This window comes from Camellia sinensis, chromosome 1 (assembly GCF_055761805.1).
Source record: "Camellia sinensis isolate YWXY chromosome 1, ASM5576180v1, whole genome shotgun sequence".
In the NCBI taxonomy this organism is placed as follows: Eukaryota; Viridiplantae; Streptophyta; class Magnoliopsida; order Ericales; family Theaceae; genus Camellia; species Camellia sinensis.
The window spans coordinates 160,109,914-160,182,002 of NC_138961.1; the positions used below are offsets into that span (position 1 = coordinate 160,109,914).

A 72,089-nucleotide genomic window follows, 5' to 3' on the forward strand; every position below is an offset into this window, starting at 1 on the left:
GGTGGGCCACATGGTCAAAGATTTCCCATCTGCTCCACAGGGCAATAGTAAAGCTGCACCAAGCGCCACAGCATTAACTGCCCCACCGAAACCCAACCCCAAAGCGACTGGAAAAGAGCCTATAAGGCAAGGCTGAGTGTTCGCAATCGTACTGGGAGACGTACAGAATATCGAGACCATTATGTCGGGTATACTCTTAATTTGTGCTCAAAATGCGTATGTTTTGATTGATTTGGGGTCTACACATTCATATGTATCGCATGCTTTTTCGCGAAAATTAAATAGACCACTGGAACCTATGAACTATCTGTTAGCTGTATCTTCACCTGTTGGAGGATCTATGACTTGTGCTTATATGTATCCTGCATGTGAAATTATTGTTGGGGATGGTCATTTGTATATTGATTTACTGCCTCTGAATATTGATCACTTTGATGTGATATTGGAAATGGACTGGTTAACAAAATATCATGCTACCATAGATTGTGTAACAAAACAAGTTGTTTTTCGTCTACCTGGACTGCCTGAATTTGTGTTTAACGAAGTTGGAGTAGTACCTCCCCCATATCTGATTTCATCCATGAAAGCTTTTAAATTAATTAGAAAGGGGTGTAAAGGGTATCTATGTTCTGTATTGACTGTACCACTAATGATAAAACTGATGTGAACAGTATTCCTATAGTCAGAGAATTCCCAGATGTTTTTCCAGATGATCTGCCAGGGGATTTGATTGATAGGGAGATTGAGTTCACCATTGATGTGATTCTGGGTGCACAGCCAATATCTAAAGCTCCTTACAAAATGGCACCGACTGAATTGAAATAGTTGAAAGTTTAGCTGCAAGAACTGTTAGATAAGAAGGTCATCAAGCCCAGTACTTCACCATGGGGCGCGCCGGTTTTATTTGTGAAAAAGAAAGACGACTCACTGAGACTCTGCATTGACTACCATGAACTGAAAATAAATATCCATTGCCTCGCATTGATGATTTATTTGACCAGTTACAGGGTGCCCAAGTGTTCTCCAAAATTGACCTTAGATCTGGATACCACCAGTTGAAAGTCAAGACAGGGGACATTGAAAAGACTGCATTTCGAACGAGGTATGGACATTATGAATTCTTAGTAATGCCTTTCGGAGTCACCAATGCACCTGCTGCATTTATGGACCTTATAAACTGAATTTTTAAACCATTCCTCGATGACTTTATTGTTGTATTCATAGATGACATTTTAATTTATTCCAAAAGCACGGAGGAACATGAACATCATTTGAGAATTGCCCTACAGACCCTAAGAGAACCGAAACTTTATGCAAAACTAACTAAATGTGAATTTTGGCTAGACAGTGTGATGTTTTTGGGGCATGTGATCAGTAAATATGGTATAACAGTTGACCTGTAGAAAATTGAAGCAGTAGTGAACTGGCCTAGACTGACAAATGTTACCGAAGTCCGGAGTTTTCTAGGCTTAGCCGGGTATTACAGAAGGTTGGTCAGAGATTTCTCCAAAATTGCCCTACCACTGACACAGCCGACTCAGAAGGGAATATCATTTGACTGGACCGATCAGAGGGAATCAGCTTTTCAAGAGTTAAAAACTCGACTAGTGACTACATCGATTCTCACCTTACCCTCAGGTACGGATGGTTATACTGTATTTAGTGATGCTCCTTATAAGGGTTTGGGATGTGTTTTAATGCAGAATGGTAAAGTGATTGCGTATGCTTCCTGACAACTGAGGCTGCATGAAAAAAACTACCCGACCCATGACCTGGAACTTCCTGCAGTAGTGTTTGCACTGAAAATTTGGCGTCACTACCTTTATGGGGCAACATGTGAGGTGTATACAGACCACAAGAGTTTGAAATACTTCCTCACACAGAAAGAACTGAACATGAGGCAGCAGAGATGGTTAGAACTGATAAAAGACTATGACCTGCAAATTTTGTACCATCCAGGAAAAGCTAACACCGTTGCTGATGCACTGAGTCGGAAATTGATTGGAAACTTAGCCTGTTTACTCACCAGGCAGAAAGAATTGCTATGTGACCTTGAAAGACTTGAAATTGAGATTGTTTTGCGTGAACAAGGTGGAACAATAGCCGCTATTTCTGCTCAACCGGCACTGATTAAAGAGATTAAAGAGAAACAGCGATGACTTCTTGAGGAAGATCATCAAAGAACGAGAATCCAAACCGAAACCGGATTTCAAATTTGAGAATAATGTGTTGAAATTTCAGGAAAGATTCTGTGTACGGAGTGATTCTGAACTGAAAAGAAGAATTCTGTAAGAAGGCCACAATTCAAAACTGTCTATCCATCCAGGAAACACAAAAATGTATCAAGACTTGAAACTGAATTTCTGGTAGCCAAGAATGAAGAAAGAAATTGCCAACTTTGTATCGAAATGTCTTCATTGCCAACAAGTCAAAGCCGAACATCAACGACCCGCAGGCTTATTGCAACCCTTACCGATATCGGAGTGGAAATGAGAACATATCACTATGGATTTTATTGTTGGTTTACCTCGCTCCAGCAAATGAATGGATTTGATTTGGGTTATTGTTGATAGACTGACTAAATCTGCTCATTTCTTACCTGTCAAAACAATTTATAATGTAGACAGATTGGCCATAATTTATATTGATGAGATTGTTAGATTGCATGGAGTGCCTGTATCTATTGTTTCTGATAGGGACTCAAAATTTACATCGAGATTTTGGCAAAGTCTACAAACTGCATTGGGTACTGAATTGAAACTGAGTAGTGCCTACCATCCTCAAACAGATGGTCAGTAAGAGAGAACCATCCAGACTCTTGAGGATTTACTGCGGATGTGTGTTCTTGATTTCCAAGGAAATTGTGAAAGTCATCTACCTTTAGCTGAATTTGCCTACAACAACAGCTTCCATTCAAGTATTGGTATGGCACCTTTCGAGGCTTTATGTGGCAGAAAATGTCGATCTCCTATCTGCTGGGCAGAAGTTGGAGATGGGCCTTTGCTTGGGCCCGAGATTGTACAAGAAACCACAGAAAAGGTGAAACTGATTCAACAGAGACTGAAAACCGCACAAAGCCGACAGAAAAGTTATGCGGATGTCCGAAGGCGAGACAGAGAATATGAAGTAGGTGATCATGTTTTTGTTAAAGTGACACCGATGAAAGGCCAGACACATTTTGGGGTTAAAGGCAAGCTAGCACCGAGATATGTCGGACCGTACGAGATTATTGAGAAAATCAATCCGGTGGCATATCAAGTAGCGGTTCCTCCTTAAATAGAGCATATGCATAACGTGTTCCATATTTCAATGTTGAGGGATTACCTCCGGAATCCTTTCCATGTGATTGAGCCTACCCGTGTAGTGCTAAGTGATGACTACACTTATGAAGAACGGCCTATACAGATTATGAACAGACAAATTAACAAGTTAAGGAATCAAGAGATTCCGTTAGTGAAAGTTGACTGGCAAAACCATGGTGGCGTGTATGCCACTTGGGAAAAGGAAGACGATATGATGAAGAGATATCCTGAATTGTTCCCACTGAATCCGATTTTCTTCCAAAATGAAAGTAATTCGAGTTTGGAGGACCAAACTCTTTATAAGGAGGGGAGACTGTGACAACCCTCACCACTGTTTACTGATAACACCACTGATTAGTGCTAATCTATGATTAAGCATGTTAAATGACTTATTGACTGAAATCCTGAACTGATTGATTGATTATATTAGTTTAAATGCATGTCTATCTGTTTGACTGTTAAATTATATGTTCATGTATTATGTTTAAATTACAAATTGAAGGCCTTATCGGCGGCCGAATCCGGAACCGATTAGTGTTTTATGCTAATTAGAATTTATGTGATTTTATGGTATATTTAGTTGAAATTTAATTTGGTATGATTAAATTAGATTAAATGAAGTTAAAATGCATCAACTTGAGTTATTTACCAAAATTACACTTAAGTGGACTTTGCTAGACAAAATGTTTAGTCTTGCTTTACATGTGCTGGCCTCACTTTTCATCGTCCTTCTTGAGAGACCAAACGTGAGAGAGAGCTAGAGAGTTGGAGAAGAGCTTGAGTTCTTCATATTTGCTTGGAGTCTTGAAGAATTGAAGAGAGAATTGACAAATTGAACTTCTAGACTTGGAATTGGAAACCTAAGGTAGGACATTTACCTTCTTGTTTGTGAATTCAAGTTAGTTCTTGCATGGTTCATGAGTCATAAGTGATCTAAGTCTAGAATTGGTTCTAACATGTTGAATTAAAGCTTAATCTATGCATGCATGTCCTTATATGGAAGTTTAGAGTTGTTTTCATGGAAATGCTTGCATGCATGTCCACATTTTTGTTATAGTCCATGAACTCACCATGTTTTGAAGTTAAATCTTGCATTTGATCTTGTTTTAGAACATTGGAGTTTCAAGGAACCTATGCATGTGTTGAATTTGCATTGTTCTTCATGTTCATGAAAACTTCTTTGAAATTGTGTTTAATTGAACTACCTTTGGGCTTTGATTTCTCAAATTGATCTTTGAAACATGTGATATTATGGGTTTTGAAGTGTTTTCCAGAAAATTAGCCTAAGAGGATCGAATTTGATGCTTTAAAGTTGAGTTTTGAGCTTGAGGTTCAAATCTGGAAATTCTAGATTTTGGACCCAGGCTCGAGCGAGGAACTCCACGCTCGAGCGTACACTCTGAATACATGCAGTCCGCTCGAGCGAAGAAAGTGACGCTTGAGCGTGAAATGCGTGTATCCAATACTTTGCATGTGTTTGCAGTCCACTCGAGCGAGGGAATGCACGCTCGAGCGAGGACTTGTGTCTCACGCTCGAGCGTAGGTCGAGCGCCCGTCGAGCGTGAATTTCATGCATCCAGCACTTTTGTCATGTTTTACAGTCCGCTCGAGCGACGGAAGTCACGCTCAAGCAGAGCTCCTTTGTCTGCATGTCCGCTCGAGCGAGATCCCTGTTTTCTAAAAATTTGGAAAGTGTTTCTAAGTGCATCTTAACATCCTCATTTCATCCTTGGCATTCCTAGGCCTAGTTTAAGGCATCTTAATGAGGATATTGATGTAGAACCACACCGAGGCAAATTAGGGATTAAGTTATTATTTCCCAACTGTGTAGCTTAGTGTGTGTTCATTCTGTAACTGTAGGGTTGGCATCCGAGGACGCTCTAGCCTATCTGTAGCCCAGTGCTCTGTGAGTAACAATGTTGTAAAGATATGTTCAATCATGAATATTTTCTGAATGAACAACTGTACTGCTTTTTGAAATGATATTTCTTACTGAATGAATGCTTGTCCTATTTGCGAACTGTATTCGTGGTATCCATAGCAATTTACTGTTACTGTACTATACTACTGCTGTCACCGAGATCTCTGTCGGTTCCCATGTTTGTAACCACTACTGTTTGCTGATATGATGGCCATCAACTAACTGTTCGGTCTATTAAGACCTACTGTACTGTTTGCTATTGGATGTACCACTTATGACTGCTATGATTGAATAATTGATATACTGTTCAAATGACTGTTTTAAATACTAAAAGGACATTCATTCCTAACATCTTTACGCATATGTTATCCACTGGGCTTTAGCTCACTGCTCATATATATATATAGGTGTACAGGCATCAAACCGTTACTAGGAGCGTCAGGCTAAGCTCTCGTTTTGTCAAGCCAACCACTGTGCCTTACTGCGAGGTTCCAAGTCCTTCAAGCTAGGGCTTTTTGGGGTGTTTTAGATTTCCCCTTTTTGTATCTGGTTTTGTAACACTGTATAGACTGAATAAAATGTGTACATGTACTGTCCTGTTATGTTAGGGATTTGGTCCCTAACCTGAATATCTGTATGTGATGTATGTACATATTGTTTTGTCTCGAATGTGAATATGCTATGGAAAGTCTTTTGGCTTACAAACTGTCATAACTCATTGGACATTTTTTAATTACTGTTTTGGCTTCCGCCAGCCCCTGCACTCTGTCTTACTGTTTTACTGTTAAGCAGGCCTTCGGTAATCTCGAATTACTGGCCGGTTACAGTGCTATACCCATAGGGGCGGGTTTGGGTCGTGACTGAGTGGTATTAGAGCGACGCTAAAGCACGAGTTATACTGCACACACGTGTCCAAATGAGCTATAGGATGTCCTAGAAAAGTGATTAGGACATTGCATGAGCATTGAAAAAGAGTGTGTGTGGCCATGTCATGATTATATGTGCTAATGTGCCAATGTGTTTAAAGTATGTAACTACCTATGTTTATTATTGCCATAATTGTTTATAGTGAAATGGATAACTCAAGAAATGCCAACGAAACTGAATCATCTGACGCCAGAATGGCGAGATTGGAAAGAACAGTTGAACTGCTGACTGAGGCCTTAAGGCTACAACAGAACCAATAGCCCCCACCTCCTCCGGTACAGCCGGAACAGAATGTGAATGATGACATCATTGCTCTAACACAGAAGTTCAGTAAGATGAAACCGCCATCATTTCAGAGAGGCCTTGAACCATTGAAGGCTGAAGCGTGGGTGCTAGAAACTGAAAAATTATTTGAAGTCTTTCCGTGTTCTGAAGCACACAAAGTGCTACTGGCTACCTTCACCTTACAAGAAGAGGCCAGAAGGTGGTGGATGCTGGTCCGCGACAACAATACTGTTATGAATTGGGCTCAGTTCAAGGGAGCCTTCTTTGAGAAATACTTCCCACAGTGTGTCAGGGACCGAAAAGTGACTGAGTTTGAGCAACTAAAACAAGGCACCATGTCGGTAGCAGAGTATGAAACTAAATTCACTGAACTCGCCAGATATGCACCACACATGGTTGATACCGATTACAAAAAGGCCAGGAAGTTTGAAGGCGGCCTTAATGTTGAAATACTTGACAGGATAAATGTTCTGAAATTACTGAAGTACGTGGATGTTCTTGACCGAGCAATAATGGTTGAGTCAAACATCGAAGCATTGAAACAGACTGAAACACCGGGAACCGAGTGGCGTGGTAAGAGACGAGGCTTCAAGTTTAAGAAAGGTAGAAATAATTCATCGAACAAAAAGCAAAATACAGGGTCAACAACCAGTTCCAGTCAGGGAAGTGGTTCCATACTGCCCTGTTCTGAATGTGGTAAGAAACATAAAGGGGTTTGTTATAAAATTTCAGGTGCTTGTTACAGGTGTGGCAAGGTGGGCCACATGGTCAAAGATTGCCCTTCTGCTCCACAGGGCAAAAGTAAAGCTGCACCAAGTGCCGCAGCATTAACTGCCCCACCGAAACCCAACCCCAAAGCGACTGGAAAAGAGCCTATAAGGCAAGGCCGAGTGTTCGCACTCGTACTGGGAGACGTACAGAATACTGAGACTGTTGTGTCGGGTATACTCTCAATTTGTGCTCAAAATGCGTATGTTTTGATTGATTCGGGGTCTACACATTCATATGTATCGCATGCTTTTTTGCGAAAATTAAATAGACCACTGGAACCTATGAACTATCTGTTAGCTGTATCTTCACCTGTTGGAGGATCTATGACTTGTGCTTATATGTATCCTGCATGTGAAATTATTGTTGGGGATGTTCATTTGTATATTGATTTAGTGCCTCTGAATATTGATCACTTTGATGTGATATTGGGAATGGACTAGTTAACGAAATATCATGCTACCATAGATTGTGTAACAAGTTGTTTTTTGTCTACCTGGACTACTTGAATTTGTGTTTAACGGAGTTGGAGTAGTACCTCCCCCATATCTAATTTCATCCATGAAAGCTTTTAAATTGATTAGAAAGGGGTGTAAAGGGCATCTATGTTCTGTATTGACTGTACCTACTGATGATAAAACTGATGTGAACAGTATTCCTATAGTTAGAGAATTCCTAGATGTTTTTCCAGATGATCTGTCAGGGGATTTGATTGATAGGGAGATTGAGTTCACCATTGTTGTGATTCCGAGTACACAGCCAATATCTAAAGCTCCTTACAAAATGGCACCGACTGAATTGAAAGAGTTGAAAGTTTAGCTGCAAGAATTGTTAGATAAGAAGTTCATCAAGCCCAGTACTTCACCGTTGGGCGCGCCAGTCTTATTTGTGAAAAAGAAAGACGACTCACTGAGACTCTGCATTGACTACCGTGAACTGAAAATAAATATCCATTGCCTCGCATTAATGATTTATTTGACCAGTTACAGGGTGCCCAAGTGTTCTCCAAAATTGACCTTAGATCTGGATACCACCAGTTGAAAGTCAAGACAGGGGACATTGAAAAGACTGCATTTCGAACGAGGTATGGACATTATGAATTCTTAGTTATGCCTTTCGGAGTCACCAATGCACCTGCTGCATTTATGGACCTTATAAACCGAATTTTTAAACCATTCCTTGATGACTTTATTGTTGTATTCATAGATGACATTTTAATTTATTCCAAAAGCACGGAGGAACATAAACATCATTTGAGAATTGCCCTACAGACCCTAAGAGAACCGAAACTTTATGCAAAACTAACTAAATATGAATTTTGGCTAGACAGTGTGATGTTTTTTAGGCATGTGATCAGTAAAGATGGTATTACAGTTGACCCGCAGAAAATTGAAGCAGTAGTGAACTGGCCTAGACTGACAAATGTTACCGAAGTTCGGAGTTTTCTAGGCTTAGTCGGGTATTACAGAAGGTTTGTCAGAGATTTCTCCAAAATTGCCCTACCACTGACACAGCTGACTGAGAAGGGGATATCATTTGACTGGACCGATTAGAGGGAATCAGCTTTTCAAGAGTTGAAAACTCGACTAGTGACTGCATCGATTCTCACCTTACCCTCAGGTACGGATGGTTATACTGTATTTAGTGATGCTTCTTATAAGGGTTTGGGATGTGTTTTAATGCAGAATGGTAAAGTGATTGCGTATACTTCCTGACAACTGAGACCGCATGAAAAAAACTACCCGACCCATGACCTGGAACTTGCTGCAGTAGTGTTTGCACTGAAAATTTGGCGTCACTACCTTTATGGGGCAACATGTGAGGTGTATACAGACCACAAGAGTTTGAAATACTCCTTCACACAGAAAGAATTGAACATGAGGCAGCGGAGATGGTTAGAACTGATAAAAGACTATGACCTGCAAATTTTGTACCATCCAGGAAAAGCTAACACCGTTGCTGATACACTGAGTCGAAAATCGATTGGAAACTTAGCCTGTTTGCTCATCGGGCAGAAAGAATTGCTATGTGACCTTGAAAGACTTGAAATTGAGATTATTTTGCGTGAATAAGGTGGAACAATAGCCGCTATTTCTGCTCAACCGGCACTGATTGAAGAGATTAAAGAGAAACAGCAACAAGATGACTTCTTGAGGAAGATTGTCGAAGAACGGGAATCCAAACCGAAACCGGATTTCAAATTTGAGAATAATGTGTTGAAATTTCAGGAAAGATTCTGTGTACCGAGTGATTCTGAAATGAAAAGAAGAATTCTGTAAGAAGGCCACAATTCAAAACTGTCTATCCATCCAGGAAACGCAAAAATGTATCAAGACTTGAAACTGAATTTCTGGTGGCCAGGAATGAAGAAAGAAATTACCGACTTTGTATCGAAATGTCTTCATTGCCAACAAGTCAAAGCCGAACATCAACGACCCGCAGGCTTATTGCAACCCTTACCGATACCGGAGTGGAAATGAGAACATATCACTATGGATTTTATTGTTGGTTTACCTCGCTCCAGCAAATGTATGGATTCGATTTGGGTTATTGCTGATAGACTGACTAAATCTGCTCATTTCTTACCCGTCAAAACAATTTATAATGCGGACAGATTAGCCATAATTTATATTGATGAGATTGTTAGATTGCATGGAGTGCCTGTATCTATTGTTTCTGATAGGGACTCAAAATTTACATCGAGATTTTGGCAAAGTCTGCAAACTGCATTGGGTACTGAATTGAAACTGAGTAGTGCCTACCATCCTCAAACAGATGGTCTGTCAGAGAGAACCATCCAGACTCTGGAGGATTTACTACGGATGTGTGTTCTTGATTTCCAGGGAAATTGGGAAAGTCATCTACCTTTAGCTGAATTTGCCTACAACAACAGCTTCCATTCAAGTATTGGTATGGCGTCTTTCGAGGCTTTATATGGCAGAAAATGTCGATCTCCTATCTGCTGGGCAGAAGTTGGAGATGGGCCTTTGCTTGGGCCCGAGATTGTACAAGAAACCACAGAAAAGGTGAAACTGATTCAACAGAGACTGAAAACCGCACAAAGCCGACAGAAAAGTTATGCGGATGTCCGAAGGCGAGACAGAGAATATGAAGTAGGTGATCATGTTTTTGTTAAAGTGACACCGATGAAAGGCCAGACTCGTTTTGGGGTTAAAGGCAAGCTAGCGCCGAGATATGTCGCACCGTACGAGATTATTGAGAAAATCAATCCGGTGGCGTATCAAGTAGCGCTTCCTCCTGAAATAGAGCATATGCATAACGTGTTCCATATTTCAATGTTGAGGGATTACCTCCGGGATCCTTTCCATGTGATTGGGCCTACCCGTGTAGTGCTAAGTGATGATTACACTTATGAAGAACGACCTATACAGATTATAAACAGATGAATCAAGAAGTTAAGGACTAAAGAGATTCCGTTAGTGAAAGTTGACTAGTAAAACCATGGTGGCGTGTATGCCACTTGGGAAAAGGAAGACGATATGATAAAGTGATATCCTGAATTGTTCCCACTGAATCCGATTTTCTTCCAAAATGAAGATAATTCGAGTTTAGAGGACCAAACTCTTTATAAGGAGGGGAGACTGTGACAACTCTCACCACTGTTTACTAATAACACCACCGATTAGTGCTAATCTATGATTAAGCATGTTAAATGACTTATTGACTGAAATCTTGAACTGATTGATTGATTGTATTAGTTTAAATGCATGTCTATCTGTTTGACTGTTAAATTATCTGTTCATGTATTATGTTTAAATTACAAATTGAAGGCCTTATCGGCAGCCGAATCCAGAACCGATTAGTGTTTTATGCTAATCAGAATTTATGTGATTTTATGGTATATTTAGTTGAAATTTGATTTGGTATGATTAAATTAGATTAAATGAAGTTAAAATGCATCAACTTGAGTTGTTTACCAAAAAGCCACTTAAGTGGACTTTGCTAGACAAAATGTTTAGTCTTGCTTTACATGTGTTGGCCTCACTTTTCATCATCCTTCTTGAGAGACCAAACGTGAGAGAGAGATAGAGAGTTAGAGAAGAGCTTGAGTTCATATTTGCCTGGAGTCTTGAAGAATTGAAGAGAGAATTGGCAAATTGAACTTCTAGACTTGGAATTAGAAACCTAAGGTAGGACATTTACCTTCTTGTTTATGAATTCAAGTTAGTTCTTGCATGGTTCATGAGTCATCAGTGATCTAAGTCTAGAATTGGTTCTAACATGTTGAATTGAAGCTTAATCCATGCATGGATGTCCTTATATGGAAGTTTAGAGTTGTTTTCATGGAAATTCTTGCATGCATGTCCACATTTTTGTTATAGTCCATGAACTCACCATGTTTTGAAGTTAAATCTTGCTGTTGATCATGTTTTAGAACATTAGAGTTTCAAGGAACCCATGCATGTGTTGAATTTGCATTGTCCTTCATGTTCATGAAAACTTCTTTGAAATTGTGTTTAATTGAACTACCTTTGGGCTTTGATTTCTCAAATTGATCTTTGAAACATGTAATATTATGGGTTTTGAAGTGTTTTCCATAAAATTAGCCCAAGAGGATCGAATTTGATGCTTTAAAATTAAGTTTTGAGTTTGAGGTTCAAATCTGGAAATTCTAGATTTCGGACCCACGCTCGAGCGAGGAACTCCACGCTCGAGCGTACACTCTGAATACATGCAGTCCGCTCGAGCGAAGAAAGTGATGCTCAAACGTGAAATGCGTGTATCCAGTACTTTGCATGTGTTTGCAGTCCGCTCGAGCGGGGGAATACACGCTCGAGCGACGACTTGTGTCTCACGCCGAGCGTAGGTCGAGCGCCCGTCGAGCGTGAATTTCATGCATCCAGCACTTTTGTCACGTTTTATAGTCCGCTCGAGCGACGGAAGTCACGCTCGAGTAGACCTCCTTTGTCTGCATGTCCGCTCGAGCGTATAAAGCCACGCTCGAGCGAGACCCCTGTTTTCTGAAAATTTTGAAAAGTGTTTCTAAGTGCATCTTTACATCCTCATTTCATCCTTGGCATTCCTAGGCCTAGTTTAAGGCATCTTAATGAGGATGTTGATGTAGAACCACACCGAGGCAAATTAGGGATTAAGTTATTATTTCCCAACTTTGTAGCTCAGTGTGTGTTCATTCTGTAACTGTAGGGTTGGCATCCGAGGACGCTCTAGCCTATCTATAGCCCAGTGCTCTGTGAGTAACAATGTTGTAAAGATATGTTCAATCATGAATATTTTCTGAATGAACAACTGTACTGCTTTTTGAAATGATATTTCTTACTGAATGAATGCTTGTCCTATTTACGAACTGTATTCGTGGCATCCATAGCAATTTACTGTTACTGTACTATACTACTACTGTCATAGAGATCTCTGTCGGTTCCTATGTTTGGAACCACTACTGTTTGCTGATATGATGGCCATCAACTGACTGTTCGGTCTGTTAAGACCTACTATACTGTTTGCTATTGGATGTACCACTTATGACTGCTATGATTGAATAATTGATATACTGTTCAAATGACTGTTTTAAATACTAAAAGGACATTCATTCCTAACCTCTTTACGCATATGTTATCCACTGGGCTTTAGCTCACTGCTCATATATATATATGTTGGTGTACAGGCACCAAACCGTTACTAGGAGCGTCAGGCTAAGCTCCCGTTTTGTCAAGCCAACCACCGTGCCTCACTGCGAGGTTCCAAGTCCTTCAAGCTAGGGCGTTTTGGGGTGTTTTAGATTTCCCCTTTTTGTATCTGGTTTTGTAACACTGTATAGACTGAATAAAATGTGTACTTGTACTGTCCTGTTATGTTAGGGATTTGGTCCCTAACCTGAATATCTGTATGTGATGTATGTACATATTGTTTTGTCTCGAATGTGAATATGCTATGGAAAGTCTTTTGGCATACAGACTGTCACAGCTCATTGGACATCTTTTAATTACTGTTTTGGCTTCCGCCAGCCCCTGCACTCTGTCTTACTGTTTTACTGCTAAGCAGGCCTTCGGTAATCTCGGATTACTGGCCAGTTACGGTGCTAAACCCATAGGGACGGGTTTGGGTCGTGACAAACATGCAACAGATTATTTCAAGAATACAGGGCAGCTGCATCTGTAAATACACCTACACACACTACACTAGCCGTCTAATCTTGAGGCGGGAGGCTAAGTATTTTCACAGCAATAAAAAGTAGAAGAATATCTCAACATACAAGTATAAGTAGTTTTGAACTACAACGTTATTTGGAAAGCCCGTCAGTGGATGATTCTGATAATTTTGACATTTTGGAATGGTAGAAACAAAATGAATCTATGTGGCCTGTGGTTTCATAGATGACCCGTGATATACTGACTGTTCCTATTTCTACAGTTGCTTCGGAAACAGCTTTTAGTGTAGGTGGACGGGTGCTGAGTGACTATAGGAGTAGGCTTTCACCCGAAATGGTTGAGGCACTGATGATATCTAGAGATCATATCCACGCCCTTACAAGAAGACAAAATTTTAGTGAAAATGGGCGAATTCAATATGATTTGGATGACATATCATTGGGCAACACGACTGAAATATCTGTCTCCTCCGATCAACAATTCAATATGATTCTGATCAACAATTTATTTTTTACTATTTCATTTCATTTTTTTCTTGGTTTTTGTTTTTGTTTTTGTTTTTTGTTTTGTTTTGTTTTTTTTTTTTTGTATTAGATTATTGAGGTGGAGTATAATACAAATGATTGGTAGGCTAGTAGGTGCCAACTTAGTTGGATGTACTTGACCTATAGTGATGCAATTGCTATACCATCATCAGTAATCTACACCTAATTTACTTAATAATATCAATTTTTGTAATATTTTATTTCATTTTAAAATAAAAATTATTCATTCAATAAATGTTATATAAATAATTTAATATTGTAATATTAAAAGTTTCAATTTCATATATATAAAATTATTTATTTCGAAAGAAAAAAAAATTACATAATTGCATACTTTTTTAGTTATAAGTTCATAATTAAAAAAACATAAGTCATATATAATTAAATTTAAATATCACCATAAAACATTACATAACCAAACAAAATATCTCATTAATCGTAATTAAAATACTCTAGTATAATTTTTTATTTTTTTATTTTTTATTTCTAATATTAAAAAAAAAAAAGCCCAACTAGGCCTGAGCCCAGGCCCTAGGCCTGGCCGTATTATGAGTGGGCTTGGGCTTGGGACTAGGCCCCACTTTTTGGCCCATGGGCCGGCCCGGCCCGCTAAAAAAACGTGAACCCACAAAGCCCAAATTGGCCGAGCGGGGCCATTATTACACCCTTAATGTAGGGATGCATATCATAGGTACTTTATCATAAATTAGTATAATTTTATCATAAAATTTTATAATATTAATTATAAAAAGGTGTAATCTAACCATAAATTAACGTAACAAAATATTTAAAATTTGTGATTTTTATTACGAAAGTTTTTGAGTTGGTTATGACATGTTTTGTTACGTTAATTTGTAACGAAGTTACACATTTTATAATTGATATTACGAAATATTGTGATAAAGTTATACCAATTTATAATAGGATGCATATGATATGCATTCCTAAGAGCATCTCCAATGGTTTGCCATTGGAGCTGCCATTGCTATAATATAACAGCTCTGTTAAAAAATGATGCTCTAATGGTTGAATATAACAGCTGGCAAATTTGAGAAATGCCAAAGCTTGTGTCAAATTTGACACAAGCTTTGGCAGCTACCATTTGTGCCAACTCAGCCTAAAATAATTGTTTCTCTCCCTCCCTCCCTCCCAGCAACTGTTTCATCATTTGTTTATCAGAATTCACAAATTTGTTTTTCAATATATTTTTTTTAAATCAATAAATCAACAAAATCAACAAATGAATCAATAAATCACAGAATCAACAAAATTCAACAAAATCAACAAATGGTGAAATCAACAAAACGGTCTGTGAATGAATCTCAAATTCATTTTGAATGAATCGATCTGAAAATCATTGTGAATGAATCTCAAAATCATTTTTTTTTACAGAATCAACAAAATCAATAAATCACTCTCAAAATTCATCAATAAATCTCAACAAAATCAGTAAATGAATCTCAACAAGAAAATGGAAGAAAAAGTACCTCAATCAATCTGTGAATGAACCGATCTTGTTATCCTTGGTTCAAAATTGGTATGGAAGGTTATCGATCTTCAAATCGGTCTGGTGGTCCTCGGTTCGATCTTCAAATCTGGTGGTTCTCTCATCTCTCTCTCTCTCTCTCTACTGCCACACCCGTGGACTCTAACATCGACTCCTCTCTCATCTCCAATCGGTCTTCAATCGGTCCCTCTCTCACGGTCCTCAATCGGTCCCTCTCTCATCTCCCCAATCGCCTCTCCAAAACTCCTAAACACCGAGAGAGAAAAGAGAGAACTAAGATAGGGTTTGATGGATGAGATACGTTTGATAAGAGAGAGAAAAGAGATATGTTTTGATAAGGCCTCATCTCAGCCATTGAAGTTTATACGTGGACGGTGGAGATCTCATTCTGCGTAAAAACAGTCGTTGTGCTCTGTTTGGTTTAAAAAAACAAAAACAAAAACAAAAACAAAAACATTAATTTTTTTTACAACAGCTATCTTCAAAAAAAAAAAAAAAACAACATTTTTATTTTTTATGTGTAGTTAAAAAAAAATTATTAAATAAGTAGTGATATGTTTTTCAGTGGGATGAATTATATTTAATTTTTTTTTCCAATTTTGCATTTTTTTTCATTTATTATATTTGTCTAGTTGGGAATAATATAAATATATAATTTTTTTTTACAAACAAGTAAAAAAATGTCACAAAAGACAAAAAATAAACAAAAATAAAATCACAAAAAAACCTATATCCAAATAAAACCTACAAACTTGGAGAGAAAGTTGGTTGAGATTTGCCAAAATAGCAAATGACCATTGAAGCACCATTGCTATAATTTGGCAAAATAGCACTATTCATTGCCAAATTATAGCAATAGCAATGGCAAAATAGCACCAATGGTTGGAGATGCTCTAAAGGGTGCACACTATCGGGTTTCTCTATTGCATTAAGGAAGAAATAAAATAAGTCTATTTAATAATTACAGTATATTATGATATATATATTTTTTGGTTATGAATGAAGTGTTGTGTAGTGATTACTCATTGTAGTTGTGGGACTATAATTGTTTTTATATTTTGATTTAACCGAGTTGAATATGAGTTGTGATTGTTATTTTTGTTTTGTTATAACTAACGTGATCATTAATCATGTTTCAAATACTATTATGTTATAATTCATTGTGGACCCTTAGTTATAGTTGAAAATTGCTTTATTATTAATAAACAAAGTGATATAAACAACACAAACCTCAGAGCATATATATGTACATCTCAAAGGGTGATGAGTGTACAATAGTAACCTTTTTCATACCCATTTATAAAATTATTGTATAATAGTAACCTTTTCCTAACAGTTATAAAATTATTTAATTCTCACTCAACTTCTATAAATTTTCCCTCCTCCCCTACAACAAGTGCACCATACTAGTACTACCCATCTTTTCTCTTATCTCTCTCTCTCTCTCTCTCTCTAAAATTAAGAAATAAAAGAGACAAAAGAAGAAATGGTTGCTAAAGGAGAGTTCAAGGTGATGGTGAACAAGGAGGAGGTAGTGATTGCAGTGTTGCCAATGCAAGAACATTGGTTGCCTCAGTCCAATCTAGACTTGCTCTTGCCTCATTTGGATGTGGTGTGCTTTTCTGTTACAACAAGCCCACCATTGACTCGTCTCTTACATTTGGATCCATAGTCAGTGTTCTCAAGAAGGCCATGGCTCAAGCTTTAGTATCATACTATGTGTTAATGGATATTAGTTGTATATTATTTTATACTTTTCTATCTGTATTGTAGATATATCTCATCTTATCTCTGATGTATCTCTATCTCCTTCTATACTTATCTAGGTTTCTTTTTAGACTATATATACAGGTCTCTCCTATTGTATTATTCATTCAATTCAATAATACAGATACACAATTTTCTCTCTCTCCCTTTCTTTCGACCATTCTAACATGGTATCATAACGTAGGTCTTGAATCTTAGCTCCTCTTTTCTCTTGCTTATTGCCCGTACACACGGTGGCATTATAGCATCTCTCTTCTTTTTCATCAATACACCATTCTGCGTTCTACAACAATGTTTCGTCAGTGTTCTGTTATCATTTTTGACCAAAATTTAATAAATTTTTTCCCACAGTGCTCGGAATTGTGGCTTGGTTCCAATGCCACCAGCCCCGTCGCCACCACTCTCCTACGCGCAAACACGCGCCCTTCTGCTGATTGCTCACATCAACCTGATGTTAGCCCTTTTCCGCATGGGCGCCGTTCCTACTACCGTGTACCTGCGTGCGCCGTTCCTGCTAACATGCAATCGCATGAGCCGTTTCTGCTACCATGCACCCGCGTGCACCATTTCTGCTACTGTGTGCCGTGTGCCAGTCTTTGCTATTGTACGGCACGCCTCCCTCTGCTATTGTGCACTGCGTCTCTGCTGACATCATCCAGCCTCCTGCTGACGTCATCTCTGCACCATTCAACCTTTTCCGAGTTATTTTCGGCCTTCTGAACTCACTGGTACAATCTGTTTTACCTAAATTTGCTCCTATAGTTCTGTTCCTATTTATTTTGTCCTACCACTATATTATGGATCGTCATGATGCCCTCTATCTAATTTCTGTTATGCTTAATGGATCCAATTATGTTTGTGGGCCCAAGCCATGTCTACCTTCCTCAAAGGTCAAAAACTCTGGCGTAATATCACCGGGGATGTGACCAAACCAGTGAAAGAGGGCGCTGAAACTGCTACTAAATATGAAGATCGTTTAGAAGACTGGGACAGTAAGACCTACCAACTGATTCTTCTTTGTCCTGTTTTCATCTTTGGCGTTGTCATTTAGGGCATATTTCTATTAGTAAGTTAAAATCTTTGATTTCTATTGGTCAATTGTGTCATGTATTTCCCAATCATTTTGGTTGTTTGCCTTGTCAACTTGCAAAACAACTTGCTTTATCTTTTAATAAAAGTACTTCTGTTTCTCATGCACCTTTTGATCTCATACATTATGATATCTGGGGCCTATCACCTACTACTACCATGGGGGGATCTCGTTATTTTGTTATCTTTGTTGATGATTTTTCACGGTTTACTTGGTTGTTTCTCGTGAAAAATTGATCTAAACTTAAACAAATTTAAGCATTGTTTGTCATAACCTAAAAAAGTAAAAATGTCACTATCCTATTTAAGTCACATCATCTTATTTAAATCACATCACCTCTCTACCACATCACTTCAAACCCAACCCATATCCAATCCATATTTCATAAAAAGTCAAAAAGTACACTTATTTAGGACATCCCAAACAGCCCGTTATTATAACTTTGGAAAAAAGGTCCAAACCCAATTTTCAAAGAACATTACAATTTTTCGCTTTCACAATGCTATGGAGTATCGGGATTCAAATTTCCTATCTTTTCTTCAAAGTCATGGAACTCAGCCTTATCGTTCTTATGCTGGGACGTCCCAGCAAAATGGACGTGCGGAACGGAAACATTGGCATATTCTTGACATTATTCGAGCTCTCATTCTCTCTTCTTCCTGTCCTGAAAACTTTTGGAGGGAAGCTGCACTCACTGTTGTGTATACTATTAATTGTGTTCTCACTTATGTCATCCATAATCAAACTCCCTTTGAACGTCTGCATGGAAGTAGCCCTCCATACACACATCTTCGGGTTTTTGGGTCTGCATGTTTTGTCCTTGTTCAACCTCATGATCACGCCAAACATGAACCTCATTCTCGTCTTTGTTGCTTTCTTGAGTACGTGATTGAACATAAAGGCCATCGCTGCTGGGATCCTATCTCTAAGCGTCTTCGTGTATCCTACCACATGGTTTTCTGGGAGCATAAAATGTTTTCATCCCTATCTTCGTTTGAGTCCATCATGTTTACTAATCCTTCCATAGATCTCTTCTTTAATGTGTTTGATGAAGGTTCCTCATTTGTAGAGACGCCTTTGCTGACCTCTAATCTGGTTCAGGCTGCTCTCCCTAATGGTCCACTGCCCATTACGCCTTCTAGCTCATTTTCTACCTCTCCATCAAACCTTCTCCCCACAGATCTTCCCACCGATATCCACGTCGGTTAACTCAACCACCTGTTCATCTTTGTGATTATATTGTCAGGTCTACTGCGTTTTCTACTTACGAACCTACCTCCTATCGTGAGGCTTCTACTAATCCTCTTTGGCAGCAAGCTATGACTGATGAACTACAGGCTTTAGACAAAATTCATACCTGGGATATTGTTGATCTTCCTCCTGGAAATATTGTAATTGGCTGCAAATGGGTATACAAAATCAACACCCATTTTGATGGCTCTATTGAGCGCTACAAAGCCCGTCTTGTTACAAAGGGCTTCACCCAGGAATATGGCATTAATTATGAAGAGACTTTTGCTTCAGTTGCTCGGTTTACCTTTGTGCATAGCTTAATTACTGTTGCCGCTGCTCGCCACTAGGATCTCTTTCAGATGAATGTCAAAAATTTCTTCCTTAATGGTAATCTTCTTAAGGAAGTCTACATGCAACCTTCCCCTGGGTTTGCTTTTCCGGCTCATAAGGTTTGCAAACTATAATGTTCTCTCTATGGTCTCAAGCAAGTCCCACGAGCTTGGTTTGTTAAATTTAGTTCCACCATCTATGACTTTAGCTTCACCTCCAATTCATATGACTTTGCTCTATTTGTTCGGACCACTCCCCATGGCACCACTCTTCTTCTTCTTTACGTGGATGATATAATTATCACTGGTGATGATGTGGCTAGTATTCTTAACCTCAAACAATTTCTCAATCATTAGTTTGAGATGAAGGGACGTTGGTACTCATAATTATTTTTTAGGGGTTGAAATCTCTCATGATTCCACTAGTTATTATTTGTCACAAGCCAAATATGCATCCAATCTTCTGGCACGCACTACTACAAAAATAGTTAAAGATCACACTTTGACAAAAAAAAATATCTCACTTTTATTAGAAGTGTGATAAAAAAAATTAGATTGATATTTTAATCACACTTAATTTGATTGAGTGTGATAATATTCATTTTTTATGTCACTTTTCAATTAAGTGTGATTATATGTATATATATATTTTTTTAATCACACATTCTAATTAAAGTGTGATTATATATACACTACTACTTTTTAATCACATTTTTTTAAATAAGTGTGATTAGATATATAATTTTTAATCACACATTCTAATTAAAGTGTGATTATTTATAAATTTTTTAATCACACCTTCTAATTAAAGTGTGATTATATATACATTACTACTTTTTAATCACACTTTTTAAATAAGTGTGATTATATATATATTTTTTAATCACACATTCTAATTAAAGTGTGATTATTTATATATTTTTTAATCACACCTTCTAATTAAAGTGTGATTATATATACATTACTAACTTTTAATCACACTCAACTATAAGAAAAAGCATCTTTGGCGACTAAAAAAGCACATTTGGTCGCTGAAAGTATAGGTTTTGGCGACTAAAAAAGCATTAGTAGCCGAAAGTAAAGATTTTTGGCGACTAAAAAAATTTAGTAGCCAAAAGTATAGGTTTTGGCGACTAAAAATCTATTTGGTTGCCCATATATGGCTTTTACCGACTAAAAAAATTTTAGTAGCCAAAAGGAAGGCTCTTTGGCGACTAAAACAAAATTAGTAGCCAAAAGTGAGGTATTGGGTGACTAAAAAGATGTTTAGTCGCCAAAAGTGAGGCTTTTATCGACTAAAACAATTTTAGTAGTCAAAAGTGATATTTTTTGGCAACTAAAAAAAATTTAGTAGCCAAAACTGAGGCATTGGGAGACTAAAAAGATGTTTAGTAGCCAAAAGTGAGGCTTTTTGGCGACTAAAAATAAGTTTAGTCTCCAAAAGTAGTAATTTTAGCCTGAGAATTAAATTTTTTAATGACTAAAAAATAATTAGTAGCCAAAAGTATAGAATTGGCGACTAAAATTATGTTTAGTCGCCAAAAGTGGTCTCTTTTCTTTTTCTAATAAATAATTTATTTTTACATAAATTATGTTCAATAAAAAATAATTATCTTTATATATATACTTTTATATTAATACGGGTCTACGTACTATATAAATAATATATGTTGCCTATATAATCACATGGTGTTATAGAGGCGTAGTGGAAATAGTGTGTTATATAAGGTTTATGGTGTGAGAGGGTTGATGGATCGAATCTCCACAACAACAAATGAGAAGCTAGTGAGTGTAATTTTTTTTTTTTCACATCTAAATGTTTTTAATCACACTTAAAAGGTGTGATCTAAATATTTTTAATTACACTTAAAAGGTGTGATTAAAAATGACCATTTTTAATCACACTTTAATAAATATCACACTTTAATAAAACTTAAAAGGTGTGATCTAAATGTTATTAATCACACTTAAAATTTGTGATCTAAATATTTTTAATTACACTTAAAAGGTGTGATCTAAATGTTATTAATCACACTTAAAAGGTGTGATTAAAAATGATCCCTTTTAATCATACTCCCAAAGATCACACTTTAATAAAACTTAAAATGTGTGATTAAATAACATACATCACACAAAAAAAAGTGTGATCTTCATATGTTTTTGTAGTAATGACGTACTGGTCTTATCGATTGCAAGACTACTTCTACTCCCATTGATCCTCAGACTTGTCTCACTCCTCTAGATAGGGGTCTTCTCTCTGATGCTACTCTTTATCGAACTGGTAGGTAGTCTTGTCTATCTCACTCTGGCTCGTCCTGACATTACCTATGCTATCCATCTTGTTAGTCAGTACATGTCGACTCCGCGCACCCTACATTGTACTTCACATACTTCACTTCTTCAAAAGCGCTATGTTCCATGGACTCTACTACTCTGCTCACTCTTCTCTTGAGCTTCGTGCCTTTTCTGATGCTGATTGGGCTGGAGATCTTACTGATCGACGCTCCACCACATGTTTTTGTTTCTTCTTAGGGGATTCTCTTCTTACTTAGCACAGCAAGAAATAGTCCCTCACTACTCGCTCTAATACTGAAGCTGAATACCGTACTCTTGCTGACACTACTCAGGACCTTTTGTGGCTTCGCTGGCTCCTTGTTGATATGGGTGTTTCTTCCCCTAGTACTACCTCTATCTATTGTGACAATCAGAGTACCATTCAAATTGCTCACAATGATGTCTTCCATGATCACACCAAACATATTGAGGTTGATTGTCATTTCATTACACGTGGCACTGTTCATCTTCTCCTTATTTCTTCTGCTGATCAACCTGTTAATATTTTCACGAAGGCTCATCCTCCTGGTCGTTTCAGTGATCAAGTTTCCAAACTTAAGTTGGTTGATGCTTACCCACCTTGAGTTTAAGGGGAGTTGTTAATGTATATTAGCTGTATATTATTTTATACTTACCTATCTGTGTTATAGATATATCTTATCTTATCTATGATGTATCTCTATCTCCTTATATTTCTATCTTCTTCTATACTTATTTAGGTTTCTTTTCAACTTATATATACAGGCCTCTCTTATTGTATTATTCATTCAATAATACAGTTACACAATTTTCTCTTTCTCTCCCTTTCTTTCAACCGTTCTAAGAGCTGTTCTTTTGGGCATGGGTATTGTGGGTAGGTGAGGAAAACATTCTTGGCATAAAACCGTGGAGTTGACTTCATCGAAGCTTTTGCAGATGTCAAGCTTCAAGATCTCAACTTATACAATCCTAATGAGACTATTGAAGGCAAGTTAGTGCCTAAGAAGATGCGAGGTGTGCTCTGTGTCCAGGTATTGAAAGAGAAGCGTAATTATTTTACAAATATTTTCTAATGGTAAGGATTTATGTAATTAAATGATCTAAAAAACAAAAATAATATAAAAAAATATCAAATGAGTATACAAACAAAATTTATAGAGCATCTTAATTAAGAATGATGTGGGAATTTTAGATCATTCTATCTTAAAATTAAAAACTCATGATATTATATATAACAGTTCTAAAATTTTAACTTTTTTGTCTCCAAACATAAATTTTTTGTTATAAAAATATTTGAGATCAATTTTGGTCGTCATGAGGGTCATTGTACCAAAAAGTCAAAAAAAAAAAAAAAAAGAAAAAAAAAGAGAGGAATTTTCAGCAACAAAATTTTAAAATTGTTGTTAAAAATAAAAAATAATTTGTTACAAAAAAAAAATTTAATTGAGACAAAATTTGGTCTAAAAAATGATAGTAATTTATCACTAAATTTTTAATTTCGTCACTAAAAATATAATGACACTTTTAACAATGAAAATATTTTATCCTTAAAAAGTAATTTTTTCCCTAAATTTTTGTTTTCTAAAATTTTAATTTATTGTAGTGTTATATTGTTGTGGTAACTTTTATATGAAAGTCTCTTTGTAAATCATTTCCTTGAGCATCAGTTACATTGTAAATTGTAAATTTAAAATATAGATAATCCTTGAGCATCAGTTACATTGTAAATTGTAAATTTAAAATATAGATAAATGGTATTTGTAAATCGAATTCAAATCCTTCCCATTATATATTTGTAGGGCTGCAAACGAGCCGAGCCGAGCTTTTATATGTTTGGTCTTGTTTATTAAGATTTTAACGAGCTCGAGCTGAATAAAAAATTAACGAACCGAGCTCGAGCCGAGTTGGCTTAGGCTCGACTCGAGCTCGAGCCTGTTCACGAGCCTTAACGAGCCAAAAAAATTAAAAATTCATACTTACATGTGAGACTAAAGTTACAATTAAAACTTTGATTATACATTTATATATACAATATATATAAACATACTAAAAAAAAAGTCCATATTTTACTAAAATAATAATATCTACTATCACTATTATGTAAATGTACTATCTATAGTTAACTATTATTTACATTTATATTTTTTAAATATATAAATAGCATATTTCTCTTATTTTTTATACATATTTTTATATTGTTTAATATATAAATAATAAATATTAAACGAGCCAGCTAACGAGCCGAGCTTTAGAATGTTTGGGCTTGTTTATTAAAAATTTAACGAGCTCGAGCTCGAGCTTGAACGCAAAAAAAATCTAACGAACCGAGTTCGAACCAGCTCTTACCGAGCCGAGCTCGAGTCTGTTCATGAACGGCTCTGTTCATTTGCAGCTCTATATATTTGTAATGAAAAATGTTTATTACATATTTAATAGTTATAAAATAGGCATGCGGATTTATTATAATTTCAAATAAAAGTTATTAAACCAATTGAGTTAAATTTTTTCACAATCATTAAATGATGTAACAAAAATATTACATTACAACTATGTAATAGAAAGACACTCAATTGTATATTAAAAATACTGTATCTCATCAAATTTTTGTTACACTCCGTTGATATCATGGAGTGAGGGGAAAAAAAAATATTGTAATTTTTCGTCAGGATAAAAAAAATGAAGAAATAATTGATTTTTTTTACAATCATATTTGATAGTTATAAAAGTAAAAGCATGTGAGAGAAAAATATATTTGAGATTTTTTTTTTTCCGTCTTTTGTATTTTCATGGACATTCACGGTCTTATAATTTTATTTATTTATTTATTTTAATTTTTTTTTATAACCAATCAAATTATTCTTAACCAAATCTCTTGTGAGAAATTAAATAAGAAAAATAAGAAAATTCTCTTTCTCATAATTTTTCACTATTTATCACATAATTTATAAACCAAACATATGAAAGTGATCTCTTTCTCATCATTTGTTATCAAATACTCATCCAAATTTCGTGTTACGGAACGAAACCTTTGGTTGTGTAGCACGCCTTGTAGTGTGAGACTATAAATTCAAATTTTGTGGAGAAGAGTTTACTCTTTATTTTTCTTTCATTATGAGAATTATATTATGTGATTTTTGGGTTCGGTCTTTCTTTATGGTGATTGCTTTTTTGTGTTGATTGTTGGACTTGTAGATATATAATTGTCCAACTTGATATGATCATTCTCATATTAGTAATGAATCTCCTATTGATTCGTTAAAACAAAAAATAAAAATAAAAATAAATCAATGTTAATGTTTTATATCATCACCCTTTTTTTTTTTTTTAAATGAGTGATTGTATTTATATTTAAAATAAAATAGTAAGAAAATAATTTATTGTTGTTAATAAAACGGTCATAGAAATGTACTTTATTTTCTATTTTAATTTAGAGTAATTCCCACTTTTAAGTTTGTTGATATCACATTACAAGAAAAAACACTTTTGGCGACCAATTATTTTGAGTTGGTCGCAAATAGTCTACTTTCTGCGACTAAAATTTTTTTGGTCGCTAATGGATATGTTTTCGCGATCCACAATTTTTTGGTGGCTAATAATTAATTTTTTGTGACCAAATACAAATTTGATCGTAAAAGATTATCTTTTGACAACAAAAAATAAGTTAGTCACGAGTGACTTAACTATTGGCGACCAAGTATTGATCAGTTGACCCATCCATTTCAACACCTTCATTTAACCAAATTTGCAAGACAAAGGGGTAGTATAAGCGGTAAGACCCTCTTTAGCAGACTTAAAAGTTTGACTTTCGAGTATCGTTCACCTTTCCTCCCTTAGATTAGAACTAGAGTATGTTTGTGTCTAAGGCACGATATAAATAATATTAGGATTAGAATATAATTTTAATCTTAATGCTATTTAAATTTATTTTTTAATTTGATAAAATCACAAATTTATTATAAAATTTTGGAGTTCTTACAAAATTTCTCACGAAAACTCACTTTTGCTTATATAATAAATAACTAGATAGATAGATGTGCATAGCATACATACAATTTCCATGGGCATATATACAATACTGCTTTTGCTTATATAATTATATGAAAATTGTATGTATGCTTGTAATGTCCTAATGTATTACGGGCATACATACATTATATGGAAATATGTGTAAAATATATTGAACGAAAAGGTGAAAATAAAAAAAATAAACAAATAGAGAGAAAAATAAAAACATGAGAAAATAAAAAAAATAAAATAAAAGAGAAAGGAAGGTGAGATCATGGGATCATAGAATGAGGGGTGTGAGAAAAGAAAAAAGTAAGAGAGAGAGAGAGAGAGAAGCAGAAAAGTAGAAAATGTATATGTCCAATTTTAAAGTTTTTAATATGAATACTATATAAAAAAGTGGATACAGTCCAGGTTTAAAGAGTTAGGTTAGGGACTTAAAATAAATTATTAAATTTTTTATTAAACTTTTCACATAGATGTAAGACTTACACATATATAATTTGTGTAAATCTCACATTCATATAAAAAATTTAATAATTTATTTAAAATCTATAGCATTTTTCAAATTTAAAAGAAGTAATGATAAAGATTCAACATTTATCAATTATATTATATTTTATTAATATAGGTGTCGTTTGGGAAGTGGGTTGGCTTTTTGACTTTTTTGACTATTTTAGCCTGGGCTAAAAAGTTCGGTTTGGAAAAGACTTTTTGGCTTTTTGACTTTTTTAGCTTTTTTTGTGAAAGAAGAGTATAATGATTATGGGTTGGATGTAATGTTTTGTTTTTTGTGGCTAAAATAACCTATTTTATTTTTTGTGGCTAAAATAGCCAAAAAAAGTCCCAAATAGCTCTTCCCAAACGGAGCCTATAGTATTCTTAATTTATATTGAATGACAGTGAAAAAGAGATGGAATAAAGAAGAAATAGAGAGAGGCGTGTCAGTCAACTCCTTCATATATAGGGGTGTTTTGAAAAGTTGATAAAAAGTTAACTTTTTAATTTTTTTAATTTATTTGGTCTTTTTGTAGGTAAGTTATATTAAAGGTGATGTGACTTAAAATGGGTAAAAAGTTGAAAGTTGACTTTTTACCAGTTTCTCAAAAGACTCCATGGTGTATTATATGTCAGTGGGAGTGGATTGATGGTGAGAAATTAATACTCTCATGTATTTTTCTACATTTATACTTATAATGATATGATATGATATGAGAGTTGAGCACACTATTATTAAGTGTGTAATAAATGAAAAGTTGACACATATTCTACCACATTATTACGGATAAAATATGAATACTTTTTGTGGATCTCAAACATTTTGCTTTTAAAGCATCCTTGAAATGGAAACTATTCACCTTATTTGGTTCAAATTTTTTGAATTTAATTTTTTAGAAATTAAATTTTTTATTTTTCATATATATATATATATATATTGTTTTTAGTAAATTTTTTTAATATTTGAAACAATTTTTACGTTTTAGATATATTTAACTTAGATGTACCTAAAAAATAAAATATTTGTTTAAAATATTTTTAAAAAATCAACAAATACACAAGAATACAAAAATGTAGTGACTTTTCATTTTTTTGGGCAAATTGCATATACCTCTCTCGAGGTTTAGCTAAATTACAGATACCCCTGAGGTTTTAGAAATTACATCCCGCCCCCTGAGGTTTGTATTTTCATAACAATTTGCCCCCTGAGGTTTATATTTCATAACAAATTACTCCCTAATTTCTTATGCAAATATAGCATTCAGGGAGAAATTTGTAATTTCTCAAACCTCAGGGGGTGTTTGTAATTTAGCCAAACCTCGAGGGGTATATATAATTTGCCCATTTTTTTTGTTGGTATTTACTGAATTATTTTTTAAAAAATTCACAAATATTATATTTTTTCATTGTATTTATATTAGATATATCTAAAAATAAAAAAATAAAAATCTGAAAATAGTTTGAAAATTCACAAAAAAATACAAAAGTAAAAAAAATCAATTTTTCAAAAATTAAAACCAAACTGAGTGATTATTAAATTGAATCAACATAGAAGCTTTGTTATTCTCTCACCAATCATTTTAAAATGCCCATGAGGTGAGTTTGCTTCGGTCCATGTTAGAGCATCTACATTTGTCTCTTCAAATTTTTAGGTTAATTTAATTTAAAATTCACTTTTTCTATTTTAACTAGTCATTTTTTTAGTATTTACTACATCAGACTCTCTATTTTAACTCAATCTTATTAAAATATTAATTTCTTATTGTATTTGTTATTCTTTTTTTATTATTATTAAATTGATGAGGTGTCACCAAAATAATTCTTAAAAAATGCAACCAAAAAAAAAAAAAAAGCCTTTCACCGGTTGACCGGTTAGGTGCTACAGGCACTAATGGGACATCTGGGTGGACGATTGGTTTAAAGATTTTGGCCCAAATTTGCTCCAGAAAATATAATAAAAAATAATGTAACTAATGAACAGTGTCTCTTTGTTTTTGTTGAGGTACTGTAGCAAATTTAATAAAACGTTAATTTACAAAAAATTTGTTGAGGATAATGCAGGAATGATTTGATGCTGATACTCTCTACAATAGCTTCAAAGCTATTGTGGAAAGCCTGATGCAGATGCTCTTAATTGTAACCACCATTAATAGACCATTCCCTCCAATAACAATCATTGACAATGACAGATAAAAAGTCCAAAACTACTTTTATAAACACACTACTTCTGCGTATGGCGAAGCTGGATGATTATACGCAATAAGATTTAAGCGAATTGATTACATTGACATGTCCGACATTGTTTCTTAAAAGGAAAAAAGTTTTGTAGTTCGAAATCTTATGGCTTGAGTGGCCCGAAATTATTCTCTCTCCTTTCTATCTCTTTCTCTCTACCTCTAGTCAAAGCCAAAAAGCATATCTGTCTCATTATTTTCTTTCTTCTCTCTACCTCATTCCAGATCACTCTTAGTAGATCTCTCTTATCGAAGCCAAAGTGAAAATGATCAGCAAACGCTCTCACCACTCTCACCTTTGTTCTCGTTCATCCTTTTAATCTCCCAGATCCCTCTCATCCCAGATATCTCTCATTCTTTTTATCTCTGTTAAATCTCCATCTGATCGCTGTTCGACGAACGACGGACGAAAAAAAAAAAAAAAAGAAAAAAAAAAAACAAACTCTGTTCTGCTTCCATGGCGGAGACCCATCCCTTAAAACACAGCCAAAGATCAAGAAATCTTAACTTATGCCCTTGTGTTTTCTCTGTAATTTCAATTTCAATTTCAATTTCAATTTCAGTTTCTCAACTCTCAAATCTCATTTTCTCAAACAAATAAATATTAAAATAAGAGAAATATTAGGGATCATGAAAAATTTTTCATAAAAATGATCATGAAATATTTGTGACCCTTAGATTACCTTGATTAGTGTGTGATACTTTATTCTAAGTGTAATCCAAAGGTCACAAATCTTTCATGATCATTTTCACGAAAGACTTTTAATGATACCTAGCATTGCTGTTAAAATAAAGGTGCACTTGGGATTAAAAACAACCAAATAAATAAATAAATAAATAAGGTTGAGTCGGCTGGCAGTTTTTTTGGCCGGCCGAATGGTGATTTGGCCGGCCGACTATGTTAGCATTATTTAAGCATTGCATATTGACTGAGGACATTGCATAGCTATGTTAGCACTATTCGAATGAGCTGGAAATTTGAGTGTCTGTGCTTCTTGTTGATGGGTTTTTTTTTTCTTTGCCTCCCAATTGACTGAGGGCATAAGTTCAGATTTCTGTGCTTCTTGTTGGTGGGTTTCTTTTTCTTTGCCTCCCAATTGACTAAGGGCATAAGTTGAGATTTCTTGATCTCTGGCTATGCTTTGGGGGATGGGTCTTTGTTATGGAAGCAAAACAATCAAGAAAGACTTCAATGGGAAATTGAAATTACTGAGAAAAACGACCCAGAGGGGGGTTTTTTGGGAGGCCAATTGGGCAGTGGGTGGAGTATAGAATCGTCCACCTATGGAGCAATCAACTACTCTGTTTTTTAATCTTGATTTGCCAAGGTAAAAGCTATGGAAGGAATTGAATTGAGTGTGTGTCAGAGAAATAATGAAGTCATTTACTATATTCTAGAAGGGAGAGAGAGAGAGAGGAGATCATTTTGGGCCATTCAATCCTTATAATGTCAAGCTACCTAGCAGGGTTCTTAAAATTTCAACATAAAATGATGGGTTTCATAGCCTAGATCAATAACTATTGATTTGAATCGCCCCATGAACTTATCTAAGGAGCACATAATAAATCTGCCCCAGTTAATGTGTTGTAATTTTTTATTAATCGTGAGGATTACATAGACAATACAACGTAATATTATGGAAGAATCTAATAAATTTTCTTAAATTACAGGCCACAGAACTCGTGTGCGGAGGACTAGTGGTGGCATGCACGATTGACCACCGAGTGGCAGATGCCTACTCCGCTAGCCTATTTCTAGTCTCATGGGCTGAGATGGCTCAGTCCAAACCATTCTCTATTTTGCCATCATTTCGATGATTGTTGATAGCCCCATGACGTCTTCGGTTTTACAACCCTTCCTTAGATGTCATGCACATGCCTGTCTCAGTCTTGCCACCTCCGAAAAAGCAACATCTTAATGCCGATTACGGCTCAATTTGGCAATAAGTTTAAAAAGTCAGTTTTTTGACTTTTTAACTTTTTTAGCCAAAAAAATCATCTTTTTTACTCAAAAGAAGCCAGTTTTTTGTCAAAAAAGTCAAAAAGTAAATTTTCTTACCAATTTTCCAAAACACTCCTACATGATAAACTACATCTATTACATCCAGGCTGACCAATTAAGTCATCCCCAATCATTGGCCGATGGTAGTGGCGTTGGATGCAAGAAAACTATACTTGAGGCGTTCAGTGCTTTCTTGTGGAAGATGGTTGTTGCTAGAGAAGTTGAAAGGAATAAGATATGTTGGATGGGCATCATAGTGAATGGTATGTGAGAATTAAAATAATTTTATTAAGAAAAGAAGAATACCTCTTGTCATGATGTCCAAACCTTTGAATCTTATTATTTGAATGATCAAGTCTTGAATATACAAACAAAACTCACTCATAAAACACTTTCACAGAACCATATGATAAAGTGGCAGGAATAGAGTTTCAAGCCTATTCTATTAACACAAAAAAAGTTTATGTTTTGATGGCTACCACAGACATATATAAATAGACTTGGACCCATGATCCAAGTATAACTTCTCATAATTTTCCACCATCAGAGAAGTTGTAACTTCCTATGAAACCACTTTATGGGGTAGTGGACATGATTTACGTACCCAATTCTTTATTGATTAATATATATATATATATATATTTTATTTATATAATAATATAAATAAATAAATAAAACATGTGGCATATGGACCACTTATGGATATGCTTACATTCTCCCACTTGGCATATATGACACATTTTTTTGACTTTGGAGTAACCAACAAACTGATTGTGATCATTAAATAAAAATATCCAAACCTTATAAAGAGACATAATACACAAATCATAGCGGTTATACTCTATCAATTGAGTATTTCCTTCCATATATTACATTGTATGATACTCTCAACTTTATGTGGTGTCATTATTTATGAATAACTTCTAATAAGTTATTCTGGGTCCAATGATCCTTATGAATCAATAGTTCCAATGGAATGCATAGCATTACAAATACTTTAGGTGCACAAAATGATGCTTTTCACTAATAATAATCAAAATGTCATGACAAGATAAAATAAAACAAAATAACAATTAGAAAAATTATTGAGCTAACCAATCAGTCTCATGCCCTCAACGTGTTTTGAAAACATCTTTACAGAAAGACCTTTAGTAATGGGATCTGCAACCATCATATTGGTACTAAAATGCTCAATACTGACTTCTTGCTACTGTAGACACCCCATTTTTGACCGACCTTAAGACTCAGACGTCATCGGTTGAGCGCTCGGTGATAGTGCATGATGCGCTCATTTCGAGTTTCCGGAGTTTTGGCTGAGTGCCTTGCCTCCGGGACTCTGAACTCTTTGTGCTTTGGCTCGGTTTGTGGATCGAACCTTGTTTTCCTTCCCTGGAGGGAGGAAGGGGTCTTGTAAACCCCCTCTTGTGGTCGTAGACCACTTTTCGCGCTTGGAGACTAGTTTCCGATTTTCGGAGTCTTCGGCTGCGCGTCTTGACTTGGGACCGCTTAACGTTCTTCGTTTGGCGTGGTTTTTGAACCACACCTTGTTGCCTCTGCCTAGAGGGACACTGTGGTCTGGGAGACCACTTTTGTGGTCGTAAACTACTTTTGGTGCTCGTAGACTAGTTTTTGAGGCTTTCGGCTGCGCGTTTTGCCTCCTGAACTTTCGTTTTGCATCTTTTTTGGTTTGTTTTTGGTACAAACCTTGTTTTCCATGTTTGGAAGGTGGTACAAGGGTGGGAGACCAGTTCTTCCCCTTAGAGACCACTTTCCTCCCCGCCAGCCAATTTTCTGGTCGGCCAACTGGTCTCCTTGGTTTTTAGGCCATCTTTTCTGGTCGGCCACCACACCACTGCATTGTTTTCATACTGCTGACCTCTCCCCCCATGGCTGACCACTTTTTGTCTTGGGAGACCACTTGTGGTGGTCGGCCGACCACTCTGCTTTTCATCACCTTTTTGGAGATATTTTCAATACAACTACTGTGCCAGCTGGAAGGCACAGAAGCCATCCTCCATGCACGTGTATGGAGGGATGGCTTTGAGGCCAAAGCTTGTCCAACAAGCCTGTTCTTTGTTCTCTATAAGAAAGAACCTCCCCCTCCCTACTCTAGGTTCAGAAAATCTTGCTTGAGCTATGCATATCATCTATATCTATACAACACCATTCCTCTCTTATTTTGTGCCTAAAAGTGTCATTTTATCACACTTTTGCACACAAACACACACTCAAACACCATACTCTTGGAGCTGAGGTCCCTTGAAGTTGTTTTTGAAGTTTTTGGACTGGTTTTGGTTCAAAAAGTGTGCTGGAGTTGCAGCTTTGAAGGTGTTTTTCAAGGGTGAGAAACTAGCCCTTTAAACCCTTGTTTTGCTTAAGCTTTTGGACCTATTGCATGCTGTTTTAAGCTTAACTTTCTATTGAAAAAAGTTTTGATTTTTGGTCCTTAAAATGTTTGTTTGAGGTCACTTTTGTGTTGGGGGTAGTCTACCCCCTCTTAGGCCTTGTTTGGTCTTGTTCTTGTGTCATCTTTTAAGCTATTGGGACCACCTTGTTTTGGCCTTCTCACCACTGAAAATTAGAAGAATTTCAGTGGTGGAAATGGTGTTTTGAGGTCCCAAATAGGAGAGGGTCATCCCCTCTCCTTATGTCTTGAATACTTGCTTCACATGCCTCATGTTTGAGCATGTTTGTTAAGCTTATATTGGCTCAATCTTAGCTTGTATTTGGAGTTATTTCAGCATGGCATACCACTGTTTTGACTTAGTTTTGTCACCTCATGCGTACTTAATACACTTGTAGTGTAATCCTCATAAACTAGTCTTGTATGCTTCATGAAGTAGCATGTCATTCTAACTTATTTTGAGTCCATCTCAGCATGTTCTTGGTTTTTTTTTGCCATATTATACCTCTGTTAAGGTTTGGTTTAATAGCCCTTTGCACGCTCCTTGCACTTGTAGTGCATTTCCATTTAGTAGCCTAATGTGTACCATGCTTTAGACCATCATTCTAGGATGATTTTGGCTTAAATTCAAGATGATTTTGTCCATGTTTTAGCATGCTCTAGCTCTGATTTATGTTGTTTTGGTCATGCATGCCTTGCTTTGTATAGCTATAGTGCATTCTAGCTTGTTAGTTTTGTGTATCAAGTCCACTAGCATGCATTACTTGGACTATTTTCATAATTTGGCATCATTTGAAATGTGATTTTAGTTCGTGTAGTGTGGTCATACACTTGCATTTGTCGCTCTTTCAATGCGTTGGAGGGTTTGCCCTTTATGCCTTAAACATGGGTCATTGCGTATGCCTTCATGCCTAAGCTTGTGAGCTATCATTTCAATGTGTTTTTGGGGTTTTCTTGCCATGATATAACTCTAATTTTTGTTGGCGAAGCCATCTCATACTTAGTCTTGGTAGGTGTAGTGTAATCCACCTTATTTGCCTTGCATATTCCATGCCTTATGCCCTTCATGCTAGCTTGTTTTGGCTTCCTTCCATACATGTTTTAGTATTATTTTGACATGTTCTAGGACTTTTTTTGGTTGCCTTGGCCATATGCTTCATGTTTTGCATAGTTGTAGTACAAGTGCCTATGCTAGCTTCAACCATCGGGTACCATAGCATGCTTCATTTGTGTCCTGTACATGATTTGGCATCCTTTAACATGACATTTCAGAGCACGTAGCATTGCCATGTTCCCACTTCATTCACTCTTTAAGTGCCTTTGAGTGTTATGCATGGTTGCCTAGTTTGTGGCCTAGCATGCATGCCATCTTGCCTAGGTCCTTGAGCCCTTATCTCAGCATGTTTTGGTCTTTGTTTAGACTTACTTGAGCTTTGTCCATGTTTGGTTCAATCATTTGTGCCATGTATTGCATGCCCCTTGTGTAGTCTCTTTAATGGCTTTGTGCCTTAGGCCCTCTTGCATGCTTTACTTGTGTTGTTTGAATGATTTGGCATCATTTCACACTTGATTTCAGAGCCTTTAGTGTTGTCACAATTCCATGTTTATCGGCTTCTTCATCATGCTTGAGAGTTGTGTTCTTAGGCCTACTTGATAGGCCAATGCATGTGCATGCTCGATTTTCCCTTTTGTGCCTTAGTTTCATCTTTATGGCCACTGTTTTGGGCATGACTGAGGTCTGTCCATTTTGGTTTAAGTCCATCGAGCATTGTGTATGCCATGTTACATTGTGTTGAGTATGCCATGTTACGTTGCATTGCGTATACCATGTTATTCTTTGCATTGTGTATGCTATTTTATTGCTTTGCATTGAGTGTGCATGCCATTGGCATTGAGTATGCTATGTTACATTGCATTGCCTGTTTGCATGCTTGTCCCTTGCATATTGTTCGCATGCTCGTTTAATTGTATTACATGTTTGCATGCTTAAGTTGCATTGCATGTGTGCATGCTTGAGTCGCATTGTGTATGCCATGCTTATGTTGCATTTTGTTTGGAATAGGTGTTAGTCCAAACACGAGAAGCGAGGGACGTTTCATACTTGAAGTGATGAAACGTGCCTCAATTCTCGGTCACCGACGCTCTTGATCATACATGATAAAGTTCTAGGCTTTATGTGTTTACTTGTGCATTCATCTACATTAAATTGTGCAATTTGGCTTCTCGGCCATCATGCATTGAGATGCGTGACTGGTGACCCGAGGGTCGAGAACCACACTCCCTTGAGCTCATGAAATGATAGAGAGGGTGGTTGTGCACACATATCTTGCAAATACATTGCCATGCCTTTTCTTGCGCTCTGTTGCAGCAAACTGGAGAAGTGCAGCAAAAACTGGCTGGCCAGCCAGAAAAACTAGCTGGCCGACCACTTTTTCTGGTCTGAAGTAACAAAAAGTGGTCGGCCAGTGGCTAGAAGCACTCCTAGGTGGTTGGCCATCCTTCCACAGGTGCACAAGGTGAGTCAGAAGCTTTGTGGAGCTTGGTGCAAGGTTCTGAGAACAATTGTAAACAGAGGCAAATCGGGGCATCGCGTTGGATTTCCGAACGAGGCGGCCGAGCATGCATGCACTCTTCTTCCTCTGAGGACATTGTTTTACTGTTTTACTTAGCTAATTTGCTTAGCTTGTTTATGCTTTGGATTCTGTACTTAAGTACATAATGCGGTTAGCTGCTTAATTGTTTTGTAATAGTTAGTTAACTAGGATTAGTTAATTAGCTTTATTCTGTAATAATTAGTTTAATTAACTTAGATTAGCTAGTTAGCTCATTATTCGGACCCTCCGTCGAGAGGGCCAATTGATATAATAAGTGTGCGTGTGTGTGATGCATGTCTTCCAAACCCCATTTCTTTCTCTCTTTTACTTAACCGCTTACGATGGTTAGTTTTAGGGCATATTTTGATTAGCATACTTATGCTTCGCATGTATGCATCGATTCATCTGTATTGCATGCACCGGGCTCGGCGCATCATACTAACTGCATTGTACTTCAATTCCAATTTGAATACATATATCAAGTTGCATTTCATATGCCATCTTAGAATAGCCAAGCCTCTCTGAGTTACATTTTTGCATGTGTTGCATTAGCCATCTTAACATGAACTAGGATCATGCATGATTTCTAACTAGTTCTCTGTTTTGGCTCGGAGTACACTGTGAGTGTTTATGCTTTACCATACTGCATGTGTGTTAATGTTGCCATGTATAGCATGCTTGCCATGAGGCTAACTGCTTATTTGATATAACTACCTGAATGCCTGTGGGTGAAGGTTGGATTGCTTGAATTGGAACAATTCATCAAATTCCCGATTTAGCCTACTTACGAGTAGCAAACTTCAAATCATTTTCACAAACGAATATGCAATGTTTTGTTCCAACTTAGGCGATCTGGTTTATACTTGTTTGATGTGCGCATAACATAGTAATTCTAGGTTAATAAACGGAATAAGAACACATGTGTTTTCAAAAAGAAAATATCATGCTTAGTAAAGGCCAATCTTTTGATCGGGTGAGTGGGGGTGCTTATTGCATGACCTTCCCCTCTCGTACCCAAGTTCCCGAGTCGAGGCAACTTTTGTGATGACGGACACGTGGCCTTAGGCACGAGTCATGGTTTCCTAAATTCCCCCAAAATAAAATATTTAGGTGGCGACTCTGTATCTGGCAAAGCAGTCCATGTTTGGCACTTCTTTATAAAAATCAGTTTTCCAAAACGATTTGCCGGATTTGGACTCTTTGGTGATTTATTGGTCTCACATTGCACTTTGTGAGATTAGATTCAGAACCGTGACATGAGTCCGAACTTGTAGTAGCGAGAGAACAAAACGGAATCCGTGCCCTCACAGCGCAGAGCCCGGAGAGTTCTCAGGGCACGTCTATAGTTTCTGGCAACTCTGCTGGGGACTTAGAGAACTTGACTCGAACTCATGATATCTTGTTTTTACTACACTTATTTGTTTCTTTGCATTGCATGTGCATTGGTGCGCCTAGGACACCGTGTTTTCCGTATGCTATTCCTGAACGATTTGCCGACGGCTTACTTTGAGAAGCGTGCCACAAGGTTGACCGGTTGCGGGCTCTGCCATGATGGGAACACAAACTCCGATTTTTACCGAGGCACCCCTTTTTGGCCATTCGACCTAGTGCATGTTCGGAATCTATAGTGACCATTCAAAGCTAGGACAAGTTGCTTACTCGATTGTAGGTTGTTTGAAACCGATGCGTACGTAGTGAAACCCTAGCTCTTGACAAAATAGGACAGGGAAACCCTACCCCTCCATAGGGGTGTTTTGGCTCTCATTTGCTTGCTATGTGCTTTTAGAGTGTGCCTCTACAGGAATGCGTATATCAGTTTGCAAGTCTGAGTATCAGCCTTGAGGGCATCAGTATTTTGGGGGAATCAGTTTTACCCGAGGTTGTCAGTTTACAGGAAGAATTTTGAGCAGAATTCAGTAGAGAGTGCAGTCATTCAGCTATACTCATATCTGTTCTGGTGAAATCAAGCTGAGATGCTGTCTGTTTTCTCTTTTGCTAGGTAGTCTGGGAACCATAGCTTCAGAAGGCTCCAATATTCCCTGGGTACATTGGGCTTGTACTGATAGACTTTGTTAGGTCAGAAATTCAGTTCAGAGCAGTTAGTGCTTTCCTTCGCTGAGGCAAGGCAGAGAAAGGCCAATCAAGGCTCAACGGTTCATCTGATCCGTTAGTCACCAATCACATCACCTTTGTTCAATTTAGCAGAGTCATGATGACGCAGAGTTCAGAACAAATTGTGATCATGACAGCGGCATTAAACCAGGGAATCACCATACAGGGTGAGACCGATGCTGAAATGCAACGCCCATCTGGGGCACCTACCACACATCCAGTCTTGGAACCCCAATCATTTCAAACCCGTGAGCCCACTACTTTTGAGCTGATGGGAATGATTGGCGATCTTCAGAGAACTGTGGCTGATCTAGCCTTTGGACTATCGGCTCCGCCATCGACCACATCACATGCTGGAAATTTCATACCAGAAGACCCCCCACTCTTGGGGTGAATTGTAATTGAACTCAGCCAACTTGAAGCCATCCTAAGTTTGGGCAATGACATTTCGACAACAACAGGGTTCCGCTCTGATGTAGCGACCCAAACCTTCGACCAAGCTGAGGCAAGTGGAAAGAACAAGGTAGTGGTAGTCATCGATCCCTATGAACACCTTCTGTGGGTTGTTGAGGCTTTAAAAGCCGAAGGATTGAACAAACAGCAAGTGCTCGCAGTTGTTTCAAAAATTGTGGATGACACTTTCACCACTCAGAATGAGAGCAGTTCAAATCAAGGGGAAAACCGGGAGAAGGGCCGTCGTACCAGAAACGATCCTTTGAGCTCTAAGTCTACACCCGAAAGAGATCAGAAAACCAAGTCAGCACCTAGCGACCCTTTTGCTGGTGCGTCCAGCAAAAATCCACAAACCTTGAAGTATCTACCCCGAGGTCGCAGGGTCTTCCATGCCCTCTATATGCCTTTATCCAAGGCTCTTCAAATCCTTGTTGAGAAAGGCCATCTCAAACCCCTCGAGCCTCAGCCTCTCCCTGGTCGTCTTCCTCCCGATCATGATACTACCCAGTACTGTGCGTACTATCAACAAACCGGTCACAGCACCGACAGTTGCTTTCGTCTTCACCACGAAGTAAAGGATTTGTTTGACAACGAGGTCATCATCCCACCAAGCTCAGCAAAGTCTATCGTCATTGGATCAGTGAACTTGGGGAATAATACATGTGATCAGGGGATAAACCACCTGCGGGCGATGCTTAGTTTACTCCAGATGTGGCGTATGGCAAGCACTATTTTGAGCATTTGCGAATGCTAGTTTTTGTGCTTTCTGACTTCGGTATTGGGTCAGTCTTGTTGTGCTGTATATAGTCAGTCTTTTCATACTAAGTCAGTTGGGTCTGTCTTGTTGTATCGAGTCAGTCCTGTTTTGTTAGAGTCAGATGATTTCGGGGGTGTTACCTCGGACATCACTTGTTTGTTTTGGTGTTTGTCTTTTACACCCACTCTTTTGAGTCTGTTTCTGCTGTGGAGCCAGTTACGCCAAAAGATCTGAATGAAATAGCAGTGGTTTTTCACACTTTTGTATTTATTTCTACCTTGCGCCAGTTGTGCCAAGAGTTCTGAATAAAATGGCAGTATTTGACTAAAAAATCTGTGTCTTCTGTGCCTTGAAGTCATTGCATTGACCTAAGTTTTTTTCAAAACTTTTTGAACACTGTGGTGAAAACAAAGAAGGAGGATTTCCTCGGGTTTTGCAAAATTTGATCATCTGAGAGAAAGAGAGGCGTGCTAAGCCCTTAATGAATGAAATCATGCTTGTTAACGTGAGTACTGAGAAGGATCCTGGCTTGATCCAGATTGGTTTTACATTGTCTTCAGCGTGAGCTATTAGTCGCTTTCTTAAAAGATTTCAAACAATGTTTTGCGCTGTCTTGCGAAGACCTGTGTGGAATCGCTCTTGAGATTGTGCAGCTTAGGATCACTTTCAGCCTCGAGACTCGACCCCTTTACTTTCAAACCTTGAACTTAGATTTAGAATGTTCAACGGTCAACCACAATGTGAGGCCTGTGTGGCCAGATTTGAAGCAGCCCTCTACCTAGGGGCAAAAACAGTCACATCAAGAAGATCATATGTCATCAACAGAAAGCTTGCAAATCTCGATCAAAAGTAGCCCTTGAACTAGGGGCAAAAATGTCAAATGTGCTCGAAGAGTCAAGATTGGGGACATTTCTCAAGCCAACGACGATCGACAAGAATGTCGAATCCCAGTAGGGAGGAAAGAAGAAAGTATTGCTAAAGAACAATCGAGTCCCTATCCACAACACTAGGGGCAAATTCAGCTCCCATTGGATGGACTTCTACATCATCAGCGAAGAGCAGCCATTCTCCTGGATTCATATGGCTTTGAGATCCTAAAACCATTTGACATGGACAAGCTACTCTTTTACCCTCGAAAGGCTCGCTGGGTCGAAAACCCAGAAAGGCGACCTAGGCAAAAGTTAGAGCAAGAAAAAGAAATGAAAAAAAGAAAAAATGCAAAGAATGAAAAAAGAAAAGATAAAAAAAAGAAGAAAAAGAAAAGAAATGAAAAGAGAAGAAAACTCGCAAGGTTGAAAACTCGGAAGGGCAGCCTTGACAAAAGTTAGAGCGTAAAAGGAGAAGTTAAATACCCGAGTGTACCCTGACCCCGGAACTACGTCAGCCTTGATTCTCATGTTTGGGATACGTAGGCAACTTCATTCTGAAGTCCAGCCATAAACACTTCTAAATTGATTGTGTCCATGTAATGGTTTTGATCATCGTTGTCTTCTCTGTATCCGAGAGTTCAGTTGTGATCGTCACCTTGAGAATTGGTTACAGTGTGTTGCGGTGTTATTCAAACAAGGGGCAACTTTCCGTTGCCGTACAGTGCGCTGTGGTGCCATTCAGACAAGGGGCAATTTTCCATTGTTTTGGATCTGAGGTTGTGCATCTCAAGAGTAAATTCTATGTTGGTTGAGTAGTGGCCATTTGTAAAAACAGTTTTTGAGAATTTTTACTGAGGTTGACTAATTCTCTTAAAAATTATTTCATTTTTCCAAAAACTAGACCATTTCTTGGACCCAAAAAAGGAAAATTTTCAGTGCTCATAGCCTAACTTGCATGATTTCAAATCAAAAAATCGAACAAGTATGTTAATCTTACTTTCATATTGATCAAAATTGTTTTAGTAGAAAAAAAAAAGGGGGTCAAAATGATGAACTAGGGGCACAATTGAGTCAGGTGTTCTGTCTTTTCCCCATTGTTAACATACTTGCCAGAAAGGGCACTCTACTTGCCAGAAAGGGCACTCTACCTGCCAGAAAAGGGGACAACTGAAGCTAACAGCAAAGGGCCGAAAGCTCTCAACATCCTCCAAGCAACAAGGTATCAAGCCAAGTGCGAAGCATGAATTGGAATGGATTAGGATATTCCACTCCCTCATCTGGACACAATTGATCACGTCCAAATTCCCCGGTAGAACATCGTCAACCGATGTCAGCTGCAGATTTGCTACACTCCCAGTTGTAGCGCAACCCCTCTGTGGGAGAAGCTCACTGTTCTGAGCAGAAGAATAAGAATCTAGCAGAATGCTAGAGGCAAGAGCCCGCAACTTCTTGCTTATCCATCAACCACCCAGGGGAGGGATAAAAAATGAGAGATTGAAGAATAGAGAAATGTGCACTGAGAGAAAAGTGAGAAAAGGGCTTTTCAGAGAAAAAGAGATGGAGTGTCAGAGTGATGTGAGAATCACAAATGAGAAAAGGGTGGGAAACAATGCCCGGGGAAACTGGCTCCTCGCGAACTGAGAAGTCTCTCGTCTTTGTAACATATCTGAGTGTTGTGTGTGTGTGTTTTTTATTGTCTCGATTCTTGTTTCGAGTTGTTTCGAGTGTTTCTCAATATGTGTAGGTTGTTTACCCTTTTGTTTTCCTTTATTGAGTCGTCGTGCGCTGTGTTCAGTTGTAGACTCAATACCTGGTTTGGAACTCATTTCTCAACTTCAATTTCAAAATGAATCGTTTTGTACTCAGAGTGTTGTGCCATTCTCCACATTTGTGCAAAACATGATTTGTTCTTTCATAAAACCGCAGGGTTCAACCCAGGTCATGTGAGAACAATAAAACCAGGACCTATCTGAAGCTATATGGGTTCCGGACTGCAAAGCAAAAGAAAAGAGGGAAAATGTCGGGCGTCTGAGTTTGTTTCGACTTCAGTAAGTTTCGAGATTGCATTCCCTGTGTACCTCTTCAGGTCTTGCTAATGCTCCAAAGTATGAGTGCGCCTCTACCTCAAGCTCAAGATCAAGCTTGTTTCAATGCTAGAATGGCGATCAGAAGTTGGTCGTGTTTGCGATGATTCCTAAGGGACCAACTGCGACGGTGGAAACTAGAGTTCGAATGGTTGTTGCCTAGAACGCAAAGGTTCGAGATTTTCAAGGCTAAAGTCTGGTTTAAATACCCAGGGGTGTATCCCCGGCTTGAAATCTGTATGGAAGCCCCATAGGTTGAGATAGCGTGTGCGTGCCTCAATTCTGGATATTGAACCAACCTAGTCTGTCACCCCGTTGGAGAATAGGGAAAGTTGTGAATATGATCAGGAAGAAAAACAGCATCCATAGCTTCTACATGCAGATGTTGCTACTTATCAGCATTTCAGGACCTTCTTACTGTGAGTCGAAGGTAAGTGTTCGAAGAACACAAGAGGGGGGGATCCCCATCAGAGTATAGCGGTTTATCGCCACTCACCCCGTGAGGTGCTTTCTAAAGCGCCGCTTTGTTTGTTTATTGCATTCTTTAAACATCATGCATTGTATTGCATTGTACCTATCAAGTTTCTTTCTCATTCATGCACGATATTGTATGTACGGTTCATTTGAAACTGGCACAACCAGACGATTTTGTGTGTACGGTTCATTCAAAGAATTTCCATTTAAGATTGCTTTACTTATTGTATCTATCACACTTTGTTCATATATTGTGTATCTATCACACATGTTTCGCTTTGTGTATCTATCACACTATTCTTCTCTTTATATCACACTTTGTTTATTTAGTGTATCCATCACACTTCATTCACTTTAATGCATCTATCACACTTTGTGTTCACCTTTAGTGTATCTATCACACTTCATTTACTTTAGTGTATCTATCATACTTTGTTCACTTAGTGCATCTATCACACATTGTGTTCACCTTATGTGTATCTATCATACTTTGTTCACGTAGTGCATCTATCACACTTTGTGTTCACCTTTAGTGTATCTATCATACTTTGTTCACCTAGTGCATCTATCACACTTTGTGTTCACCTTTAGTGTATCTATCATACTTTGTTCACCTAGTGCATTTATCACACTTTGTGTTCACCTTTAGTGTATCAATCATACTTTGTTCACTTAGTGCATCTATCACACTTTGTGTTCACCTTTTGTGTATCTATCACACTTTGTTCACTTAGTGCATCTATCACACTTTGTGTTCACCTTTTGTGTATCTATCACACTTTGTTCACTTAGTGCATCTATCACACTTTGTGTTCACTTTGTGTATCTATCACACTATGCTCACCTTGTGTATCTATCACACTATGCTCACCTTGTGTATCTATCACACTCCGCTCACTTTGTGTATCTATCACACGCTCGCTTTGTATGTCTATCACACTTCATTTACTTTAGTGTATCTATCACACATGCTCGCTAAGATTACATAATTTTCTTACATCCTTTCTTTTGGAATGTGTGAGATTGTTATTTCTCATTCGCTTGCTTAAATTATTGCATTTATTTTGCATAATTGCTTCATTACAGCCCTCTTTGCATGATCATAAGCTATGTTCGGCATCTTGCATGTCATTTGCATCTTGCCCCTGCTTGCGGGCACATCTCTTTGTTATCTTGCCCGTTTGTCTAAGTCTTCGGCCTTGTCAAAAATGGGTTGTCTCTGAGCTTTGACATTCACTCCCGTCACTTATGACTTTCGAGTTCTGTCAAACAGGAGCAACTGTAGACACCCCATTTTTGACCGACCTTAGGACTCAGACGTCATCAGTTGAGCGCTCGGTGATAGTACATGTTGCGCTCGTTTCGAGTTTCTGGAGTTTTGGCTGAGTGCCTTGCCTCCGGGCCTCTAAACTCTTTGTGCTTTGGCTTGATTTATGGACCGAACCTTGTTTTCCTTTCCTGGAGGGAGGGAGGGGTCTTGTAAACCCCCTCTTGTGGTCGTAGACCACTTTTCGCGCTTGGAGACTAGTTTCCGATTTTCGGAGTTTTCGGCCGCGCGCCTTGACTCGGGACCGCTTAATGTTCTCCGTCTGGTGTGGTTTTTGAACCACACCTTGTTGCCTTTGCCTAGAGGGACACTGTGGTCTGGGAGACCACTTTTGTGGTCGTAAACCACCTTTGGTGCTCGTAGACTAGTTTTCGACACTTTCGGCTGCGCGCTTTGCCTCTTGAACTTTCGTCTTGCATCCTTTTTGGTTTGTTTTTGTACAAACCTTATTTTCCTTGTTTGGAAGGTGGTACAAGAGTGGGAGACCAGTTCTTTCCCTTGGAGACCACTTTCCTCCCCGCCAGCCAGTTTTTTGGTCGGCCAACTGGTCTCCTTGGTCTTTGGGCCATCTTTTCTGGTCGGCCACCACACCACTGCATTGTTTTCATGCTGCTGACCTTCTTCCCCCATGGCCGACCACTTTTTGTCTTGGGAGACCACTTGTTGTGGTCGGCTGACCACTTCAAGTAGTTGGCCGACCACTGCTGCTTTTCATCACCTTTTTGGAGATATTTTTAGTATAGCTGTGTCCGCTGGAAGGCACAGAAGCCATCCTCCATACACGTGTATGGAGGGATGGCTTTGAGGCCAAAGCTTATCCAACAAGCTTGTTCTTTGTTCTCTATAAGAGAGAACCTCCCCCTCCCTTCTCAAGGTTCAGAAAATCTTACTTGAGCTATACATATCATCTATATCTATACATCACCATTCCTCTCTTGTTTTGTGCCTAAAAGTGTCATTTTATCACACTTTTGCACACAAACACACACTCAAACACCATACTCTTGGAGTTGAGGTCCCTTGAAGTTGTTTTTGAAGTTTTTGGACTGGTTTTGGTTCAAAAAGTGTGCTGGAGTTGCAACTTTGAAGGTGTTCTTCAATGGTGAGAAACTAGCATTTTAAACCCTTGTTTTGCTTAAGCTTTTGGACCTATTTGCATGCTGATTTAAGCTTAACTTTCTACTACAAAAAGTTCTAATTTTTGGTCCTTAAAATGTTTGTTTAAGGTCACTTTTGTGTTGGGGGTAGTCTACCCCCTCTTAGGCCTTGTTTGGTCTTCTTCTGGTGTCATCTTTTAAGCTATTGGGACCACCTTGTTTTGGCCTTCTCACCACTGAAACTCAGAGGAATTTTAGTGGTAGAAATGATGTTTTGAGGTCCCAAATAGGAGAGGGTCATTCCCTCTCCTTATGTCTTGAATACTGGCTTTATATGCCTCATGTTTAAGCATGTTTGTTAAGCTTATGTTGGCTCCATCTTAGCTTGTATTTGGGGTTATTTCAGCATGGCATACCACTGTTTTGACTTGGTTTTGTCACCTCATGCATGCTTAATACACTTGTAGTGTAATCCTCATAAACTAGTCTTGTATGCTTCATGAAGTAGCATGTCAGTCTAGCTTATTTTGAATCCATCTCAGCATGCTCTTGGTGTTTTTTTGCCATGTTATACCTCTATTAAGGTTTGGTTTAATAGCCCTTTGCATGCTCCTTGCGCTTGTAGTGCATTTCCATTCAATAGCCTAATGTGTACCATGCTTTAGACCATCATTCTAGCATGATTTTGGCTTAACTTCAAGATGATTTTGTCCATGTTTTAGCATGCTCTAGCTCTGATTTATGTTGTTTTGGTCATGCATGCCTTGCTTTGTATAGTTATAGTGCATTCTAACTTGTTAGCTTTATGTGTCAAGTCCACTAACATGCATTACTTGGACTATTTTCATGATTTGGCATCATTTGAAATGTGATCTCAGTTCATGTAGTGTGGTCATACACTCGCATTTGTCACTCTTTCAATGCGTTGGAGGGTTTGTTCTTTACGCCTTAAACATGGGTCATTGCGTATGCCTTCATGCCTAAGCTTGCGAGCTATCATTTCAATGTGTTTTTGGGGTTATCTTGCCATGATATAACTCTGATTTTTGTTGGTGAAGCCATCTCATGCTTAGTTTTGGTAGGTGTAGTGTAATCCACCTTATTTGCCTTGCATATTCCATGCCTTATGCCCTTCATGCTAGCTTGTTTTGGCTTCCTTTCATACATGTTTTAGTGTCATTTTGACATGTTCTAGGACTGTTTTGGGTTGCCTTGACCATATGCTTCATGTTTTGCATAGTAGTAGTACAAGTGCCTATGCTAGCTTCAAGCTTCAGGTACCATAGCATGCTTTATTTGTGTCGTATACATGATTTGGAATCCTTTAACATGACATTTCAGAGCATGTAGCATTACCATGTTCCCACTTCATTCACTCTTTAAGTGCCTTTGAGTGTTATGCATTATTGCCTAGTTCGTGGCCTAGCATGCATGCCATCTTGCCTAGGTCCTTGAGCCCTTATCTCAGCATGTTTTGGTCTTTGTTTAGACCTACTTAAGCTCTGTCCATGTTTGGTTCAATCATTTGTGCCATGTATTGCATGCCCCTTGTGTAGTCCCTTTAATGGCTTTGCGCCTTAGGCCCTCTTGCGTGCTTTACTTGTGTTGTTTGAATGATTTGGCATCATTTCACACTTGATTTTAGAGCCTTTAGTGTTGTCACAATTCCATGTTTATCGCTTCTTCATCATGCTTGAGAGTTGTGTTTTTAGGCCTACTTGATAGGCCAATGCATGTGCATGCTTGCATTGCCCTTTTGTGCCTTAGTTTCATCTTTATGGCCACTGTTTTGGGCATGACTGAGGTCTGTCCATTTTGGTTTAAGTCCATTGAGCATTGTATATGCCATGTTACATTGCGTTGAGTATGCCATGTTACCTTGCATTGCGTATGCCATGTTATTCTTTGCATTGTGTATGCTATTTTATTGCTTTGCATTGAGTGTGCATGCCATTGGCATTGAGTATGCTATGTTACATTGCATTGCATGTTTGCATGCTTGTCCCATGTATATTGTTCGCATGCTCGTTTCATTGTATTGCATGTTTGCATGCTTAAGTTGCATTGCATGCGTGCATGCTTGAGTCGCATTGTGTATGACATGCTTATGTTGCATTTTGTTTGGAATAGGTGTTAGTCCAAACACGAGAAACGAGGGACGTTTCATACTTGAAGTGATGAAATGTGCCTCAATTCTCGGTCGCCGACGCTCTTGATCATACATGATAGAGTTCTAGGCTTTATGTGTTTACTTGTGCATTCATTTACATTGAATTATGCAATTTGGCTTCTCGGCCATCATGCATCGAGATGCTTGATTGGTGGCCCGAGGGTCGAGAACCACAGTCCCTTGCGCTCATGAAATGATAGGGAGGGTGGTTGTGCACACATATCTTGCAAATACATTGCCATGCCATTTCCTTCTCTCTGTTGCAGCAAACTGGAGAAATGCAGCAAAAACTGGCCGGCCAGCCAGAAAAACTAGTTGGCCAACCACTTTTTCTGGTCTAAAGCAACAAAAAGTTGTCGGCCAGTGGCTGGAAACATTCCTAGGTGGTCGGCCATCCTCTCACAGGTCCCCAAGGTGAGTTAGAAGCTTTCTGGAGCTTGGTGCAAGGTTCTGAGAACAATTGCAAACAGAGGCAAATCGGGGCATCGCGTTGGATTTCTGAACGAGGCAGCCGAGCATGCATGCACTCTTCTTCCTCTGAGAACATTGTTTTACTGCTTTACTTAGCTAATTTGCTTAGTTAGTTTATGCTTTGGATTCTGTACTTAAGTACTTAATGCGTTTAGCTGCTTAATTGTTTTGTAATAGTTAGTTAACTAGGATTAGTTAATTAGCTTTATTCTGTGATAATTAGTTTAATTAGCTTAGATTAGCTAGTTAGCTCATTATTCGGACCCTCCGTCAAGAGGGCCAATTGTTGTAATAAGTGTGCGTGTGTGTGATGCATGTCTTCCAAACCCCATTTCTTTCTCCTTTTTACTTAACCGCTTATGATGGTTAGTTTTAGGGCATATTTTGATTAGCATACTTATGCTTCGCATGTGTGCATCCATTCATCTGTATTGCATGCACCGGGCTCGGCGCATCATACTAACTGCATTGTACTTCAATTCCAATTTGAATACATGTATCAAGTTGCATTTCATATGCCATCTTAGAAAAGCCGAGCCTCTCTGAGTTACATTTTCGCATGTGTTGCATTAGCCATCTTAACATGAACTAAGATCATGCATGATTTCTAATTAGTTTTCTGTTTTGGCTTGGAGTATACTGTGAGTGTTTATGCTTTAGCATACTGCATGTGTGTTAATGTTGCCATGTATAGCATGCTTGCCATGAGGCTAACTGCTTATTTGATATAACTGCCTGAATGCCTGTGGGTGAAGGTTGGATTGCTTGAATTGGAACAATTCATCAAATCCCCGATTTAGCCTACTTACGAGTAGCAAACTTCAAATCATTTTCACAAATGAATATGCAATGTTTTGTTCTAACTTAGGCGATCTGGTCTATACTTGTTTGCTGTGCACATAACATAGTAATTCTAGGTTAATAAACAGAATAAGAACACATGTGTTTTCAAAAACAAAATATCATGCTTAGTAAATGCCGATCTTTTGATGGGGCGAGTGGGAGTGCTCATTGCATGACCTTCCCCTCTCATACCCAAGTTCCCGAGCCGAGGCAACTTTGGTGATGACGGACATGTGGCCTTAGGCACGAGTCAGGGTTTCCTAAATTCCCCCAAAATAAAATATTTAGGTGGCGACTTTGTTTCTGGCAAAGCAGTCCATGTTTGGCCCTTTTTTATAAAAATCAATTTTCCAAAACGATTTGTCGGATTTGGACTCTTTGGTGATTTATCGGTCTCACATTGCACTTTGTGAGATTAGATTTAGAACCGTGACATGAGTCCGAACTTGTAGTAGCTAGAGAACAAAACAGAATTCGTGCCCTCGTAGCACGGAGCCCGGAGAGTTCTCGGGGCACGTCTACAGCTACTTAACACAGTCTCAAACAGCAAGATACTTTATATCGATATGCTTACTTCGGCTGCCACTTTTGTTGTTGTTAGAAAAGAAAACCGCAGTCGAATTATCATAGTAAACCTTTAATAGCCAAGAAATTGAATCCATAATTCGAAGCCCTGTGATAAAATTCCTTAACCAAATAGTCTGTGATGCTGCTTCAAAGAATGCTATAAACTTTGCTTCCATTGTTGACGATGCAATTATAGTCTCTTTGGCTCTCTTCCATGAAACAGCACCGCCTGCTAGTAGATAGACATATCCTAAAGTGGATTTTCTGGAATCTCGACAACCCACAAAATCCGAGTCTGAATATCTAACCACCTCAAGATAGTCAACATGGTGCAAGTAAGAATGTAGTCCTTTGTTCCCTTTAAGTACCTCATGACTTTCTTTGCAAACTTCCAATGTTCCATTCCTGGATTGCTTTGGTATCTTCCAAGTATCCCAACCGCAAATGCAATGTCAGGTCGTGTACAAACTAGAGCATGCATTAAACTGCCTACGACAGACGCATAGGGAATGCTAACCATTTGTTCCTTTTCCAAATCATTCTTCAGACATTGACTTCAACTGAATATGTCACACTTGAAAATGGGTGCTGCATTAGGAGTGCAATCACTCATCCTGAATTTCTCCAAAACCCTTTCAATGTAGGCCTTATGATACAATCTTAATGTTCTTTTGGACCTGTCTCTCTGAATCTCTATGCCAATGACATAAGAAGGTTTACCCATATCCTTCATTTCAAAATTTTGGGAAAGAAATTGTTTAGTATCATGCAACAAACCCAAATCATTAGATGCAAGTAAAATGTTACCCACATATAGAACTAGAAAAATGTATTTGCTCCCACTAACCTTAAGGTATATACAGTTGTCCACAATGTTCTCCATAAAACCATATGAAGTAATAACATTGTGGAACTTTAAATACCACTGTCGAGAAGCTTGTTTTAGTCCATATATGGATTTCTTAAGCTTGCAAACTAAGTGACTATCATTATCAGAACAAAAACTTTCAGGTTACTTCATATGTATTTCTTCCTCAAGATCCCCATTTAAAAATGTCGTTTTCACATCCATTTGATATAACTCTAAATCAAAATGCGCTACTAATGCCATGATAATTCTAAATGAATCCTTTTTAGAAATTGAAGAAAATGTATTATGATAATCGATGCCTTCTCTTTGAGTAAAACCCTTAGCTACAAGTCTGGCCTTATATTGTTCGACGTTGCCATTTGAGTCTTTCTTGGTCTAATAGACCCATTTATAACCAACAACTTTAACTCCCTTAGACAACTCGACAATTTCCCAAACTTGATTCTTAGCCATAGATTCCAATTCTTCCTTCATGGAATCATACCATAATTTAGAATCATCCATATTCTTGGCATTGGAAAACGAAATAGGATCATCCTTAGGTCCAATGTCAAAATCAGACTTCATTAAGTATACAAAATAATCACAAGAAATTACTGACTTTTTAGCTCGTGGCGATTTTCTTAATTCTGTAGTCTCAATTGGGACTTGAGCTACAGGCTCTATGTTGACTTGTTCCTCTTGTGGTGAAAGTCCTTGAATTTGTTGATTTTCAATGATATCAAGTTGATTATCCTAAAAGACAACCAATTCATTTATATTCACGGGTGTTGTATTAGGATGCCGTGATTCCTCTCACTCTATCTTTCGAGGGTAACTCCCACTAGAGTCAACTTCCTCAAGAAACTTAGCATTTCTGGCTTCAACAATTCTAAGTGAATTTGACGGAGAATAAAATTTATAACCCTTGGGGTTTTCCGCATAGCCTATGGCAAAACCACTAACTGTTCTAGGGTCTAATTTCTTTAAATGTGGGTTATACACTCTCACTTTAACTGGACAACCCCAAACGTGTAAGTGCCTTAAACTTGGCTTCCATCCGTTCCATAACTCAAATGGTGTTTTGGGAACAACCTTGGACCGAACCCCATTTAAGATATACATAGCGGTTTTCAAAGCTTCACTTCACAAATTTATGGGCACATTAGAATAACTAAGCATGTTCTTTACCACGTCCATAAGTGTTTGGTTCCTTCTTTCAGCAACACCATTTTGTTGTGATGTGCCAGGCATTGAATATTGTGCAATAATGCCTTCTTCTTTAAGGAACTTAGCAAATGGACCTGGTAATTGTCCCAATTCTATGTACCTCCCATAATATTCTTCATCCTGTCTGACCTCATAATTTTAATTTTCTTTTCTGTTTGTTTCTCTACCTCTACTTTATAAACTTTAAAGGCATCAAGTGCCTCGGCCTTATCAAACAAGAGGTAGAGATACATGTATCGTGTATAGTCATCAATAAATGAGATAAAATATCTTTGACCATTCAGAGAAGGCGGAGTAAATGGTCCACAAATATCAATGTATGATTCCAAGAATTTCCTCGCTCTTTTTGGAATCTTTACTGGTCTCGTTGGTCTGCTTTCCCTTTATGCATTCCACACAAATACCAAAGTTAGTAAAATCAAAGAGTCAGAAGGACTTCATCATTAACCAACCTCTTTATTCTCTCAATGGAGATATGTCTTAATCTCTTATGTCAAAGCATAGAGGAGGACTCATTAACAATTACGCTTAATGCCAATATCACCATGTAAGGTTAAAAGATTTTGTTCAAAAACAGGATCCAAATTTAATTTGTACAAACCATTAATTAAAGTACAAAATCCTATAGAAATAGAGTTTTTAAAGAAACTAAAATTTTCTCTAACAAACTGAAATTCAAATCCAAAAGGTACTAGTCTAGAAATAGAAATTAAATTTTTAGAAAAAGATGGAATGTAAAAAGTGTTTTCAAGATCCAAAACAAAGCCATTCTTTAAAACAAATCTGAAAATTCCCACAGCTTCGACGTGCGAACACATCCCATTGCCCGAATAGATGCCTTGTTCACTTCCCATCAGTTTCCTTAGGCTGAAGAAGCCCTGCATGGTACTAGCAATGTGAATTGTAGAACCCCAAATCAATCCACCAATCAAATTGATGAGTATTAACAAAATTAGATTCATAACACAGAAGAGATATGAGATTACCTTTCTTCTTAAGCCATTTCTTATACGTGGGGCATTCTTTCATGTGACCTTTTTTTCTTGCAGAAGAAGCATGCATCCTTATTGCCATGATTTTTAAATGGCACTTTACCAAGCTTCTTCAATTTTTGATCACATTTGCCCCTTTTTCATTGCCCTCCTTTATGTGTTACTAGATGAGCATTTTCCACTTTTCCATGCTTCAATCTCTCCTCCTCTTGAACACGCATGCTCAAAAGTTCATTGATAGGCCATTTTTCCTTCTGTGTGTTGTAATAAATTTGGAATGCTCCATATTCCACAGAAAAAGAATTGAGTATGAAATTAACAAGAAATGACTTAGAAATCTCAATCTCTAAGGACTTAGACGAGCTTCAATGTCCCTTATTCCATAATGTGCTCACGCACACTCCTAGAATTGTTATGATTCATTCTTGATAGTTTGTTCATTAGGGTGCTTGCCAATGCCTTGTCAGAACTAACATATTGCTCTTCAATAGCCCTCATATAGTTCTTGACCTTATCAGATGGTGGGATTGAACCCCTAATGCTCTAGCTGATAAGTAACTTTATGAACATTATGCTTAAGCGATTAGATTGCTTAAACTTATCATAAGCACTCTTTTCTACAGCGGAACTCTCGTTCCTGGGTTCAGGAGGTTCATCCACACGGAGTGCCAGATCGGGGTCCATGCACCCTAATGTTAGAAGAATTTTGTCCTTCCAGTCCGAAAAATTATCATCTTTCAAGAATGGAATACGAGAAGACTCATTAGATAATACAGATGTAGAAATCACTGCAATTACCAAGAATACCATTAACACTTTGAAATAATAACTATAGTTTGAATGAACTAATGTCAAATTCAGTAACAAATCTAAACCTTCCTGTGGGTAGAGGTCACTAAACTTTATTAGATTTGCTATTACTTTATAATATGACTAATGGATTCCGAAATATTCAAAGGAAAAGAAAACTTATACTTATGGGTTTAGAGTGTTCAATCCCTTTAATACCCAATCCATTATCTTATTCCAATTTAAATTTCATAAATAACTATTTTCCTGTGGGACTGAGAAATTATTTATAAAACATAATTGCAATATAAAAATGTTAAATTATTATTTTTTTTTTAACTTTATGTTATCAAAATACTGAGGATCACTACATCTTTATGTCTTAAGATGCTGTGGCTATTCTTAAAACAAATATATATATATATATATATAAATTTATTTATTTATGGCATAATTTATTAATGTGAGTAATTCCTTATGGTCACAACAAGTACATAATCCTTTAATGCATATAATGTATAATACATGCAATCAGATTAATATCACATGAATCCTAAGACCAAAACACATGTAATTCAAACTCATACTAGATTTTGTTTAAAAGTTAGACCAAAATAAATTCCAAAAGTCTAACACATAGTGTATACATGCTCTTATTTCACATAAATTTTCATGGCATAAAGTAACAATTTTATCATTATTTGTACATGCAGTAGTGTCTTGTGTTACAGTCATAAATATAAAGCTAGGATTTCGTCAAATAGTGAACACGTTGGTATAACAAAGATAATGATGGGACAGAGATATGAATAAGATCGAATATGATTTGGCCTCCATAAAATTAATAATGCTAAACAACATAACAAAACTTGGCTTTGATACCAATTGTGATAATTAAAATAATTTAATTAGGAAAGAAGAATACCTCCTGCCATGATGTCCAAACCTTTCAATCTCATTCTTTGAATGATCAAGTCTTGAATGTATAAGCAAAACTCACTCACAAAACACTTTCACAAAACTATAAGGAAAGTGAAAGGAATAAAGTTTCAAGCCTATTCTATTCAAAAAAAAAAAAAAAAAAAAAAAAGGTCTATGTTTTGATGGCTACCACATGCATATATAGATAGGCTTGGACCCATGATCCAAGTGTAATTTCTCATAACTTCCTACTATTAGAAAAGTTGTAACTTCCTATGAAACCACTTAATGGGATAGTAGATATGATTTACGTTAGTTACTCAATTCTTTACTGATTAAAATATAATATATATATATATATATATTATTTATATAATAATATAAATAAATGAATAAAACATGTGACATATGAGCCACTTTATGGATATGCTTACCTGGTAGGCTAAGGATGGGCGGTAAAGAAACTGACAAGTTAAAATTGATGAATTCTTACTTTGGGAACGTTTTGTCCATTTCGCTTGGCGAAAAGAGAGCTGATGAGCTCAGAAAGAGGCCATTGAGTTGGGCGGCGGACATGGTGCACGAGTGCTTGGAAAGTGCGGTGACAAAAGAGCACTTCCTAGACTTAATAGACTGGGTAGAGCCTCACCGTCTAGAGCCGACTCTTACAAAGACATATGCTAACGGTGGGGATGAGGATACCGGACCAGCTTTTATGCTGTCAGCTGAGTAGTAGTTTCCGGTGTCAAAGGTGGACTTTGGGTGGGGAAAGCCAATGTTAGGGTCGCACCATTTCCCTTGGGGTATGGAGACTGGGTATGTGATGCCCATGCCGAGTCCACTAGGGAATGGTGATTGGGTTGTCTATATGCACCTGTTGAAAGGCCAAATGGAGTTGATAGAAACACATTTGGCTCATGCGTTTAGGCCCTTGACTTTTAGGGGTTGTTTGGGATGTCCTAAATAAGTGCACATTTTGTCTTTTTACACTAAAAAGTAGAGGAAAAAAATATGAATGTTTGAGTTAACTTTTTGACTTTTTAAGAAAAAATGTGTATTAAAATATTGTATAAAATTGTAAAATTACGAAATTACCCTTGCTGACACTGCGCAGTGCACTTTCTGTCACTTTTCAAAAAAAAAAAAAAATTTATATCACATCAATGGCTACAAGTGTGCCACGTTGAAAATTTTGTTGGAATGTGTGGCTGCACAGTTTGTGCAACGCTGTTTTGTTTTTTTTTTTTTTTTCTTCAATTGATAGATTTCTCGCCAAAAAGAGGTAAATAGTATAAACTTTTTTACTTTTTTAGTGACTTTTTGGCTTTTTGAATTTTTTTGAGGATGTCAAACCTGGCCTTAGTTAGCTGAATCCTATTTGATAAAAAGAAGGGTTAATTTTACTTTTACATTTTGAATTATTTGAATATTTTGAACTATCAATTTGATTTAGGCCTTGATAATTAATAGACTATTTTAATAAAAATAAATAAAAAAGTCACTATAAATAATCAAATCACTGCCTACTTTTTTAATACATAATTTCATAGAAAGATTAAAAAAAAAATTACCAAAATAATTAATTCCCAAAACAACAATTAATATTCATGTTTTTACGTGCTAGTAAGTCGGATTGGAAACAATCATTTATAACATCATTGACATTATTCAGATGCGTTAGGGTGAATTGTGGTAGATCAAAAAGTAAAAAATTCTTAGAGTGACACGTGTCGCACTTGATAGAAAAATGGCTGAGATTGAAAGATACCAAAACTGTGTCGGTTTTTGTTGGAGGGAGGAGACTTTTAGAATTACTGGTGGTAATTCAAAACACACAGAGAGATATATTAAAGTTGAAAACTCAACTTTAATCAATATTGGAAAACAAACACAATGGAGAAAGCCTCTCTTTCTCTGAAACTCTTACACTCACTACTAAAAAAATGACATTTTGTTACTATATAATTTGCAACCACCTAATTATCAGTCACAAATAATCAATTCATTCCTTATATTTTTTTTTCTTCTCCCTTTTCTTATAATTGCCCTAGCCCTTTTTCACAAACATTGATATCGTCTCTCTCTCTCTCTCTTAAATCAATCATCAAAGCTCTCACTTTTTCGATTACCATTGACATTTCTCTCTCCTTCAGTCCCCTTGCCTCGCCTTCGCCCCTGCCCTCTTTAACCTCTGTGTGTGTGTGTGTATACATACATATATTTGTGTATATATCGCTGATAGCATGTGTTCTAGATGATTCTAGAGAGAGAATTGACAAATAGTTCTGAAGATCTATGGCAGATCGTTCTCTCTCTCTCTCTCTTCCTCTCTCTCTCTTTTGCACGCGTTTAAAAGACTTGTATAGCTCTACTTTCTCGCCCGCTCGTTCGTCAACTTACTCACTCACCATCGTCGTCTGAAGATCTCCAGGCGTATAAATCTCTCTAAATCCCTCTCTCTCTTTCGCAATCTCTCTCTCTCTCTAGCCACACACACATATCATACGAGGAAGCTTTGGCTTGACTCATTCCTTTCTCATCTGTGTACATGTATGTACCGGTTCAACTCATTTCATTCTTGCCCTATTTTCTTGCAGTTTTCCATATCTATTAGTGTATATCTCTCAATTTCTTCTTCAATACATTATAGTGAGTAGTACATTATCATTTTTAACTTGGAATCAAGATTTCATTAATTGTCAACAAGTTTTAATTCATTGAGGCAAGAACTAGTAAATTTGAATTTGGAAGATAAAAAGTCCTAGTATTGAATTTGCTTGATTTATATGTGATATTTAATTAGTTCGTTGATTATGCTGACTGGATTTTCTAGTTGATTCATTTGTCAGCATTGATATTGACATGAATCTTTATCACCTGGTACAAGTGTATTCATCATTGCTCTTGCTGTTGGAACTTTTGCTTGTTGGATGTTGTGAATGTCTTTGGTGATTTCTATAATCATATTTTTTTGTATATGTTTGGAGAAAGGAGGGAGGGAGGAAAATTTTCAAATTTATTCGGTCCAATCAAGAAACATATAACAAATTCTAAATTCTTACAATTCCATTTACATAGTTGATGTGAATTTTCATGGATGTTGAACAATTAACTTTTGGGATCTTTTGCAGGTACTACAAAAGTTGATTGATAAAGAGTTTAAGGAATTATACATTTGCGCACTTCAACATTGCATAAGAAGCTGATTGATGAAGATTTTAAGGAATTATACATTTTTTAACTTCAACATTGCATAAGAAGATTGCATCTGCTTTCCATAATTTCATCAAACTTTCAGGTTTTGAAAACAAGCTGGAGGCATTGCTGCATGTCTATTTATGTTGATCTTTGTAATTGTTCTATACTAATCACCAGTAATAAAGCAGTGGCAGTTTGGCATTGATAGCAATAGTAATAGTAGCAATGACCTATCTTTTCTCCTGACGAAAAGAAAAAAAAAAGTGTTTTACACATAAGAACATAGACATCATGTTGAGGGTGTTACATGGCTATCGTATTACCAATGGAATTCTAATGCTTTTGAGACAAATTATTTGTAGGTCATTTAAAAAACTTTTCCAAAAGGTGTACTGTCTGATACTTAATTTTTTGCTACAGTGGATAGCTAAACTTGATTAGCCTAACTATGGAAGGGAAAAAAAAAAAAAAAATAGATGTCTCTAAGGGATCTAAATCTTATGGTGGAAGTAGGATGACTTCTAATTGTATCCCAAAACCTTGTGTTGTAAGGGAAAGATGAATTTTATTTTATTTTTGTTTAATATTTTATACAATTGTTGAAGCCAAAGTTTGATTATTGAAAAGCATATGCCCCTTTTGAATGGGCCGCAAGTTTTTCTATAGATTCATGGTATTACCTTCTATGATTCTATCTAATCTCTAATCTCTAACTCTTATGACCCAAGCTTCACATGAAGCTGACAACTCTTATTTTACCTATCATGTTTGGGGAACATTTGACAGAACGACTTAAGTGTTAACCTCGGCAGTAGCAATATTAAAGTTTATCTACAAAGCTAAACACTAATAGAATTGAGTTTGTGTAACTTTATAATTATTTTGATCAATAACTAAATTCACATTCTGCAATTTGATAATGTCAATACAGGTCCTTGAGCCAAGTTTAGCGAAGGGAAATAGAGTGATGGTGTTTTGCAACACATTTAATTCTAGTCGCGCTGTGGACCAATTTCTCAGCGAAAATCAAATCTCTATTGTTAATTACCATAGAGAGGTGCCAGCAGAACAAAGGTGAGTTAGACGAGATATTATTTTCTGTTATAGCTTCACGTATATATATATATATATATATGTTTGCCAGAGTGTTTGCACCCATTTTGGCGCTTTGAGTGGATTGCTAAAGGGCATTACACTAAATGAGCTAAGCTTATTGATTTTGTTCTTGTTGTGAGGAATGAGGCTAAGAATTGTGATTGGTGGATTTAGTATTTGATAGGTGTGAATCAATGGAACTGTGATTTGGTTTTGAGCTGTAATTAGTAGTAACCTTGTTCGACATAAGAGTATGGCAAGTTCAATACCCCTTGAAGTGCTGATGCCTTGAAAATCTAGGTTGTGGACTTCCAAATGGTCAGTTTGGTGATAATATCAAATGCACTTCCATATGTCTCTTATAAAATGTGAACTAGAACAAGCTATAGTTGGACTGCCCAATTGTTCCTATCATTTCAAGTCACATTTTGTTTGATTTTGTTTTCTTTTGATTTGCTATTCTAACAGTTTTCATATGATTGTTTGAACTTCACTGTTTTCAAAAAGCAGTTGATGAAACCAAAAGACGTCTGTATTCTCAAGAGTTGCTTCTAGATTTTGTAACAAGACTTTGAAGGAGTGCCCTATTTCTTGTTCCCATACACTAGTTTTTATGTGTTAGGGTGGGTAATTGCAAGTATTCTTGGAATCAGAATTACTGTAACCTCAAATGTTCTTTGTAATTGCAAGAGGTGGAAAACCTTTGCAAGATTCTTTCAGGAACTCCTTGTTATTGTCGCACACTTTTTTTTTTTTTGAAGAAGAAGAAGAAGAAGAAAAAGAATTTTATTTAGAGAAGAGATAGAAAATAATGCATGAATGCTAAATTTTTTGCAAATATCTCTTTACATTTATTGTGTATAATATTTGAATATATATATATATATATATAAATATAGGTTGCCAAAATATTATAGGCATTTAAAATTTTTTTTTTTGTGACAATAACAAGATGGTCGCTAATACATTGTAGGTATTTTTTTTTTCAACGGCAAAACATCAGTCGCTATAAGTAGGTTAGGCAGTTGTAAATAGTTTACGACTGTTGTTTTGCGGTCGCAAAAAGTATTTGCCACCCCACATTCGTGTCCCCCATTTGCCTTCAAATGGCCATCACAAAAGGTCTTTTGCGAATGTATTTCTATTATTTGCGACGGCTTGTAACGGTCACAAAAAATACTTTTTTTAATTGTGACTCTCTCTCTTTTTTATTCTTATCAGCTCCCACAACTTAGAACTATCAAAATCCTTACATATTTATAGCTAAACATTGATAATATGAATGCGTTAAATATACTACAACAAAACTTTTCAAACTTGAATTCTTTAGCTGTCAGACCTATAGTAACATGTAGCAATCCTTGAACCCTTGTTTCTAGCAAACTTGTTCCTACTCCTAGCTAGTCCGATGGAGAAGCAAAGATTACTTCACAATATCCCCCTTAATCTTGATTCTCCGCGCTGCTTCATCATTTTCTTTTTCTACAACATCACTGCAAGCCATGAGCAACAAAACTTCTTCATTTTTTGCAAAGTTTACATACTCATCAACTTTGCCATATGTTACTTCTTCTATGAACTCATGACTATAATGTCCATATAGATTGCATTTATAGCGTTGCACCTGTTCTGTGCACTCATTACTATAGTGACCATACTCTTTGCAATTATAGCATTGCACGTTGCTTCTGTCATGACCACTTATTTTTCCGTTAACCCACTATTGACCTCTTCCTCATGGAGCAACCATCTGTTGTCCTCTCTTATCAACCATCTGTTGACTGCTGTCTCTAGAAACAACCATTTGTTGTTTTCTATTGTCAATCATCTGTTGACCTCTTCTATTTTGTAGAACAACCACATGTTGTCCTCTGTTGTCAACCAATTATTGAATTATGCCCTTTATGTTGGGGCTTCTTCTGTGATGTCTCGAGCCGGTGACCCAACTTGAGTGTATCTTTTTGAACTGAGCATTTTCTTTGGAATCTCTAGTGTCGGGTGATGTGTTGGTGTTTGAGAACTGAACCTGGTTTAATCTTCTTGATGTTTGAGTTAGAATTTTTGAGTTTCGACCGTAAGGAAAAAAACCAGAGACATGGAATCACTTTAGAAAGGATTGGGCTTAAGCAGGTGCGGCAGGTAGGCCCACACATGCGGATTAGTATGGGGAAAAAATTGGTTCTGGGTTTAGGGGCCCGCACATGCAGCAAAGTGAGGTAGCAAAAGAGTTTGGTTCTATAGTGGATCGCACGTTCGGCTAAATGGCACTGCACATGGGGAAGGGACCATGACACATGCGGCAAAGCGTGTTTCTACCTCGATTTTCATGCTCAATCTCCTTAAATCTGATCACACCTCTCTTTTCCATCACTTTTCTCCATTCTCACTCTCTACTCTTTTCTCCCCTTATTCTATTTAAACCTCCACCTAAAAATTTACAAATCCTTCAATCCAACAAAATCAAGGAAGATTTTGGTACTAGTTCTTAGAGCCAAATCGACGAGCATTCCAAGGGCTAAGTGTAGATCGGTGGAGATCAAAATCCGGTGATGTTGAAATTTGAGAGTGTTCTTCTTGGTTGTTCTCTTCTCTTCAAGGGGTAGGGATTGCTTTTCTTTTATTCAATACATCGTTATAGATAGATGTGTGATAGTTTCTATTATATCAAAAACATGATTTTGATAAGAGATTTTCAAAATGCGTGTAGATGAGAGTTAAGATTTTGAATTGAAAGAGTTGAATCTTGTGTTTTATTGCTGATCATAGAAATTTGAGTTAATAGAATATGGTTATGATGATTGAAGTAAAAAGCCAAAATTTTTAATGTAATATTTATGAGAAAATGAGAGGAGTTAATTCTTGTATAATTGTTAAGCTACATTGATTATTGTAAAATTAGAAATGTGATAAGGGAAGAGAAACAAATAAATGGTTGCCATGAAAATGGTTTATGTTGTAATTGTTAACGATTGGAACTAATGGGATTAATTATAGAGATATGTGATATTATGATTGTTGATGTAAATTTTGTCAATATTGATAACATTGAAGTTGGGGAAACATTATGAGAATTATATTATTTTAATTTATGAGATTTAATGTCATCTATTGTTTAGAAATTTTGTCATTGGTCATCAGTAGAGGATGGTAATTGTTGTTCTAGAGAAACTCTTAGATGGTATGTGTAGTTGATTAATTTGCGTAATTTAGAATGATATGGAAACTTGATGAGATGGATGACAAAAGTGTTATATAGAGGTTATAAGTTCCTTCTGATTAGAACCCAATAAAATGGATTGTGCTTTGAATGATAGGTTATAATCTCCTTCCAGCTAGAACCTGGTGAAGTGGTGTGGAAGTTCTATTTCATACCAGATAATGACCAATAAAGTGTGGCAACTTGAGATAGGTTTCGTTTCCTTTTGGCTTACACTCGGTAAAGCATGTGAATTGTGTGTATATTTTGGATATAAAAAGGTAACACTACTTACGTATTTACGACTTTGAGGATTCATGATAATATATATCTAGAGGATACTATTGTTTAGGATCACTATAGATCCTTACTGGACATTATTGTTTATCCCACGTTGTTGATCCCTTTTTTAGGTGTGAAGTTGGAAGAATTGTTCAAGACTAAGAATTCTTCTTTTATTGTTGGTCATGGAGCCTATTATTTGTAGGTGAAATGCCAATGTTTTGTAAAACGGGTTAATCCCTTTTATTTTATTTTGTTCTGTTGTATATTCTTCAATGTATGCCTAAGGGCATCCGTTGTAATTTACTGTATTGGTTATTTCATCACTGTATGTACGAGAGAACATCTATTGTTTATTCATTATTAACTTGTTTCCGCATTTATATTATGGAATTGGACTTTAATAAGGAATTTGTTAATGGTATTTGGATAATAAAATTTGAGGCGTTACATCTTCTAGGTCGTCCATGGCCTCTTCCTCCACCTCTTTGTGGTTTTCTCCATTGCTCATCTTCATTCCTTCTGAATGTCAACTTTGATTGAAGAGCTTGCTCTTGGGAATTTGCGAAAGTTCTCTTGTTTATCATCTACTTGTGGATCTCCAGCACGGCCATCAACTCATCTATGGTCATGATTTTAAGGTCTTTGGAGTCTTCAACTATGATAACTACGTGTTCAAACTTCAAACTTGGGGATAGAAGAATTTTCTCTATCACTCGAACGTCGTCTATCTTGTCTCCATATTGCCTGATCTAGTTCACAATTGTCAAAGTATTTGTAAAGTACTCAAAAATTGACTCATGGTCCTCTATCTGCAACAATTCGAGCTCCCCCCTTAATACTTGGAGTTGAATCCTCATGGTCTCCTCAATTCCTCGGTGTGAACTCTGAAGAATACTCCATGCCTCTTTAGAGGTTGTCGTGATTGAAATCTTTTCAAAGCTTGACTTGTCAATGCCTAGATAAAGCAACTGCAAAGCTTTCTTGTCTTTTCTTCTTGTATCTCTCAAAGTAGCCTGTTGGGGCTTCATTCAATTTCTCTTCATCTTCAAGGCTTGTCGGTTCTTCATAACCTCACTCAACCAAGTCCCACACATCTTGTGAGGCTAGTAACACTTGCATCTAGATACGCCAGTTCTCATAGTTTTCTTTGCTCAATTTCGAAAACTAGGGTAGGAAAATGCAATTCATGTTGGCCACTGATTAATTTGTGTACTTCAAATAAGCTACACACAATTTTCAAGTAGGGATAAACTCAGAAGGTAAAGTTGTACAAAAACCTTAACCAATCGATGAAACCGACCAATTCAAACCAAAAACATCAACCCACGGATGGTTTCTCAATAAACAACAAACGATAGCAGGTTGCTTTCAATGAAAAAAATCAATTTTTTCGAATGGGCCACGATTTCATATATGTGGTAACCAAAAAGACCAATCCGACAGATATTTGTTATATTGTATAATTTTACTCGTGTATGTGCTATTGGCTTTTCATATTACCCTTTATCTCTAAGCATTATAACCTGACAAGTGATAATGGCTTTTTGCACTTGATTTTGGTAGACTAGTCTAGGGAGTAGGTTACAGGTGATATGATTTTTAGAACTTGTGCCAGATATTGATGTCTTTTCTCTCTCTCTCTTTCTCTCTCTCTCTCTCTCTCTCTCTCTCTCTCTCATGCCAGTTTTGATCTCCATGTTTTTCAGTATCTTCCTCATGCCTTTTCAGTTTTTTCTCACACTGTCTCTCTTTCCCTCTTCTCCCAAAAGCCTTCATCTACTTCCATTATATTGATTTCCAAAACCTATTTGTGACTGTGACTCGATGATGAAGAGCCAAACCCTAAACTAGCTTATTCCTAGTAAGTTGATGTTGAACAGCAGCCATGAACACTCGAAAGCACTTAGCAAAATAGATGAACACTCGTCGATTCTTGGTGAGTGTTAATTTCCCATTTCTTTTGTTGTTTTGTCATTTCTTTCTCCCTCAAGAATCATTCCCTCATATTGTAGACTCGACTTTCTTCGCACGCCCCCCCTTTCAGAGAGGCGCGAATTGGTCTTACAGGTCGGACTCCTATCACGATTCTGAATCTAATCTCACAAAGTGCAATGTGAAACTGATAAATACCAAAGAGAGCAATCTAACAAATCATTTTGGAAAATCAGATTTTGAATCAAATAATGCCAAACTAGACTGTTTTTCCAGATTACAGAGTCGCCACCTAAATATTTTATTTTGGGAAACTTTAGGAAACCCTAACCGATGCCAAAGGCCACGTGTTCGTCATCACCAAAGCCGCCTCGGCTAGGGAACTCGGGTACGAGAGGGGAAGGTCATGAAATGAGTACCCCCGCTCGCCCGATCAAAGGATCGGTCTCTACTAAGCATGATATGTTGTTTTATAAATACATGTGTTCTTATTCCGGTTATTTAGCTAACTTTACTATGTGATGCGCACAGCATACAAGTATAGACTATATCACAAGAATTGGAACAAAACAACTCATGTTTGTTTTTGAAAATGGTTTGAAAGTGCCACCCTCAAATGGGCTAAAGTGCGGATTTGCCACCCTCAAGTGGGCTTAAAATATGATTTGCCATTTTGTAAAGTGGGCTTAAAACTCACATTTAATGAATTGTCCAAATTCAAACAATGAAGCCTTCATCCACAAGCATTCATGCAGTTAATCACTTAAGCAAATAGCCTCATGGCAAGCATGCTATCATGGCAACACTCACACTCATACAGGAATGCTAAAGCGTAAAAGCTTACCAAGTACTCCAAGCCAAAATAAAAACCAGTTAGAAATATGCATGATTCTAACTATGTTAAGATGTTTAATGCAACATATGCAATAATGCAACTAAACAGGCTCGGCTATCTAGGATGGCATATGAATGCAACACTTTGATAACATGTTTTCGAACACGTATTCAAATAAGTATATTGAAATTTGCAATGAAGTTTGTATGATGCGTCGAGCCGGTGCATGTAAGACAAATGAATGATGCAAACATACAAGCATAAGGTATGCTAATTGAAGCGTGCCCTAATATAACCATTGAAAGCGGTTAAATAAAAGGGAGAAAGACGTGGGGTTGGAAGACATACACACACACACACACTTATTACAACATTGTGCCCTCTCGAAGGAGGGTCCGAATGAATAAGCTAAGCTACATTAAGCGAAACTAATCTAACTAATCTAATTAAACTAATTAGACTAATTATTACGAAACAAAATAAAGAAATAGCTAAGCTAAAGCTAATTAATTATTACAATAATCAATACAAATTAACCAAGTAATTAACACATTAAACTATGTTGTTATTACTCTGCTCCGGGGATGTAGAAGATGCATGCACTCGGTTTTTCACCCCGAAAAGCCCCCCGGTTTGCTCTTAAAAGGCTCTATTTGCAGGGTTGACCAAGAACTTTCTGCTCCAACTTACCAAATCAATGCTGAGGATTGCACCAGTGGCCTGCCGGCCATGAGTGCTTGCTGCCGGCCACCTGTCGGCCAAAAAGGTGTGCTGCCGGCCAAGAATGAAGCCACTGTCGGGCGAGCCACTGTCGGGCGAGCCACTGGTGTGCTGAATCATCATACTGCAATAGAGCACAAACAGAGCAAAATGGAGGGTTTTCCAAGGATATGTTCGTACTGTGCCCCTCCTTATCATCTCAAAACATCAAAGGAGAGGCACTCTTGGATCCAAAACCACCAATCAAGCATTTTCAATGCATGATGGCCAAAGATCCAAGGAGTACAATTTCGATAAATGCACAAAAATAAGACTCAAAGGACCACCACCCTATCATGCATGATCAAGGGTGGTGGAGACAAAGGATATTGGCTCATTTCATCACTTCAAGTATGAAATGGACCAATCTACCTTGTGTTCATTATAACGTCTGATTGAACACAATGCATTGCAAACACAACATGCTTATCTTTGTCAGGTTTTACTTGTCCAATTCTTGTTTACTCATCTTAAGATTACCAAGCCATTCTTTATTCAATTTGTCCAAGGTAAGTGTCCTCTAATGAGAGAGGGGTCAACCAAAGGACGGTTTAAGACATGAGAGAGATCATGCCTTTGGCTAGGAGGAACCCTCAAAAGAGTGTTAAAGCCATTGAGCACAAGCTCTATCTCAAGCTTAAACGCAACCTTATGGCTAACCGAACCGCAAAACAAATGTAAAAGTGAAGAAATCAAGGACATTGCAGTATTGCAGTGCTGAAATGGCATGAAAAATAATACTACAACATGCAAGCAACACATGCACAACCTGTTCAAAAGCCAAACACAATAAACTAGTGAAGAGCACTACACTAGAGGCATGTAATATCAAGCTCAAATGACTAAACCAACTCTAGATAGAGCTAAAACATGTTAAAATAAGAGCTAAAACTTGCTAAGATTAAGGCACAAAAGAGTAGAAAAACATGCTCACATGTTAGGCTACAAACAAGACACAAAAGCAACTCTAAAAGGGAATGAAAGAGTGAAACAACTGAGCATGTGACAGAGCTATAAACACTGAAATTACATGTAAAATGACACTTTAACATGTAATCGTCTCAAGCAAATCAAGTTTAGAGGCCTAAAATGCCAAGCTAATGAAGCCATTTACACTACAACTACACAAGACAAGGCTCATATGACCAAGACAGCCCAAAGTAGAGCTAAATCATGCCAAATCAGTAGCTAAAACATGCTTGAAGTAAGCTAAAAAAGGCTAGAATGAAAGGCTAATTCATAGCACAAACTAGACTATTAAGCACCATTACACCACAAGCATACAACGCAAGCCTCAAGTGGCCAAACCAGCTCAAAACAGGGCTAAAGCAGGTCAAAAAAGTAGCAAAAACATGCTGAGATCAAGTCACAAAATGGTAGAAAAACATGCTCACATGTTAAGCTATCTACACATGCAAACAAGACACAAGGAGGGGAGGCCAACCCCTCCTATCTTGGACCTCAAAACGTGGTTTTTGTCACTGAAAAACCCCTGAGTTTTAGTGGTAAAAAGGCCCAAAAAGTTTAATTTGAAGGTGATGAGAAATGGTGCAAAAAACTATACAAGCTAAGGAACAAAAGGGAGAGACAACCTCCTAACACAAAATAGGCTCAAACCAACATTTTTAGGACTAAAAAATAGAGATTTTTTCTATTCAAAACCACCCCAAAAATAGCACAAAAAGATGGCAAAAGCAAGTATGAAAACAAGCTTAAAGGGTGATAGTTATACCTCTTGAAGCCAAGCACCCTTTAGGCACAAATCTCTGTGCTTAAAACACCTTCTAAAGCTCAAAGGAGGCTCCAAGAGAGCTTCAAGTAATCTCAACCCAAAGATGAACCATTTTGGTCAACAATGTTTAGGCTAAACGTTGAATTATACAAGCTTCTAAGCACAAAAGCCCAAGAGAGAGAGAGATCTAGAGGGAGATGATTGTAGAGAGAGAGGCTCCCAAACTTTTTGCAAACCTCTAAACCATAGAGAATGGCCTCCATATATAGCAATATATGAGCCTCAGGTCAAAATATCTGATTACAGGACAGCTGGCACAGTGTGGAAACAGCTGGAGGTAAATATCTGCAAAAAATCTGACTTTTTACATCAATGGCCGGCACTGCATCATCCATGGCTGGCAAGGGTCACTCTTGGACGGCAGGGGGCCAGCAATGGCCATTCATGGCCAGCACATGGCAAGAAAATCCCATTCATGACCAGAAACCTCCACCTTTGGTTGGCCAGAAAAATTTACTTTTTGGGCCCAACTTCAAATGGACATATCTCCTTCATCTGGATTCCTTTGAAGGTCATTCTTGAGCCTAAATTGAAGCCTTGGAAGTATTGTTTCCAATGGAATGAGCCTCACATCAAAATTCCAAGTGTACAAAAAGTAATGATCATTTGAGTGCAGACTGCTCAGTTTCGATCCTACTAGGATTCATGCCGAACTTCTCCCAAACTAGTTTTCTTCTCTCCTCTCCCATTTTCTTCAACTCCAAACCCCTAAATAAGGTATTTTGAAGGATTTTTTAGAGATTTCACCTCTTTTTCATTCATTTCCACTTTGTCCTTGCTCAGTTTACCGAAAAGCACAACATTTAACGAAATGCAAGCTTCGGAACATCGTAGAATCATTTTTCAAAAATATTTTGAAAGAGAGGGTTTTAAGGTCTAAAAATCATTTTAGTCAAAAGGCTTTGGTCCAAAAAAGGGGTGTGAGGTTAGGATTTGAAGCTCCTTTTGCCAAAGAAATCGAATCTTTGCACTCCACATCTTTCATCACCAAGTAAACAATTAGTGGCGCCCAAGTCTTAAGGGCGGTCAAAAATGGGGTGTCTATAGTTGCCCCTCTTTGACAGAGCTTAGAGTCATGAAGTGACGTGAGTGAATGTCAAAAGCTCAGAGACGACCCATTTTTGACAAGGCTGAAAACTTGGACAAATAAATAAAATGTGTAGAAACAAATGGTTGCGCCCGCAGGTTGCCTACGTATCCTTTTGTAAGGAATCAAACGAACGTAGTTCAAGGGCAGAATGCAAAACGAAACACAATGTAACTAAACAATGCAACTAAACAATGCAATGATATACAATGTAATTGAATCATCAAACCATAAGCAGTGCAAAACCACACAAATATCATAAAGGGATGGAGATACAAAATCAAACTACATTTAACATAGAAAAGGTGCCAGAAACCTTAAACCACAACTCTCTTAGTGGGATAGGCGTGTGCACAGGCAGAACTATGTGTTTCACAGGGATTACCCTTTCTCATTTGTGATTCTCACATCACTTCGGCACTCAATCTCTTTTTCTCTGAAAAAACCCTTTCCTCACTTTTTCTCTCAATGCACATCTCTCTATTCTTCAATCTCTCTTATTTTTTATCCCTCCCCTGGGTGGTTGATGGATAAACAGGAAGTTGTGGGCTCTTGCTCCTAGCATCCTATTAGATTCTCCTTCTTTCGTTGACAACTAGTGAGCTCTCCCACAGAGGGGTTGTGATGCGACTGGATGTGCAACAGATCTGCAATTGACATCGGTTGACAATGCCTTTGGCTTAGCTTGACTGAAATGAGTTACAACATTTCCCACCGGCCAGGCATACAATTGATTGGTCTTACACATTGCGTTTTCTACACCCCCATTCTGGGTCAGATGCCAATTTGGGTGTAATCATCCAGATGAGAGAATCGAATATCCCGCTCCATTTCCAGTTCATGCTTCGCACTTGGCTTGATACCTCGCTGCTTGGAGGATATGAGAGCTTTCAGCCTTTTGCTGTTAGCTTCAATTGTGCCCTTTCTGGCGAACAAGGTGCCCTTTTTGGCAAGTATGGTGCCTTTTCTGGATAGTATGCTGACAACGGGGAAAAGACAGAAAACCTGACTCAACTATACCCCTAGTTCATCATTTTGACCATCTTTTGTTTTTGGCTTTTGCTAAAACAATTTTGACCAATATAAGAGTTTGATTCACATGCTTGTTCGATTTTCTGATTTGAAATCATGTAAGTGAAGTTGTGAGCACCGAAAATTTTCCTTTTTTGGGTCCAAGAAATGGTCCAGTTTTGGAAAAAAAAAAGGAATAATTTTTAAGAGAATTAGTCAACCTCATTAAAAATTCTCAAAACTATTTTTGCAAATGGCCACTGCTCGACCAATACGGAATCTAATCTCGAGATGCATAACCTTAGATCTGAACTTGAAATGTCTTGCAGCTGAATCTTCTAACAGAGTAGGACAACTGAGTCTGAACGAAGATGATCATGAAGATGATAATGAAGATGATCCACTTCACATGGACAAGATAGCCTAGTTGATCAAGGATAAACCAATCAACATGGATGAGCCAAGCAGGCTGAAAAGGATTGGGGCCGAACTTCAGGATGAAGTTGCCTACATATCCCAAACATGGGAATCAGGCCTGATGTAGTTCCGGGTAGAGGTTCACTCAGGTATTAACACTCTCCTTTTGCGCTCTAACTTTTGCCAATGCCGCCCTTTCGGGTTTTCAACCTTGCGAGCTCTATTGTTCTTTTCTTTTCATTTCTTTTCTTCTTTTCATTTTCTTTTCATTTTTTTCTTTTTCATTTGTTCTTTTTCTTTTTTCTTTACTCTAACTTTTGCCTGGGTCGTCCTTCCGGGTTTTCGGCCCAGCGAGCCTCTCAAGGATAGAAAAGAGTTTTAACTTTGTCCATGTTGAATGGTTGATTTTGAGATCTTGAAGCCATCTGAATCCAAGAGAATGGCTACTGTTCGTTAATGATGTAGGAGCCCATCCAATCAGGTCTAAATTTACCCCTAGTGTTTTGGATAGGAACTTGATTGTCCTTCAGCAATAAACTTTCTTCTTTCAACAGCTCGAATTTTGTTTTCTTGCCAGTCTTCATTGGTTTGCGGAATGACCCATCTTTTGAATCTTTGAGCACATCTGACATTTTTTGCCCCTAGTTCAAAGGTTACTTCTGATCTAGCTTTGCAAGCTTCCTTTGATGACATCTGACCTTCTTGATCTGACCTTCTTTTCCCTAGTTCAAGGGTTGCTTCTGATCCGGCCATACAAGCCTTATGCTTTGGTTGATCGTTGAACATTCTGAGTTAAAGTTCAAGGTTTGAAAGCAAAGGAGTCGAGTCTCGAGGACGAGAGTGATCCTATGCTGCACAATCTCAAGATCAATTATATACATGTCTTCTCAGGACCACACAAAATATTTTTTGAATTCTTTTAAGAAAGTGACTAGTCGCTCGTGCTAAAGGTAATGTAGAACCAATCTGGATCAAGCCAGGATCCTTCTTAGTACTCACATTAACAAACATGATCTCATTCGTTAAGGGCTTAGCATGCCTTTCTTCCTCTCAATCGATCAAATTTTTGCAAATCCCGAGGAATTCCTTCCTCTTTTTTTTCATCACAGTGTTAGAAAAGTTTTTGAAAAACTTAGGTCAATGCAATGATTTCAAGGCATAGAAAAGTAAGTGAAAATACCTGCCGTTTCATTTAGAACTTCTGGCACAACTGGCGCAATGGCAGAAACAGACGCAAAAGAGTGAAAATCATTGCTGTTTCATTCAGATCTTCTGGCGCAACTGGCTCAATGGCAGAAACAGACGCAAAAGAAAGAGTGTAAAAGACAAACACAAAATAAGATAGTGATATCCGAGGTAACACCCCCGAATCACCCGACTCTAACACAACTGGACTGACTCGATACAACAAGGCAAACTCAACTAACTCAGTACAAAAGGACTGACTCAATACAACACAACAAGACTGACCCAATACCCAAGTCAAAAAGTACAGTAAACAGCATTCACAAATTGCTCAAAACAGTTCATGCCATCCCCATATCTGGAGTAAACTGAGCACCATCAGCAGGTGGTTCAACCCCGATCACATAGTCACATTATTCCCCAAGTTCATCGATCCAGTGCCGATAGACTTTGCAGAGCCTGGTGCAACGATGACCTTGTTATCAATCAAATCTTGTATTTCATGGCGAAGACGAAAACAAACATCAGTGTCGTGGCTGGCTTGTTGAGGGAAGGCATAGTACTTGGTAGCATCATGCTTGGCCAGAGGAGGATCCAGGAGAGGCTGAGGCTCAAAGGGTTTGAGATGGCCTTGTCCTTTAAGGATTTAGAGAGCTTTGGACAAAGTCATATAAAGCGGGGTGAAGACCCTCTGGCCTCGGGGTTGATGACTCGAGGTTTGTGGAGTTGGATTGGATGTACCGGCAAAGGGGTTGGCAGGTGCTGACTGGGTTTGATGATCTCTTCTGAGTATAGGATTGGAGCTGAAAATGACGTTTCTGGTGCGACATCCCATTTCCCGGCTTGCCCCTTGATTCAGAATGCTCTCATCCCGAGTGGCAAAAGTGTCACCCACAGTCTTTGCAACAACTGTAAGAATTTGCTATTTGTTCAGTCCTTCAGCCTTCAAAGCCTCAACAGCCCACTGAAGATGTTTATAGGAACCAATGCCTGCCCCTACCTTGTTCTTACCACTTGCCTCCACTTCGCCAAGGGATTGGCCTTCTTCAAATGCAGCCTGTATCAAGATTGGGGGAGCTTTTTGGCATGTAATTTCTGGCATGTGATGTGGTTGGTGATGAAGCCAATATCCCAAAGGCTAGATCTGCCACAGTTTTTTGCAAATCTTCAATCATTCTCATTAGCTCAGAAGTAGTGGGTTCACAAGTTTGAGATGATTAGGGCTCGAGTGCATCCATCACACATAAGTCCATGCTTTATGGGATAAACACCTCAGGCTTGGGTAAATGGGCCGAGGTGATGTATATTCTGGGGTTGAAGGTAGGTGATAGTGTATGGATGAGGTTGAGGTGTGGATGAGGTACTTGGTCATTAGGGTCTTGAGGTGGAGCTATCGTCTGGTTGTCGATGAGATTCTGAACCTCATGACGAAGGCAGTA

At 37.6% G+C, this 72,089-nt stretch overlaps 1 pseudogene; it reads left to right on the plus strand.

Moving 5' to 3' along the window:
• Positions 1-16,869: 16,869 nt before the first annotated feature.
• LOC114317126 (coniferyl alcohol acyltransferase-like) lies at positions 16,870-54,825 on the plus strand (annotated as a pseudogene).
• Positions 54,826-72,089: the final 17,264 nt, after the last annotated feature.